At 42.9% G+C, this 64,314-nt stretch overlaps 1 protein-coding gene across 1 annotated transcript; it reads right to left on the bottom strand.

The window, feature by feature from the left end:
- Nucleotides 1-4,136: 4,136 nt before the first annotated feature.
- AMDHD1 (amidohydrolase domain containing 1) lies at nt 4,137-37,905 on the bottom strand. The gene is made up of 9 exons (XM_066589867.1): nt 37,769-37,905; nt 35,370-35,476; nt 32,481-32,545; nt 23,157-23,434; nt 18,867-19,092; nt 12,307-12,431; nt 9,341-9,434; nt 6,582-6,742; nt 4,137-4,268 (listed from the first exon to the last, which is right to left on the bottom strand). Exons 1-9 carry the CDS (start codon nt 37,903-37,905, stop codon nt 4,163-4,165), a joined length of 1,299 nt encoding a protein of 432 aa, XP_066445964.1. The 3' UTR covers nt 4,137-4,162.
- Nucleotides 37,906-64,314: the final 26,409 nt, after the last annotated feature.

Below are 64,314 nucleotides of genomic sequence, written 5' to 3'. Positions count from 1 at the left end.
AAATACATCCATTTTGTTCCCAACAGAAAATAATACCGATGAATGTAAGTACATATGCAAATGCTGATGAAATACATAGACTATAATGGACATATTTTCAATTAAAAACAGACAAAAGTAGCACATTTGCTTTCTTAAAAAAAAGCCATAAAAAATATGCCCATGTAAATAGATTAATAGATTAGCTCCATATTACAGTACATGTGGATTAAATTGGTACTGGTGCATCTCGTCTCCACCGGCAGTATGGGTGGAGACATGGGTTGGCTAGCCACAGTGACAGGGAACACCTACATAACACCCCCCAGTAGGGCTATGTAGGGTTAGGTTTCGGATTAGACTGAGACTTAGTGTTAGTCCACTCTTACAGCTGCAAAATCTGCTGTGCTGGTCGGCGGCTATGGCGAGGATCCAGCAGGAAGAGCAGCAGCAGGTCCGGCAGAGCAGTGTTTACGATTTGGACAATGTCTTACACCTGGTGGGGGACGTGGAGACACAGATCGTCCCAGCCTAAATTGACGGTGGCAGAAGACAGCAGCTGACACGGTGACACAGACAGCGGGGCCAGCTGTAGCGCATGCACAAAAGAAGATATGGCAGCGCTGCTGTGAGCTCACAGGGGAGACTGACAACTGGGACCGGACAGCGGTGGAGCAGGAAGGGAAGAGGGTAGAGCGCTGGGACACTGACAGGTGTTGGGAGCAGAGCCTGACTGCGCCGGAGATATTGCTGCGCTGAGGGGAGGCTGGTGGGAAGAGTCCCTACGGGGGATGGGCAGCGCCAGAGCAGGAAGGCGATAAGTTCCAGCGGCAGGTACAGTGACAGGAGCGGAGAGGTGAGATGACCGGCGGACACACTGAGGTCTTACCTTGCGTCTGGGGAGGAAAAAAAGAGGTAGCCAGTCACCAGCTGTGGGCATCCCCCATTACTCCACCAGGACAAACCCTTGTCTCCATCCATAGTTCCGGTAGAGACAAGATGCACCAGTAAATACACTTACCTGAAAGCAGCCTATCTCAGTATCTGCATTGACAAAAAACTGTAAACGTGGCATCAGGAAAATACGTTTAATAAGTTTTTCCCTGACTTTCACAAAGTTTTTAAATTTTTTTTTAAAGAAGGGGATTAAAAGAAAATCCTCACTTCTCCTATCATTTTTGTTTTAATAAATACTCATATTCCCTATGAAATAATAATTCTGGAGTGTCTTTTCTTATAACTTTTCATTGTGCCATTCCTCTGTTATTACTTCTAGAAATGTATGAAATTAAAAACTGGGCATTACCAGTTGAGGAAGTGGTCCTACACAGTCCAGTCATTATGGACAGAGGGAGGTGTAAATTAGGCTGCCTGTCCACGGGCGTAGTGATATCCGGAGCTGCCGCCCGGGAGCAGGGGAGAGCTGACAGTTCTCCACACTGAGCTTATGTGACAGTTAGGCTCATCGCGGAGAATCTCGGCAAATCATAGCGTGCTGCGATTTGCTGCCCGCGAGCGGAGAATCGCTATGATTCTCCACTCGTGGACTTTGGGGCAGCACTTTCCATAGCAACGCTATGGAAAGCGGTCACTGTTTCCCCCGGCCGAATTATCGCCACGGGGAACGCAATGAAAACGCACTCTTGGACAGGCAGCCTTAGGCACATCTCTGGCTCCTTGTCCACCTCAAACTGAAATTTATGCCAGCTGGGAGAAATTTTGATGATAATTTATGCCAAATTATAGTAAATTTGACAAGCAGTGGTGGGCCACAAACCCTCTCCCAAAGCATGCCCAGTTTTCTGGCCTCTTTTTAAAAGTGGCAATTAAAAGTTACAAACGTTTTCCAAAATATGGCAAGCAATAAAATTTGCTACTATTATATATGTAAACAGTTTGTTAACTCTCTTCCATTGTGCCTGGACTACTTCATAAGGCCAGTTTCACACGAGCATATCGAAATATTTCGAAACATGTTGATATGAACAGTCATATACAGTACAAGCATTTTAACAAAACATTAAAGTTCAGTAAATCCACAGGAACGGATCGGCCCTCTGGAGTAGCCTTTTATTATTTAGTGTAGTCAGGGTGCCAAGAAGTTTCTTCCCCCTCTGACTGAACAATGACCTACACGATTGTAGTATATTTATAGCTAGAAGGATGACTAGATACTCAAGACTGTATGCAAAGATCACCAAGCAAGAAACAAAAAGAGGGAAAAAGGGAAGTCTGACCCTACACCACAGAAGTAGGGGAACCCTGCCTAAAAACAGGGTGATCGTCCCGATAAGGACAGCCCAGCACAGAAACCTATGGTAAACCTGACTGACCCTATGTGGAAATAGGAAAAAAGGTCGGGAACACCAGGCAGGGTCAGAGCAGCTCCAGACACAGAAAACTACAAACAGGACATAGTTCAGATACGGGCGTCTGCACACCTACAGACAGTGGGTATTTATGTGCACAAACCTCAGGTGATTGTATGTCTGTAGCAATCCACACAATCAGACCGCCAAATTAACCCACATCTGCAGAGATGTGCTCCTGAAAGTGCTTAGAACTACAAGACCCAGGAGCACAAACTGTCATGACGTGACAAGTTCTTTAGGTTCAGTAAGGAATTTATTTTTATTTGAGCATGTGCCACCACTGGAAGTCTATGCCCTACAGGATAAGCGCTCTGTTCATCAATAGAATCAGACTATGATACCAGTGTATTCTATCAGCACTGCTAAAAGTAAAATGGCACAAGATTATTTTGGTTACTAATAGTATGGACCTGTAGCACTAATATGTTGTCCTCATATAGGGAAGCATATTAAACTGAGAGATCCATTTTAAAATGACTCCCCCTTCCTAAACTGTTGTATATGTACAGGACTGCACAACGGGTGATAAATACAATGCATTTTCAGGCCATGTATAAACTCTTAACATCCATTGTCTGGAGCAGACTAGTGTTCCAAAAGCCTGTTGATGCAAACAAAATAATTACGCAAACAAAATAGTTACATACACTAGGTGTACCTCAATGATAGGCCTCATATCTGTGTTAGTAGTGAGGATACATATTGTCTAAAGAGATCTGTACTCAGCAGTGAAAAATATATACCGATATACAGGAGCTGCTACTACTATTACATGCAGCCATTGAAATGAATGGCTGTCCACGTAATACTTGGATGGACCGCATCTCTTAGGTCTGCTTAGAACAAAAAAAACAAAAACATGAATTTTGAGAGTTTAACCCTTTCCAGTCCAATTTGTATCCTGGTTTTCCTAGGGGGCTTACTCTTTTTCTGCTGTTATACAACAGAAATATATTACATGCACTTCTTCTCCGCTATCCCTCCGATTCACCGGTTCTGGTCCTGTTCTTTGGCTGTTCATGATCGCTGCTGCAAATTTCTATCTAGCTAATGCACACTGAGCATTACTCTCTGATTGGCCAAAGCTGATCATGCGTTCAGTGCTGACCAATCAGATAGCAGGGTTAGTGCATTGGTAGTTTAATAGTACCACTGCACTATGGGGATTAGGTAATCTGAAGACTGCGTATGCTGTCTTGGATGGCCTAAAACAGAATCCAGAATTGGTGGATTAGGCAGAAAAGAACAAGTGCAGGTAATATACCCCTCCAGTCCCAGGATGGAATTTTGTCCCGAATCCAGAGGGTCGCTCCAATGTATTACAGTCTAGTGATACTTTCACGGCTATGCCATTTACCATTAGAACTAAAGCCACACCATTGTCAGACATCACCTCATACTGAAATACATATTGGGTTAGTTATATTCAATATATCAAATTACTATACATCATACTTCACCAGAATGATCTGTACAAACACTGAGACAGCAGAAAATCTGGCGATTTGTCAGCTCAGCAATGTGCAGAACTGTGAAAGCAGCTATGGATGGAAATAGAACATATTGCAAGCTGTAACTCAAGATTTCCAAAAGATAAGGAAAAAGCTAACCAACATTCTGCGTAGATGGTTATACTGCAAGCAGTAAAATGGTATGGTTTAATTGTATGTAACACTAAATATAAATAGAATTGGAGAATAAAATAAGTCTTTATTGTATTTGTCAGATTCTTTATTTGGTCATGTAACACCTGACCACAATAACAGGTGTTTATTACATGTTTAAGCTATAGCAATAGTTCCAGACATTTTTCACAGGTCAAGAATTCTTTCATTCTTATAAACAATTTTGCCTTTAATAGCAACATATTCTATTAATTCTTGGTGTCCTCCAAACTGGTAAATCACATGTTCCCATCTAAAATAAGAAAAAAAATGACATTCATATTAGTATGGATTGTCAGTAGAGATGAGCGAGCATACTCGCTAAGGGCAATTTCTTGAGCGAGCATTGCCCTTAGCGAGTACCTGCCCGCTCGAGAGACAAGGTTCAGGTGCCGACGCGCGGGAGCGGTGAGTTGCTGCAGTCAGCATGGGGGAGCGGGGGGGAGAGAAGGAGAGAGATCTCCCCTCCGTTCCTCCCCGCTCTCGCCCGCAGCTCCCTGCCCGCCACCGGCACCAGAACCTTTTCTCTTGAGCAGGCAGGTACTCGCTAAGGGCAATGCTCGCTCGAGCAATTGCCGTTAGCGAGTATGCTCGCTCATCACTAATTGTCAGTAATTATATTTGCAAAAGTTGTAACACACTAAAGTCGGTCTCACATGACCGGGTCTGAATTGCAGAATCGGTGATATTCTGCATTCATTAAAAAAATAGAACATTTGCATGTCCGCTGAGTTGAGCAGACTGCGATTGCATTTTCCGCTCATAGAAATTTGATCACTGCGTATTAAAGTCAAAGGAAGCTGTCCGACCTGCGGCCCATCCACAATTGACATTGCAGATAAGTCGCAGAACCAGTCATTTGAAAAAAACAAACTGTACTGCGCATGTCTGACTCGAGCTGACGGATCCATCCACAATACAGATTTAAACAAGTACACGTGGAAACCGGCCGAGGGCAGGGCCGGATTCCACTGCGGGCTCCCACATACGGAATCCGACCCGTCCATGTGAGACCAGCTTAAAGAATCTCATTTGGAAATGTATATTTAACTTAAAAATTAGACCCCTTAGTAATGGCTAGAGATGAGCGAGCATACTCGCTAAAGGCAGTTGCTCGATCGAGCATTGCCCTTAGCGAGTATCTCCCCGCTAGGGAGCAAAGATTCGGAGGAACGGAGGGAAGATCTCTCTCTCCCTCTCTTCCCCCTGCTCATGGCCGCAACTCACCTGTCACCCACAGCAGAAACCTTTTCTTCTGAGCGGGGAGATACTCGCTAAGGACAATGCTCGATCGAGCAATTGTCCTTAGCGAGTATGCTCGCTCATCTCTAGTAATGGCATATTTTGGCATTAAAGATCGAATGACTTTTTGCTTTCGCAGTGTCGTATTAAGAGAGCCATAAGTTTTTTATTCTTCTTCTTTTGTCAACGTACTGCAGCTATATTAGGATTTCTTATTTTTGCAGAATGAACTGTGTTTTTTCAATGCCTATTTTCCAACAGGTACACACAACAATATTTTTTTTGTGTGTGGGTAGAGCAGAATGAACTCAATGAACTCAATTTTATGGGTCTTTACAATTGGGACAATGCCATTGTTTTGCATAATAAAACCAGTTCTTAAGGATTTTTTTCCTTTGAGCTATTTTGCTTGGATAAAATGTATTTAACCTTTTATTTTTTTAGATATATTTTTAGTACTTCCGAGGACTTTACAATGTGATCTATTGCTTGCTTCTGTTATGCTTTGAAATATTCCGCATTCCAAAGCCATATTGCCTGTCAGTAATAAAGTAAGAGGCAACCTATTAGAACAAGCATTTTGCAAAAGGCCCTGCCTTACCATTGACCACAACATATATAAAGGTTAAATGGCCCGGACTGGAGTTCTGTTTAAGCATGGCTGTTGCAACACCACAATTTCGATGCAATATCATGTCCAAAGGCGGGAAGGAGTTAAATATATAGTTGAGCTATCCTTAATGTTAACAATGTCCAATTTACAATGTAGGGTAGAGGAACGCTGGATGTTAAGCATGACGGACACATTCTAGTTGGCATTTTTTTCAAAGGACATTGAAAAACGTAGTACATGACTGCTTCACATAAGGCCAGTGACACTACCGTATTGTGGCTGTATTTATGATAGATTTCTATGATGTTTGGAGTTTGGGTCAGGAGACCCATGGTCAGGCCGGGATATACTTCTGTAATATGGACAGAAAATTGAGATTGATTTATGGCGATGTGCCACCAGCCTAAGGTGGGCAATTACACAAAGTGCATGGATTAATGAACCACCCTATTATAAAATATTTAGTGAGTCACATTTTATTGATCAAAAATGTATTTTAACCTTTAAGTTCTGAACTCTTACCTAAATATTTTTAAAACAAGGAATGAGTAATAATTGACAAAACTAAAGCTGGGTTAAAAGTTCATTATTGGACAGGAAACACAACTGCCAGTTTGACCAATGATCAACACAAAGCAAAATTCTAATAGCTTCCTTACAAAGTTCACAGATTATAGTAATAAGTTATAGAGTGAAGATGTTAATACAAACCGCGGGGCATTAATGATAACCACGTCTCCTTGTTTCCCAACCTCTAATGAACCATGTGTGTGAGATCTTCCCAGGGAGTATGCAGCATTGATTGTGGCAGCAGCTAGAGCTTCCTTCAGAGACATCTTCATATTGACACAGGCAAGGTGCATGACCATAGGCTACAAACATACATAATTACATACTCAGGTTGAAGAGAAGGTATTTGTCCATCAATGTATTATTTTCCAGGTAAGTTAAGAGAAAGGCTAAAATAAATCCCTTGCCAATATCTGTCCCAATGGAGAAAGAGTCCACAGATCTCACTAAGGCCGGTTTCAGATAAATATATGCAGATCCGTTTTACATTACAATCGTATATCATCATTATTCTATTAGCATTTTCATCAGTATTTGCCTTTGTATATTTTACATTCTACTGGACAAATACTGATCACTATTTGCCCAATAGAAAATAATACCAATATGGAGGCAAATATGCAAAAAATAGGTCTTGCTGCGTTTTCAAAAGCAGCCTTGAAAAATAGGGCCATGTGAATAGATACATAGATTTACATTAGCTCCATATTATGATCTGCAAGACATGGACCAACTATGGAGCTAAAACACGCTTGTCTAAAAGCGGCTTTAATGTAAGAAATGCACTTTTTTATTTAACAATTTAGACTATTTTATCAGGTCCATTACACAAATACAGAATTAAAATCCGTCTCATTTAATTCCAGGTTGTAATGCAATCAAACAGGAAAAACACCATGGGAGGTGAATACTTTTGCAACGCACTAGGGTAAACACAGTGGAAATAAAAATGGGACACTGAAGGATCATTTAAGCTTTTCAATAGACTCACAAAAGGTACATTTTAAAAACAGCATATAAAATATACTTTATACACTCTGTAGCAAACTCCTCAGCCCAAGTCGAATTTGGCTCCAAATAGCGTCATCCAGGGCACCTTCAGAGCTAATCTCAAGTTGGTCTAAGGACTTCGCCGCGTGCATTTTAGATGACTTAAATTTACAAGACGAAACGGCACCGCTTGCTGCACATTTTTGTCCTGTTTTCTAGCGGAAATCAGCTCGGAGGTTCTGAAACAGAGCCATGGACGCTGATGTGAATTAACCCTCAGTCATGGCATGGTTAAAATGTCTATTATTTCAATTCTTCCAATACTTTGTTTCATTTTTAAAGGATTCACTAGGCTATGCCATCACTTTTCGATCCCCAACGTTGTGACGTGTTTGGGGAGCTTCTTGGTCTTCGTGATGCTTGTTTAGTGATGTTGCAGACTCCGGGGCCTTCCAGAACAGGTGTATTTATACTGACATCATGTGACACTTTGAAGGCACACATAGGAATGTTATTCATTTAATTATGGGACTTCTGAAGTTAATTAATTGGACCAGACCTTAATTAAAGGTAAATGCACACAGACGGATTTGAATTGCCGAATGCGGAGCGGGCGTCCGTCTTCGGATTCCGCAGCAAATACCGCCCACAGCATGTAATGCAAAAGTGATTCTTCATGCACATGAGCGGAACCAATTACAGTTTCCGCTCACAGATGAAAAAAAATAAAAATTAAAAATAAAAAAATAAATAAAAAATCGCAGCATGCTCCATTTGCGTGGATTCCGTGCGGTCTACAGCCCTTCCGACATTGCAGAAAGGTTGTGGATTCCGCGTCATTATCTAGCGAAAAAGCAGGACATTAAAAAAAATCTCTACTGCACATGTCCGGCGGCAAGCCGTGCAGACGATCCGTAGTACAGATGAAGATTCAAGAAAAAAGGTACGCGTGGACGTCACTGCTGCCATGGACGGATTCTGCATTCGTGTGCAGGGTTTTATAGCACGCAGGGTGAATACATATGCACTCACAGCTTTTCAAGGTTTGTTTATATATATATATATATATATATTTGTTTTTTGAACTCTTCTCTAAAAATTTTGACTATTTTGTCAGAGTTGTTACATAATTTCAAAGTAAAAATTCATTTTAATTCCATGTTGTAATGCAATAAAACAGCAAAACACATTATGGAAATTAATATTTTTACAAGGCGCTGTATGTATGGTAAATCTAAGGTATGTTCACATGGAAGAATTAGTTGCGGAATTTGGGTCAAAATCCACGGCTTTCTACTATGTTTTTTGGCATGGATCTGCATGTTATTTTTTGATGCGTTTCCACCCATTTTCGTATCAACAAGTGACGTGGCGAGTTTGCCCATTGCCAGGGCAAAATCCGAACTTAGATCTGTGCAACAAAATGCAGCAGAAATCTGCGGATTTTGATACAGTTTTTAGAGGCGGAATTCATTGTGGATGATTCTGCTGTAATTCCACCATGTAAACATAACCTTAGTCTACTGGCAATTGTGATAGCAAGCTACACACAGGTGCTAATTTTTTCATTTGCCTTAAGATACATAACAGGTATAAGAGCTATATATAAAAACACAGAAGCGTTTAAAAAAGGATTCCAATGGAAAAAGTATTTTGTGTCCAATCCAAAAGATATGTTTACTTGTGGGACAGCCCCATTGGATAATACTTTGATGAGGTTTAATAGATTTATCGTGTCTAACAACAACTTTGGAAACTGTTATATTGGTAACCTCTAAAATAATGTAATAAATTGTGAAGGACAGCGAAGCTCAATTCATTATTGGGAACATACTGGTTCAAAACTACTCACTTTTTAGTTAAATAAGTTCACACATCAGAATGTATAATCGAGTACCCTGTAGACTTACCATAGAGAAGCAGTATGCATTGGGATTAAAGTCGCTGCCCAGAGATACTATTACTCCAGCACTGAGCATGTCCCTTGCTCGAGGTTGCCTAAGTCTTAAGGTTGGAGAAATAAATATGGACATTTAGTAATTAAAAATATATCTTCTATCCAATTAAAAAGGCTGCAAATGCTCAAAAAAAGTAGTTTTGAGCCCAGTAGAAAAGGTCATCAGAGTTTTATCAGGTAAGTTAAAGGGGTTGTCCCGAGGCAGCAAGTGGGTCTATACACTTCTGTATGGCCATAATAATGCACTTTGTAATGTACATTGTGCATTAATTATGAGCCATACAGAAGTTATAAAAAGTTTTATACTTACCTGCTCCGTTGCTGGCGTCCTCGTCTCCATGGTGCCGACTAATTTTCGCCCTCCGATGGCCAAATTAGCCGCGCTTGCGCAGTCCGGGTCTTCTCCTCTTCTCTATGGGGCTCCGTGTAGCTCCGTGTAGCTCCGCCCCGTCACGTGCCGATTCCAGCCAATCAGGAGGCTGGAATCGGCAATGGACCGCACAGAAGCCCTGCGGTCCATGAAGACAGAGGATCCCGGCGGCCATCTTCAGCAGGTGAGTATGAAGACACCGGACCGCCGGGATTCAGGTAAGCGCTGTGCGGGTGGTTTTTTTAACCCCTGCATCGGGGTTGTCTCGCGCCAAACGGGGGGGGGGGGTTTAAAAAAAAAAAAACCCGTTTCGGCGCGGGACATCTCCTTTAAGAAATCAGTTAGCAGAACATTATTAGAGTTTAATCAAAGAGTGTAGCATCTCTTGGTATAGTGTACATGAGGTATGTGTCTGGACTAAAAAGGAATTAAAGGGGTTGTCCCGCGCCGAAACGGGGTTTTTTTTTTTTTCAATAGCCCCCCGGTTCGGCGCGAGACAAACCCGATGCAGGGCTTTAAAAAAAAAACGGATAGTACTTACCCGAATCCCCGCGCTCCGGTAACTTCTTACTTACCTTGCGAAGATGGCCGCCAGGATCTTCACCCACGGTGAACCGCAGGTCTTCTCCCATGGTGCACCGTGGGCTCTGTGCGTTATATTGCCGATTCCAGCCTCCTGATTGGCTGGAATCGACACACGTGACGGGGCGGAGCTACGAGGAGCAGCTCTCCGGCACGAGCGGCCCCATGCAGAAGGGAGAAGACCGGACTGCGCAAGCGCGTCTAATCGGGAGATTAGACGCTGAAATTAGACGGCACCATGGAGACGGGGACGCTAGCAACGGAGCAGGTAAGTGAATAACTTCTGTTTGGCTCATATTTAATGCACGATGTATATTACAAAGTGCATTAATATGGCCATACAGAAGTGTATACCCCCACTTGCTTTCGCGGGACAACCCCTTTAAAGCAACCCATCAGTCCTGGGACGAGAGTGGGGAGTTATATTACCTGCTATCAATCCTCTGTGCCTTTGTCCCTAAGATAAGTTGGTACCCAAGCTGATTTTGTTCTTCCAAAATGGCCACTGCAGTCTTTTGACTACCCAGTGCATACTGTGCATGCATTGGTAGTGTGTGTTAGACTACTAATGTACTACACCTGCTCTCCAATTGTCCAGTACTTCTCAAATGATCATTGGTGGCTAATCAAAGATTAGTGTGAAGTGCCTCCAACTACTAGTTAGAAGATTGTGGTGGCCATCTTAAAAAGACTGAAAATAGGGTGGATCCAAGTGACATTGGCACAACTATCAGAATTAGCTGTCATGTGTATATATGAGGAATAACATCATTTATGGTCATTATATGACTGGTTTCCTACATTTTTTAGCAGTTTTTTCCCCTGCAAATTCCATCTCTCTCAGTCTTGCCTGAACTGGTGAGTGGAGACTAGCTGCTATGATGTCTCCTATACATTGCACACAGAAGAGCAAGATATCTTCTTTTCTGTTCCTCTGTAGCATATTACAGTAACAGCAGCATAGAGAACGGTGTACAGCAGTACTGAGCAGTGTATATTTGATTTCAGCAGTGATGAGACATTAAATAATTTACTATTAGCTGCAGCAGTGTCTGTGAAAAGTGTTTGCATAAAGCGTCAATGGTCATTAACACTTGATCATTTTCATTTGCATGTAAAAGGACCCCCAAGAGTTGTTTGCAGAGCCCAGCATGTGTTTAAATACACACCCAGCTGTGCAAAAACGCTACAGACACATTCCATTGTTCTCCTTGCGCTAGTATAAACATGCCGCAGGGAGAACATCCTGCAGTCTTTTGAAAGATGAGCGAAATGCATTCAAATGGAATGTATTTGCTGAGTCTTTCAGCGGCTGTATGATGGATTCTAAGTGAACTAAAATCCATCATTCAAACGAAAATTGCACGATGCCCACGTTTACATGTAACGATTGGCACTCATTTTCAGCCATTTGAACGAGTTTTGAGTGATAATCGTTGCATGTAAAAGGGCCTTAAGTGAGGTCCTCTAGTAGGCCACCCTGAGTGATTTTTCAACACAAAAAGTGATTTTAAGTAAATAAAGTGATTTACACTTCTGCGAGTTATCATATTTGCTATCACTTAAGCACATGTTTTTTAAAAGTGCAGTGCCTATTTAACGGGATATTCTGGTTGTAGATCGTTGTTTCAAGTTTTTACCTATCCACTGGAAAACTGATAGATCAATGGGGGTCCGACCGCTGGAACCCTCACCGATCCCAAGAATGAGGGACCCATGCCCCCTATTTTACAGCTCAAGACACAGGCCCCTGTTCCCATAGTGTGGTGGGGAGTGGAGCTGCTGGTTGCACATGCACAGCAGTGGCTCTATTCCACACAATGGCATAGACACATAGCCACTTATCTCTGTCTACGCCATGGAAATGAATGAAGCGGCAGTGTGGATGGGTGAAGACCTGAAAAAACGACCTGTGACCAGAATATGCTTTTAAGACCATACATGACAAGACTGTGCATGACCATTACCTCAGGATGTAAGCAGTTGTAGGCAATAGAATGGCTGAACACTTTGCAGCAGCAAGAGCAGAAATCCCTTCATCACTTATTTCTTCTAAGTGACTAACGGCAAGTGCTCCTAGTTCTGCACCCAGCTGGAAAATAGTCATCAAATTCAAACACAAAGTCATTAGATATAATAATTATATAGATAGTCAAGATCACTTTCCTCCATATTATTGAGCTATTGATTTAAAAATAGCAAAAATGTCACTTCTTAGAATATAAATTACACCGAGCTGCATTCTATTGTTATTTATCAGTTATACCTTTCCAAATACTTTTACTTAAATGTTGTTACGAGTGTGCCGTACTTCTTCTAGTCTGAAAGTTAAATGGCAGAGATAACTGCAACCTTATCCCCTTGTGACATCTGGTACCATTATGTAATTGGGATGGTCTATATTGAGTCAAATATCAAGATTTTTAAGTTGTTTGTGACAAAGAGAATGGTGGAGTTGTATATGATAACGAAGTATCCATACAATTTTCATTATTCTTTTTTTATGAAAGGGTGAAACCCTGGAACTTTCGGGTCATTTTATTGTAGTTACACACTCGTATATAAGCACGACTTACTTACAGACATTTTGTTGCATTAAACAGATCAGGTTTACCATGTCTGCCATTATGTTCCTATGCAGTTAAATCCATATTCCCATTTTATGAAGTGATTGCATATCACTAGGACATGGCATCACATATGACCGATGGGGTTTACATCTCTGGGACCCCCACCGAGTTTACCTAGAGCACGAAGGGGACTCCTCGCAGGTGATGCACTGCATCACTGTTTTCCATGTACAGCTGTGCTCTGGCCACCTGCTATATAGGGAACTACAGTGTGATCCCTTCAATCTCAGGATCAGTGTGAGCCCCAAAGGTTGCAGCCCCCATTTTTAAAGTAATGGTACATAAAGTGACGTTATATTAATAGAATAAGTTGGGAATACTTCTTTAAACGTTTTTCCAGCTTTGCAAGTAGGTTATCAGTTTTAAAGAGTAGGTCATCTATAGCTGATTGGCACAGGTCTTCCATCCGGAACCCTGGCAGATCAGCAGTTTGCCAGGCCACTGTCACCTTATACAGAACAGGAAGCAGATAGCGAATGGGACAGTGAAGTGAATGGGAGCTGTGCCTGCAATACCACACCAGGCCATTGCACAACGTATGGAGCCATTGCTTCCTACTCTATATAGGGTGACAGCAGCCCAGCAAATAGCTGTTCAGCTGGGGTCTCGTGCGGTGAAACCTTGCCAATTAGCTATTGAAGAGCTGGCAAACCCCTTTAAATGTATCTGATTTTGATAATTAAATTATAAGTTTCAGAGATTGCCTACACGGCACACTTAAATACACGAGATAAGGGTGGTTAACATTTCTGAGAGACTTTACATACATCTTATAATGATCATCATTCACAAAAATGCACAAAAACCCTTTAGTTTTTCTGCTATAGTGACCACATAGGAGATGCTGAACAATTTATTACCTGAAAAGGTGATATTGACAACAGATATACTAAAAACACAATTTTTTTATTATCTACATGGAAGTGGTTTCTAGGAAATAAGTTAGTTTCTAGAATTGTACAAATAGAAACAATGGATTTTGTAATCCACTGGGAACAGTTATTATGAAATATGTAATCCAGAAGGCAGATAACATTCAAGTCTTTATATGGATATTTCTATGGGCAATTGCAGGGAAAAAGGAAGCAATTGTAATCCAGTTGCTTGGCAGTCTACCAAACAAGGTTCTCTTAAAGGGGTTGTCTCGCGAAAGCAAGTGGGGTTAAGCACTACTGTATGGCCATATTAATGCACTTTGTAATATACATCGTGCATTAAATATGAGCCATACAGAAGTTATTCACTTACCTGCTCCGTTGCTGGCGTCCCCGTTGCCATGGCTCCGTCTAACTTCGGTGTCTTCTTGCTTTTTTAGACGCGCTTGCGCAGATCTATCTTCTCCATTCGGCTCGTCTCGGCATCACCGGCATTTTGGCTCCGCCCCCTTGTACGTGTCTTCGTGAAGCTCCGCCCCCATCACATGTGCCGATTCCAGCCAATCAGAGGCTGGAATCGGCACATGTGACGGGGGCGGAGCTTCGCGATGATGCGCACAAGGGGGGTGGAGCCAAAATGCCGGTGATGCCGAGCCAAGCCGAATGGAGAAGATAGATCTGCGCAAGCGCGTCTAAAAAAGCAAGAAGACACCGAAGTTAGACGGAGCCATGGCAACGGGGACGCCAGCAACGGAGCAGGTAAGTGAATAACTTCTGTATGGCTCATATTTAATGCACGATGTATATTACAAAGTGCATTAATATGGCCATACGGAAGTGTATAACCCCACTTGCTTTCGCGAGACAACCCCTTTAAGTGCTTGTGATATCCTAGCCTATAAAAGCAGGAAAAGGTATATATCCACCACTCACTGACCTACTTGAGAATGATCACAAGGAAGAGTGGCTTGAGAAAGATCACATTTTGTGATTGAAATGTTGCTGTTTTATGGAGGAATAAAGGTTTGTTACAGTGCTTTTTGACACCATGGTATGCTGCAACAGAATTACTTCTAGCTGCCACTCAGTGACCTGCTCATTGCCAAGGGGAACAGAAGGGCCTATTGCTGCTCAACTCTGCCACTTCTCGCCTGCTAATCTTTTTTAAGTCTTAAGTAGCGTAGTCCCAAATACTATCTTGGCTGCTAGGGGTCTGCCACAGGCTTATCCTGCCCAGCTCCAATCTCTCCCGCTTTTCATTCAACCCAAACTGTTTCCACTCTCTCCACTGCACTTGTTTGACTTTCACCTCTGCGCCATCACCCAGTCTCTCTCCACCACTCCTGATGACTTCTCTAACTGCAGTCCTCACTTTCTCCTTCATTGACTCATCCCCCTCTACAGCTTCTCCACCTACCATTTAGCTGTTTAAGTTTTAAAGTGGCAGTACCATCCTTACACATTTTCTTTTTTCTTATATCCCCCATTTACAGTAAGAACTGTAGGTATAGCATCTGAGGAATTGATAATATTCCAACACATAAAATCCCATTTTAATCTCTGTGTACTGACTGCAGCCAGGTTAAGGATGTCAATAGCACAAAGCAGTTTGTTTTGGGACACCCTAAGAGCCCAGGTAGAGTTTAGATTTCAATTGTAGAACTAGACATGTAATAGAAAATGAATACTTTTCTAAATGTTACCCCTGCCGACAATGTATATACATTTTACTGTATAGTATTTGATGCCCATATATTGTGAACACCTATATTTTTTTTTCTTATTAGTTCAAACCATTTTTCCTTTTTCTAATCTTTTTAATTTCTGATTGTTGAGGTTTTTATTCTGTTTGCCATGGCTTATAGGATTTGCCATGTTGCCTGAGCTGCAGTTAACAGCATTTACACATATGCTGTACAGCAGTCTCACAGACACAATGGACAGAGGAGGAGCCATCGATTTCTATGGAAAAGTTGTGGACTTGATCTTTGACATGTACATGGATCATTGTGCAGGGAGAAAAATAGACATACGGTGGCATCATCTATTGTGAATCCTGTGTTATCTATCTTTCTATCTGTGCTTTCATTCTAATCCTGCCTATGCTGATGAGACAACTGCTGAAAAGTTTTCTCTGCTGAACAAGTAGTATCTGTTAAGTCTCCTTCATTCGTGAACTGCAGAACTGCGATCTGAAGTCGATACTCATGGACAGACATACACCAACGACTGACAAACACTCAAGACACTCACCATACATACCTGCACACATAAAAGATGGAATTGCTATAGAATGTACAAGGAATTATCTCGCGAAGTGGCCAAGACACTTAAGTCCGCAAGCCCACTTCAAGGGTCTTTGTTGTCTTGTGGGTCCCTCCTCTAACAAGACAACTAACCCCAGGAAACCTGCCCGATAAGGACAGCCCCACGCTGGAACCTGAGGATCTACCTCGTCTTAGATGATAAATGATCCACAGCAGGACACACCAACACGCTCACCAGGGATTGCATACCACACAGAACACCATTTACACTGAACAGGACAGTTCATACACCTAGTTCGGCCACCTGCACAGACATACAGAATACGTCGCTGTTCACACCTCATGTCTGGCCACCTGCGAAGACCTAATGAACACCTCCCTGTTCACAGACACAGAACAGGACTGTCCACAACTCACGGCTGGCCACTCACAAAGATATACAGAACAAGTCACTGTTCACACAAGACACAGGACACCATGCATAGAGCAAACACCAGGGTGTCGGGAAACCAGCCTCCTCTAGCATAGGGCTGGTCTATATATATGCAGCAGACCAGTGGGGATTGGCTGGCTGGCGAACTTCACACCCAGCCAATCCCCAACCTAACAGTATCAGCCTATTATTAGGCTTAGTGCTCAGTATGAAACGTGCAAGATTTTTCCATTTTAAAACAGATTGCGACATCAAAAATTAAACAAAAAAGAGCACCAAAATTCTTTAAAAGAATATGTTTGAACATAAAAACTTGATTTATACAGTAGGTCACTTTCTGTTATATACACATCCACTTTAGGGAGGAAGAAAAACAACACGGTACAAAGCAAGTTTCATTGTTGGGAAATCTACCTGTAGAACTGAAATTACCTTGATCTATGACTATCTCTGTTTGCTATACTCAAGCAAAGAAGCAGGCAGCATTAAATTATGGGATGAGCTTTCATTGACCACTGACATAACAGGGCACTGATAAGGAAAGTCAATATCAGTAAAAAGGTCAAAACAACATATGAAATTTGTTAAATAGTACACACAAAAAGAAAATGTTGCAACATGATCACAAGAATACTGCTATAATAATGTTATATAATAATGTTGTATTAGAGAATGTATATTACTGTATAAGAAAATACAAAGATCAACAAAACATCCTAATGAAAAACCTTTGAATACTTTATATAGATAAGCATGAATTTGTTTTTCTAGTACATTTATACAAACATAGTGGACACTATGAACTCAAGCCAAGTATTCTGCACCCTATAGGCTTAGTTTTAAAGGTGTTTCCCAGGCAGCGCCCGTTGTCTGTCCCAGGATACACCTGGTCGGAGTGAAAGCCGTTGCTCTGAACCCTGTGAAGGAGTCGGCACTTGCAATTGCAGGTGCAGGTGCCATTAATTTCAATGAGAGCTGGGCCTATAGTTACATGCGCTGGCCACTATACAGGGGTCAGAGCTGAGGCTTCCACTCCGATCACGGTGTATCTGTGTAACTGACAGATGGTGCTCTCTGGGAAAACCCTTAAGGTCGTGGCCCTTTTTTTTTTTTTTTACATTTTTGGTTTTTATATGGTTTTTTTTTTTTTTGCTATACTAATTTAAAAAATAAAATATCTTTGGAAAAAAAAATTATTTTCTGTCGCAACCTGACAGCCATAACTTTTTTTTCTTTTTTTGACAACATAGTTGTGTGGGGGCTTGGTTTTTTGTGGGTACATTTTGTAGTTTCTTGGAGCACATATAACGGACTGACCAAAATATGACAGGGTGACCAAAAAAAAGTGCAATTTTGACGTGTAATTTTTTCTGACAACGTTCACCATGTGGGGTAAACGTTACTTTAGATTGGACTTTTATGGACGCAGCCAAACCAAATATGTTTTGGGTTTTTTTAAATTAAGATTTCTTTATTATAAATATGGGGAAATAATTTTTAAAAACTTTTATTTCCCTTTATTTATTTATTATTCCATTTTTTTTTAGTCCCCATCCGGAACATGAACTTGCAATGTTTGATCGCTCCTGCAGTATGATGTAATACCATAGTATTACATCATTCCGTGATCTGACAAGCCACGTCACAGGCATGGTTTGATAGGCAATCTGCAATGGCAACCCTGGCAATCAAAAAGTACCCCATAATCTCATTGCAGGGGGCCATTCGGGATCGCCGAACTCTGATTGGGGCATTTAAATGCTGCTGTCAGAATTGATGGCTGCATTTAAAAGGTTAACAGTCACGATCAGCATGAATGCTGATCATAGCTGTTGTCGGTAGGTGTCAGCTGTAAGAAACAGCCAGCATTTGCACTGTAGGGAGCGGGGTCGGCTCCCAAGTCTCCTCCATGCAAAGCCCAAACCTCTATGACATAACTGTACATCATGGAGCGTTAAGGGGTTAAGGTGTCATACACAATACGACTCGGATAGGATACAGATCTAGTTGCTAAACATAGCTCTCCCCTCACATTCATAAGCTTTGGATGTAGCAGTCGTGACAAAATGATCACAAAGCACCTTGCTCGTTTTGGATAGGCACATATCTATAAGCTGCTTTCTCCTGATTTTCACATTGTAAGATGTAATACAAAAAACGTATAGATCTTAATGGGCAATAATAATATTACTTGTTTATGTAGTGCCAACATATTCCACAGCACTTTACAAATCAGAAGGTAGTATAGGTACCTCTGAATCTATAACAGTTGGAGCCATACAAATAGAGTACGTTTGAAATCAGAAAAAGTCAAAGAAATACCTCTGCTGAATTCATGGGGTTAAGCTCGTCTCCATGAAAGTTCAGATGTAAGCCGATGGCTTTCCCAGCAAGAAGAATTCGTCTGGTGGACTCCAAGTCAAAGACTCCTTTTTCACAGAAGACATCAATATTGTCTACATGAATTTCACCATTTAAAGCCATTTGCTTCAAGGCAGGAAGATGATGTTCTATTATGTCATCCGTGGCTTCTTTTGCACTTTTTCCTCTGAGGAATAAGAAAAGAGCATTTGCATAAGTAGCAATGTTTTTTGTTTAGTGCTTGGTTTGTTGCAAATGCTGTAATTGTAATCTACTAAACCTCTCCACAAGTTCTGATACCCTTGCAAAAAAAGTCACAACAATAAACAAAGACAATCTAACTAAACTTATAACAAAAAACTTGGCATAATTTGACATAAGGTGTTTCAATTAAGGAGAGGCACTTGGAAGTGTGGGTGTCACAGGAGATTTTCCAATTAAATAAAGGCATACAAAGCCTGGTTACTGACAAATCTTGGTCAGTTTGAACCATGTCTTGATGAAAACAACTTTCATAAGACATGTTATCTACAAAACCATTATTAAAGATCTGGGTATACATCAATCCACAGATAGACAAATTATCTATGCATGGAGAAACTTCAAGGGTGTTCCTACTTTTCCAAAGTGTGGGTGTCCCATTAAGATCTCTCCAAGAGCAAAATACACAACCCTGAAAGAGGTGAAAAAGGACCCAAGGACTGATGAAATTGCTCAAATGGCAATAAAAGGGAGATATTGCAACAATGAATGACTTCAACATGCTTGATGTTGACAGGAATATACCTAGTGCACTTACAAGCAGGAGCAGGAATTTGATGCAGACACTTAAAGGAGCATCTTTAAAACAGTTCACTTGTTAGGTCATCAACCAGAGAAGATAGCATTCTAGATTTAGTATTCACAAATAGGGATCTAGTGTCTGAGTTACAGATGAAAGAATTTGTTCTGTGTTAGGGTGCCTTCACACTTGTAATCACGATATCGCTGCGTTTTTAACGCAAATGTCAATAATGTTAAAAACGCATCGCACAAAAAGTGTGAAGGCACCTTTAATCAGGACTTCTGAAGAGAAGGATTTAGGGGTTCTGATTTCTGACAGCTTCAAAATGAGTCCACATTATGGTCAGGCAGCAGTAAAAGCAAATAGGATGCTCAGTTCCTTAGCTAGAGGTCTAACCAGTAGTAAAAGGGAAATTGTGATCTTGCTGTATAAAGCTGTGGTGAGACTACATTTCGAATATTGTTCTGTAGACCTCACTTACAGAAAGGAAGCATGCTGGGCTGAGAGGTGCAACTCTTAATTAGGCCAGTCTCACACAATCAGATTTGAATTGCGGATTCTGCGATCGCTGTCTGCACGTATGATATGAGGGCATTGAAACGCACTGACTTTCACCAGTTTGCTCACGCTTGAGGGTAGGAATTGCGGATTCTGCGAGAAGAAAAATCGCAGCATGTTCTATTTTACTGTGGATTCCGCCCATATGAGCTCCATTGATTTCTATAGATACGTTCGATCTGCAGATTCCTATAAATGTTGCTAGGAGACCAGATAACAAATGGTATAAAGAAAGCAGGAAATTGTGGGCAGACAATACAGGACGGAGTCTGGGGAGAAATACACCCATCTAGACTGCAACCTCCGCTTATTCTTCTTGGCTCTTTCTCTACAAGAATAAAGGTGCATTTACACGCACAAATGATCGCTCAAAATTCATCAGAAACTAACAGTTTTGAGTGATGATTTTGCATAGGTACCTATGGGTTAATCAGCCCTTTAGTACTTTATTGCATACATTTGAAGAACAGCGGGTGGTCTGTTGTCTAAATACATCACTATTGTGCTCTCTAATGGGACAGCAGCTATTAAAGAATGTTATCAGCTGTTATCAGTGCTGTCTGTGGAGAACTGAGCATGCTGTCCCTCTTATCATATTGTCCTGAAGGAGAAGGATTTCATGTAGACCTAAAGTCAGCGAAGAGGAAGAAAAAGAAAGGTGAAACCTAAAGCCAAGGAGAGAAGTTAATATAAAGGAATATATGCAATGCATTATTTTTAAAGAACATAAAACAGCAGATCAATAGATTCAAATGTACTTGGCAACTCTAAAAATCTGCTCAAAATATATTATAACTCATAGCCTATGGTCCATAATTACAATTTGTAACTAGACTCATAATCCATAATCATAATGCATAATCATCATTCATATTTCCTGGTTTATGATCAGAGAATCATAATGCATGGTTATAATTAGAGATGAGCGAGTATACTCGTTAAGGCACATTACTCGAGCGAGCAGTGCCTTAGCCGAGTATCTCCCCGCTCATCTCTAAAGATTCGGGGGCCGGCACGGGTGACAGGTGAGTTGCGGCAGGGAGTGGGGGGGGGGGGGGGAGAAGGAGAGAGAGATCTCCCCTCCGTTCCTCCGCGCTCTCCCCCGCCGCTCCCCGCTGGCCCCCGAATCTTTAGAGACGAGCGGGGAGATACTCAGCCAAGGCACTACTCGCTCGAGTAATGTGCCTTAGCAAGTATACTCTCTCATCTCTAGTTATAATCCATAGCTCAAAATTAATTAAAAACCATCCTGCTAAAAATTACTGACTTATCTAAATATAGGAGGATAAGAGGATAAAACCGGAAATTGACTGTTACCGCAAACTAAAAGTTGCATAAAACTCCTAAAAAAAACTTGCTCTCATAATAAATCGAAATGTATCGTAAAATATGTATAAATACTAAAATACATGCATGACACATAAAATTAACTTACAGGCCATAGAACCATATCATCATAAAATATCATCAGATAAATCAATGTGGTCTAAATAGCAAAGAAAGCTCCTGGTCATGCATCACGCTGAACTACACAAACATCAGTTGATTCAACTACTTATTAGTTCATAATTAAAATAGATCATTAGGAGGATATAAAACCTCCATTGTCAACTACTAAGAGTTGCGCCATTCAGCCCAGCATCTTCCTTTTCAACACATTTTCATGCCCCGTTGCACAATTGTGTCGTCCTCTAGGCTGGTAGCACTTAAGGAATTTCATTCATCACCATCTTCCATTGCACTACACTAACAGGATTGAAAATGCTTGTAGAGTAGCCCAACTTATTTGGGCTCTTCTAAAGAAAGACATTGATAAAATAGAGCGAGTCGAAAGACGGGTTAAAAAAAATGGTGGAAGGTCTCAAGAACAAAACGTATCAGGAAAGACTTAAACAAACGTAATTTGTACAGCCTGGAGAAAAGAAAGTAGAAAGGGGACATGATTTAAACCTTTTTATATGTTACATGCATAAATCATGTTCAGAGAGGAAATACGTCAGGAAATATTATTTTACTGAAAGAGTAATAGATGCTTGGAACAAACGTCCAGCAGACATTATTGGAAAATCAACAATAAGTGAATTCAAGCATGTGTGAGATGAGCATAGAGCTATCTTCAGAGAGAACTAAAAAAGAAACAAGGGCAGATTAGATGGATCGTATGTAGAGATGAGCGAGCATACTCGGCTACGCCCCTTTTTCGCCCGAGTACCGCGATTTTCGAGTACTTCTGTACTCGGGCGAAAAGATTCGGGGGGCGCCGTGGGTGAGTGGGGGGTTGCAGCGGGGAGTGGGGGGGGGAGAGAGAGAGGGCTCCCCCCTGTTCCCCACTGCTACCCCCCGCGCCGCCACGCCTCCCCCCGACACCCCCTCAAATCTTTTCAACCGAGTACTGAAGTACTCGAAAATCGCGGTGCTCGATCGAGTAATTACTCGAAACGAGTACGTTCGCTCATCTCTAATCGTATGCTCTTTTACTGCAACCAATTTTCTATATTTTAACAGCAAAAGACCTATGTACGAAAAAAAGGCAAAAAAAATCCCTGTTCAAGTGTCTACTATTAGAAAAACACCAAACAAGAATGGTGTTCATGGCATGGCACTAGAGTTGAGCAAAAGTACTCTTCCGAGCTTGATGCTCGTTCGAGTATTAGCATACTTGATGGTGCTCACTACTCGAGTGAGCATCATGCCGTGTTCGACCCCACCCCAGTTTTGACCCCTCCCCGCTGCGCACGTCAACGGTAGTTTGTGGCTGGCTTGGAGGAGAGAGGAGGAGAGGAGAGAGGGAGAGAGAGAGGAAGCACCTATGTTCTGTTATTATCCAGTTTAGAAATGAAATGAACTGTTTAGAACGGTAGACTTCATACATTAATATGTCATAGTAATATGCCATTAATATGTCTTACTTTGGTACAGAATGAGCCCCACAGTATGTGGAGGAGATGCCGATATCCATTTCCCTCTGAGCTCGTTCAATCACTCTCAGCATCTTTAGTTCTGTTTCTAGTTTTAATCCATATCCACTCTTGCACTCAACTACAGTGGTTCCAGATCTGAGCATGCGTTCTAGGCGTTGTTTAAAGCTACAGAACAGTTCTTCTTCTGAAGCACTTTCTGTATGTTCCACTGTAAAATTTATTCCTCCTCCAGCCTGATGAACGTCCATGTAAGTGGCACCTGCAAGCTAAAACCCATACAGAGAATTGAGGTTTTTAAAATGTATTACATGTGTAAGAATGTCCAACTCTTCTGGACTGTGGAGCAGAGGCGCAGCTAAAGGTTTGTGGGCCCTGGTGTAACAGTTCAGCTTGGGCCCCTCCTCTGTGCAGGTCCTCACTGACTGAGTTAAAATATATAATATGAGTTTCTATCAGACACTTATGCTTGGGGGTTAGGAAGCTTACAAAATCACCATCTCTTGGGTAATATGATTGGCACATGAAGAAACTGCAGTTCCACACAAAGGATTTTGATTTAGGCCTTAGTCAGACGGGCGTTTGTCCGCGCGATTTGCGCATGCGCATGCGTCCGGCGATTTTTTAAAACCATTGCTTTGCAATGGTATCGGACACATGAGCGCTTTTTATGCGCTCGTCCGATAAATTATAGAACAGAAATCGCAGCTCGCACCTATCTGCGATTCCTGTTCTCTTCTCTATATGCGCTCAATAGGGCCGGTGGCAGCAGCGCCGACCCCATTGAGAACATATAGAAGACAAATCATTCTTCTCTGCCACAGCTGTAACAGCTGTGGCAGAGAAGAACGATGTTTGCCCATTGAATTCAATGGAGCCGGCAATACAGCCGCCTCCATTGAAAGCAATGGGCTGCCGGCGAGCGCAGGATGAATTGTCGGGAAGGGCTTAAATATATAAGCCCTTCCCTGCAATTCATCCAGAAATGTGTTAAAATAAAAAAAAAAAAAAAAAAAAAAAAAAAAAAATAATATATATATATATATATATACTCACCTTGTCCCGGCAGACGGAGTTCAGAGCAGCCGGCCTGCAGTGGGTGTGAAGGGGGTGTGAGTCAGACTTGCCCCTGATTGGCTCAGAGGCAAGTCTGACTCACACCCCCTGCAGGCCGGCTGCTCTGAACTCCGTCTGCCGGGACAAGGTGAGTATATATATATTTTTTATTTTAACACATTTCTGGATGAATTGCAGGGAAGGGCTTATATATTTAAGCCCTTCCCGACAATTCATCCTGCGCTCGCCGGCAGCCCATTGCTTTCAATGGAGGCGGCTGTATTGCCGGCTCCATTGAATTCAATGCGCTGGACAGCTCCAGCCCATTTCTAATGAAATGCGGCTAGGAGCAGATTTTTCGGGCGATTTTTTTGGCCCCGGTCACGCGATTTGCGGATGCGCATCCGTCATGCGATCCGCAAATCGCGCAAAAAAACGCCCGTGTGACTAAGGCCTTAGATTGGGGCTACATGGAGACTTTTTGTATCACTCCTTTCTAATGTTATTATCAGTCCAGGGGAATGCTGTGAGTTGCATGCAACTGAGAGCGCTCCTGTGGACTGCAGCTGTCATTCATTAAAATTTGAATCGTGCTACAGCAAGTCTCTCTATAGCCCCAGTCTTAGAGGGAACCTGTCACTTCCCCACAGCACTATAAACTACGTTATGGTGTACTGTATGGAATTTCTCCAGCAGGTTCTGGGGTATTCTGTAGCTTCCTAATTATGTAGTATGGCATGCGCACGCCTTGCAATAACCAGTCAGACACAGGCTATAGTTCTCGGGTCTAAAACTGGATCTGGGCGTACAATGCTTAGAGCCTCAGGTTTATTGAAACACATAATAACTGCTCTTTATGGGCGTATAACATATTACATCAATAACATATTGTATTTTCATTCGTTGGGGCATATAGAATCCCCCGCCCCTCCCCACACCGCTCTCAAGTCCAGTGTATGAGTGAGTCTTTGTCTCCTCAACAAGTGGTCAGGCAAAAGCAGCTTCTTTGTCTCAGAAGTTGAGGGTGGGGGAGGGCTGGGAAAATGCCCAAAGTGGATACAGTTCTTCAGTCTTATAGTATAGCATTGTGACTTTAACCCTTAAGAGGCTGCAGAGGAACTTTACATTAGGCTAATGTTATAGCACACATCTTTCACCCTGCCATTGTCCAGCAATTACCATAATGAGATTGTGTGGCCATTAGCCTCTACAGAGTTAAATCATTACAGCTGCGTAATACATCTAGTTTATACAAATCAATAGACATTTTACGCTAACTAATCATCATGTCTACTACAATGGTGCAGTTCGGGAATGTGACAGGGAGACCGGTGATGTATTTTTCATACTCACTCACTTCCTGGTTCCCGTGACGTCTGTCTGTAAAGTCTGCACGCCGGACGAAAAACAGAGTCCCATGCGCAGGGCACTTTAAAATGTGTCAGCTTTTCATGCTGCACGCCAATTTCACTGGGTGATAGCACTAGATCGCAGGAGTGGTTGAGTATAAAAACCACAAAACCTGGCTCCCCATCAAGTCCCTTAACAGCACTGTAACTTAGTTTATGGTGCTGTGGGCATGTGACAGGTTCTCTTTAAGCCTGATGAAGGAGCATTTAGCTCCCTTGAAAGCTTGCTTATATAATTTTTCTGGTTAGCCGATAAAGGTATCAATGCTATAATACTATCATCCTTTCTATACAAGAGTATGCAATATTACAAGCAGACCCTGACAAATGGAAAGTAGAGGAAATGTTTGGAAAAGTAAAAACCTGCTCTCCTAAATGTGATCTTTCAGGATCTATTCATATCTGCGCTCTGGTGCCTCATATTGTGTAATACTTCAAAAGGAAGAATACCTCCAGAATGCAGCATCTAGTGGAGTATTATTGAATTATTATTCACGTGAAATCAAATGCAGTGTTTTTTTGTGTTGGATGCAGACAGAAAAAGATGTCTATATATTTCTGTATTTGCGGTGTATGGAGGTACTAAAGCCTTTAATGGCGTCATATTACAGCTTCATTCAGCTGTATAGGCTGCTAATAATATTTTTAAAGTTAAGTCAAGAACTTATGGGGATGGGCCTGGTAAGATTGTTTTCGGTCCATCAATATACAGCGTATTCACAAACTGAAAATCCCCTATTCCTTGCATATTTCAGCCTTTCTGTGTGCAGTGCAATGAGCTCCCGCCCCCTCTCCTCCCCTTGCCACACTTTGCAATTGGAGGGGGGGGGCAGGGGCGGATCTACGGTCCACCCCGCCCCCTCCCATTGCAAATAGTGGCAAGGGGCGGAGAGGGGGCGGGGCTGAGTGCACTGCTCCCGGCCCATCCCACCTCCACCCCCTGCAGAGAGCGACAGTGTATATTGGCCGGGCGTGAAAACCTGGCCGATATACGGATGTCCGAATAAGCCCTAAATCTGAGCAAGTTAGACTTGGGATCACATGACCATCTGAGGAGAAAGAGGCCAGGAGCTCCAGACAGGAAGCAATAACTAACCAAGGTAAACCCAGCGCAGTTATATGTACTAGATAATAACTACATAATGAATGGAACGAAAAAGTTACCAGAGTGCCCCTTCAATAATTATGTTTTATATTGTGTTCTTTAGGCTTTATTCACACGAGCGTATATCGACCGCCGTTTTCACGTCCGGACAAAATACGCTACCCATCTGATGCATTGGATTCCAATGCATCAGATCAGACGGGCGATTTTCTGCCGTGAAAAAGCACCCGGCTGGCCAAGATAGCTCATTTCGGCTTGGCACTTTTATGCCGGGCAGAAAAAGATAGCCCTGGAACTATGGTCAATGTATGTTGACTAGAGATGAGCGAGCACCTAAATGCTCGGGTGCTCGTTACTCGGGACGAAATTTTCGCGATGCTCAAGGGTTCGTTTCGAGTAACGAACCCCATTGAAGTCATTTTTGTATATCGCCGATGCTCGCTAAGGTTTCCATTTGTGAAAATCTGGGCAATTCAAGAAAGTGATGGGAACGACACAGCAACGGATAGGGCAGGCGAGGGGCTACATGTTGGGCTGCATCTCAAGTTCCCAGGTCCCACTATTAAGCCACAATAGCGGCAAGAGTGAGCCCCCCCCTCCCAACAATTTTTACTTCTGAAAAGCCCTCATTAGCAATGCATACCTTAGCTAAGCACCACACTACCTCCAACAAAGCACAATCACTGCCTGCATGACACTCCGCTGTCACTTCTCCTGGGTTACATGCTGCCCAACCCCCCCTGCACGACCCAGTGTCCACAGCGCACACCAAAGTGTCCCTGCGCAGCCTTCAGCTGCCCTCATGCCACACCACCCTCATGTCTATTTATAAGTGCGTCTGCCATGAGGAGGAACCGCAGGCACACACTGCAGAGGGTTGGCACGGCTAGGCAGCGACCCTCTTTAAAAGGGGTGGGGCGATAGCCCACAATGCTGTACAGAAGCAATGAGAAATATAATCCTGTGCCACCGCCATCAGGAGCTGCACACGTGGGCATAGCAATGGGGAACCTATGTGCCACACACTATTCATTCTGTCAAGGTGTCTGCATGCCCCAGTCAGACCGTGGGTTTTTTATAAATAGTCACAGGCAGGTACAACTCCGCAATGGGAATTCCGTGTGCACCCACAGCATGGGTGGCTCCCTGGAACCCACCGGCTGTACATAAATGTATCCCATTGCAGTGCCCTGGACAGCAGAGCTAATGTCAGATTAAATGCAGGTGGGCTTCGGCCGACACTGCATGCCCCAACCTGACCGGGGTTTTTAATTCATAGACACAGGCAGGTACAACTCCCTATTGTGAAGTCCCTGTGGACCCACAGCATGGGTGGCTCCCTGGGACCCGGAGGCGGTGAACGGCCTTCGTCCCACCTTGTGGGGTGCTTGGCCATCATATGTCTGCGCATGCTGGTGGTGGTGGCTCCCCGGCTGATCTTGGCGCGACAAAGGTTGCACACCACTGTTCGTCGGTCGTCTGCACTCTCAGTGAAAAACTGCCAGACCTTTGAGCACCTCGGCCTCTGCAGGGTGGCATGGCGCAAGGGGGCGCTTTGGGAAACAGTTGGTGGATTATTCGGTCTGGCCCTGCCTCTACCCCTGGCCACCGCACTGCCTTTTCCAACCTGCCCTGCTGCTGCACTTGCCTCCCCCTCTGAAGACCTGTCCTCAGTAGGCGTAGCAAACCAGGTGGGGTCAGTCACCTCATCGTTCTGCTGCTCTTCCTCCGAATCCTCTGTGCGCTCCTCCCTCGTACTTACTCCAATTACTACTACCTGAGTGATAGACAACTGTGTCTCATCGTCATCGTCCTCCTCACCCACTGAAAGCTCTTGAGACAGTTGCCGGAAGTCCCCAGCCTCATCCCCCTGACCCCGGGAACTTTCCAAAGGTTGGGCATCGGTCACGACAAACTCCTCCGGTGGGAGAGGAACCATTGCTGGCCATTCTGGGCAGGGGCCCGGGAACAGTTCCTGGGAGTCTGCCTGCTCCTCAGAATGTGTCATTGTAATGGAGTGAGGAGGCTGGGAGGAAGGAGGAGCAGCAGCCAGAGGATTCAGAGTTGCAGCAGTGGACGGCGCAGAATTCTGGGTGGTTGATAGATTGCTGGACGCACTTTCTGCCATCCACGACAGGACCTGCTCACACTGCTCATTTTCTAATAAAGGTCTACCGCGTGGACCCATTAATTGTGAGATGAATGTGGGGACACCAGAAACGTGCCTCTCTCCTAATCCCGCAGCAGTCGGCTGTGATACACCTGGATCAGGAGCTCGGCCTGTGCCCACACCCTGACTTGGGCCTCCGTGTCCTCGCCCGCGTTCACGTCCTCTAGGCCTACCCCTACCCCTCAGCATGCTGTATTACCAGTAGTGCAGAAACAGAACGCTGTAATTAAATGTGCCGCTTATTGGCCTGTGGTTGGAGGCTGACTTCGCTTACGGAACACACAGCAGAGGCAGGAAAGAATTTTGCGCAAGCCTGCTGTAACACTTAGCTGGCTGCGTATGAATTAGGACAACTACCCCCAGCAGAGACGAAGTAAAGTCAGGACAGTCACAGGCAGCCCAAATAGATTTTTTTTCTCAAATTTTTTTGGAAAAGCCCACTGCCTATATAGACTGGATATGTCTTTCACTGTCCCTGCCTCACCACCACTACTGGCCGTGGACTATGTAAAATTACTGCAGACTGTTTCACTCTGGACAGGATGACAGCGGTGATGTACAGTTAGGGCCAGAAATATTTGGACAGTAACACAATTTTCGCGAGTTGGGCTCTGCATGCCACCGCATTGGATTTGAAATGAAGCCTCTACAACAGAATTCAAGTGCAGATTGTAACGTTTAATTTAAAGGGTTGAACAAAAATATCTGATAGAAAATGTAGGAATTGTACACATTTCTTTACAAACACTCCACATTTTAGGAGCTTAAAAGTAATTGGACAAATAAACATAACCCAAACAAAATATTTTTTTTTCAATATTTTGTTGCGAATCCTTTGGAGGCAATCACTGCCTTAAGTCTGGAACCCATAGACATCACCAAACGCTGGGTTTCCTCCTTCTTAATGCTTTGCCAGGCCTTTACAGCCGCAGCCTTCAGGTCTTGCTTGTTTGTGGGTCTTTCCGTCTGAAGTCTGGATTTGAGCAAGTGAAATGCATGCTCAATTGGGTTAAGATCTGGTGATTGACTTGGCCATTGCAGAATGTTCCACTTTTTTGCACTCATGAACTCCTGGGTAGCTTTGGCTGTATGCTTGGGGTCATTGTCCATCTGTACTGTGAAGCGCCGTCCGATCAACTTTGCAGCATTTGGCTGAATCTGGGCTGAAAGTATATCCCGGTACACTTCAGAATTCATCCGGCTACTCTTGTCTGCTGTTATGTCATCAATAAACACAAGTGACCCAGTGCCATTGAAAGCCAGGCATGCCCATGCCATCACGTTGCCTCCACCATGTTTTACAGAGGATGTGGTGTGCCTTGGATCATGTGCCGTTCCCTTTCTTCTCCAAACTTTTTTCTTCCCATCATTCTGGTACAGGTTGATCTTTGTCTCATCTGTCCATAGAATACTTTTCCAGAACTGGGCTGGCTTCTTGAGGTGTTTTTCGGCAAATTTAACTCTGGCCTGTCTATTTTTGGAATTGATGAATGGTTTGCATCTAGATGTGAACCCTTTGTATTTACTTTCATGGAGTCTTCTCTTTACTGTTGACTTAGAGACAGATACACCTACTTCCCTGAGAGTGTTCTGGACTTCAGTTGATGTTGTGAACGGGTTCTTCTTCACCAAAGAAAGTATGCGGCGATCATCCACCACCGTTGTCTTCCGTGGACGCCCAGGCCTTTTTGAGTTCCCAAGCTCACCAGTGAATTCCTTTTTTCTCAGAATGTACCCGACTGTTGATTTTGCTACTCCAAGCATGTCTGCTATCTCTCTGATGGATTTTTTCTTTTTTTTTCAGCCTCAGGATGTTCTGCTTCACCTCAATTGAGAGTTCCTTTGACCGCATGTTGTCTGGTCACAGCAACAGCTTCCAAATCCAAAACCACACACCTGGAATCAACCCCAGACCTTTTAACTACTTAAAGGGGTTGTCCCGCGCCAAAACAGGTTTGTTTTTTTTTCAACCCCCCCCCCGTTCGGAGCGAGACAACCCCGATGCAGGGACCTAAAGAAAAATCCGCACAGCGCTTACCTGAATCCCCGCGCTCCGGTGACTTCTTACTTACCGGCTGAAGATGGCCGCCGGGATCTTCTCCCTCGGTGGACCGCAGGGCTTCTGTGCGGTCCATTGCCGATTCCAGCCTCCTGATTGGCTGGAATCGGCACGTGACGGGGCGGAGCTACACGGAGCCGGCATCCTGCACGAGCGGCCCCATTGAGAAAAGGAGAAGACCCGGACTGCGCAAGCGCGTCTAATTTGGCCATTAGACGCCGAAAATTAGGCGGGCTCCATGGAAACGAGGACGCTAGCAACGGAGCAGGTAAGTGAAAAACTTCTTATAACTTCTGTATGGCTCATAATTAATGCACAATGTATATTACAAAGTGCATTAATATGGCCATACAGAAGTGTATAGACCCACTTGCTGCCGCGGGACAACCCCTTTAATTGATAACAGGTTAACGAGGGAGACGCCTTCTGAGTGAATTGCAGCCCTTAGAGTCCATTGTCCAATTACTTTTGGTCCCTTGAAAAAGAGGAGGCTATGCATTACAGAGCTATGATTCCTAAACCCTTTCTCCGATTTCGATGTGGAAACTCTCATATTGCAGCTGGGAGTGTGCACTTTCAGCCCATATTATATATATAATTGTATTTCTGAACATGTTTTTGTAAACAGCTAAAATAACAAAACTTGTGTCACTGTCCAAATATTTCTGGCCCTAAGTGTAAGAGGCAACGCAGAGGCAGGAAAGAATTTTACGCAAGCCTGCTGTAACACTTAGCTGGCTGCGTATGAATTAGGACAACTACCCCCAGCAGAGACGCAGTACAGTCAGGACGGTCACAGGCAGCCCAAATAGATTTTTTTTCCCGAATTTTTTTGGAAAAGCCCACTGCCTATATAGACTGGATATGTCTTTCACTGTCCCTGCCTCACCACCACTACTGGCCCTGGACTATGTAAAATTACTGCAGGACGCAATGCTCTGCACGGCCGATACACAAAAAAAAAAGTGCAACACTGCAAAAAGCAGCCTCAACAGTACTGCACACAGTCAGATGTGGCCCTAAGAAGGACCGTTGGGGTTCTTGAAGCCTAAAATCACTCCTAACGCTCTCCCTATAGCAGCTCCGGCATCAGCAGCACTTTCCCTGATCTCTGTCAGAATGCATCTGTGGCGAGCCGCGGGAGGGGCCGATTTATATACTCGGGTGACACCTGATCTCGCCAGCCACTCACTGCAGGGGGGTGGTGTAGGGCTTGAACGTCGCAGGGGGAAGTTGTAATGCCTTCCCTGTCTTTCTATTGGCCAGAAAAGCGCGTTAACGTCTCAGAGATGAAAGTAAAAGTAACTCGAACATCGCGTGGTGCTCGCCTCTAGTAACGAGCATCTCGAACACGCTAATACTCGAACGAGTATCAAGCTCGGACGAGTACGTTCGCTCATCTCTAATGTCGACCTTATCCTAAATGTATGTTGACAAATGAATAAATCCCTGTGTAGCATATACCGTATAACTGTATATTAAATATAGTATATCAAGCCTAGATCAAGTTACTTACTTTCATAGCAAATTCATGTACTCTGTCACCTGCCCACACAGGATGGGTGTGAGCATCTATAAAGCCTAAAAAACAAATCGAACAAGAATTTCATGGCCATTATTTACAACAGGATATTATCCCCTTAGTGACCGGCAATACGCCTATTTACTGACCTCACTAATGGACTTTTAACCTGAACATACAAAGGTGGTAGCTTTGCTGACTACTGACAGCCAGCCTCCTGCTCTTACTGTCAGGAACAGAGGAGCCTCAGATCCTGGCAGTGTAACCCCCTACATGACACAATCAATAGCAACTGCAGCATGTAATCAGATGACAGTGGGATGGGGTGTCTCTTGTCACCCATCAGCACCATGCAATGTAATTGAAAGGACCAATGGGTTCTCATAACACTATTAACCAAGACAGTGATTCCTTCTGACACACCACTACCCATAACTATGCATACTCGGCCGAGTGCATGTATTTTCAATAGGGATAGGGGAATAAGACCTTAAAGAGAGTTTCCTACTAATTACATTTATTCCCTATCCACAGGGCGCCTGACAGTCGGGACTGTTTACCCCAAGTCTTCCATGAGTAGGAAGCAGTGATACACATGCAGGACCATTGCTCCATTCACTTCTATGGAAAGATTCCTGAGCACATCAATCTCCCTCCATCCTATAGCAGTAAATGAAATGATGGTCATTCATGTACTCCAACACTCCATTCATAGAGGATTCAGGACGCGCAAATAATTTTTCGATTTTTTTGGCTAAGGGCTTCCTCACACGGCCGTGTTTTTGTCCCTTTATGCAGCTGTGATAATCACGACCACATAGCGGGACGAAACAAAAGCATTGATTTCAATTATTTTGTTTTCACTAGCTCATTTCTTTGGTGTGAATACTGCACCCAAGAAAAGACAGGACTTGCCCTATCATTCCCACACATAGATAATCTATATATATAAAGCTGAAAGCCCTCACTGACTCACTGACTGACTGACTGACTGACTGACTGACTCGCCGAAAGTTCTCCAACTTCCCGATATCGTAGAAACATGAATTTTGGCACGAGCATAGATTATCTCCAAAATAGGAAAAGCTAATGGGTCCCAACTCGATTATTCAATTCTAGCGCAAAAGAATTGGCATCGAAATTTTACGTACATAATCTAAATCTGTCACTTCCCAATGTCATAGAAACTTAAAATTTGGCACGGGCATTGATTATGTCATAAATAGTAAAAGCTAATGGGTCCCAACTCGATTATTCAATTATATGCGCAAAAGAATTAGCGTCCAAATTTTACGTACAGAATCTAATTTTCTCACTTTCCGGTGTCATAGAAACGGGAAATTTGGCACGAGCATTGATTATGTCATAAATAGGAAAAGCTAATGGGTCCCAACTCCATTATTCAATTCTATGCGCAAAAGAATTAGCGTCCAAATTTTACGTGCGGAATGTAATTTTCTCACTTTCCGGTGTCATAGAAACGGGAAATTTGGCACAAGCATTGATTATGTCATAAATAGGAAAAGCGAATGGGTCCCAACTCCATTATTCAATTCTATGCGCAAAAGAATTAGCGTCCAAATTTTACGTGCGGTATGTAATTTTCTCACTTTCCGGTGTCATAGAAAAGGGAAATTTGGCACGAGCATTGATTATGTCATAAATAGGAAAAGCTAATGGGTCCCAACTCCATTATTCAATTCTATGTGCAAAAGAATTAGCGTCCAAATTTTACGTGCGGAATGTAATTTTCTCACTTTCCGGTGTCATAGAAACGGGAAATTTGGCACGAGCATTGATTATGTCATAAATAGGGAAAGCTAATGGGTCCCAACTCCATTATTCAATTCTATGCGCAAAAGTATTAGCGTCCAAATTTTACGTACATAATCCAAATCTCTCACTTCCCAATGTCATAGAAACATGAAATTTGGCACAAGCATTGATTGTGTCATAAATATGAAAAGATAATAGGTCCCAACTCGATTATTCAATTCTAAGCGCAAAAGAATTAGCGTCCAAATTTTATGCATGTAATCTAATTCTCTCACTTCCTGATGTCATTTTATATGAAGGAAACGTCGCATGGTTACCTCCACGTGGTGTTTCCTGGGTAACGCAGAGAACTATGCAAAATGGTGAACATATGTTTTTCCTCAGTATCTCTAAAGTAACCACGACTTCATAAGATTTTCTGTGTGAACACCAGATAAACACCAGTACCAAATTAACTCGGGCGAAGCCGGGTATATCAGCTAGTACTACATATGAGAAAGATAGGGCAGGACTCATCTTCCTGCTTTTTTTTTCAAACTCCTGTGCTATGGCGCGGAGTTTGAAAGGCTGGAGAAAAAATTTTTAAAAACTGTTCATGTGAAACTACATTCCGTTGTTGCGCATAAGCCCATTTGTTTTTGCCCTTATTTTGCAGATCTTGATATACATTTGTAAGAAAAGAATGAACAACAAATTCAGGCTGCATTCAGATGACCGTATATCGTCCGGGTTTTCACGCCCAGCCGATATACGTCGTCTCTCTCTGTAGGGAGGGGGGGGGGAGGCTGGAAGAGTCGGGAGCAGTGCTCTGAGCTCCCGCCTCCTCTCTGCCCCTCTGCACTATTTGCAATGAGAGGAGGCGGAACGGGGGCGGGGCTAAGTTCCAGGAATTAGCTCTGCCTCTCCTCATTGAAAATAGTGCAGGGGGTGGAGAAGAGGCAGAGAGGGGCGGGAGCTCAGAGCACTGCTCCCGGCTCTTCCAGCCTCCTCCCTCTGCAGAGAGAGACGCCGTATATTGGCGTGAAAACCCAGCCGATATACGTTCGTCTGAATGCACCCTCAGGCTGATTCTTGCTGAGAAGCATATGACAAGGTGCAATCACTTACCTGGTAGAACACATTTTCCTGTGCAATCAATCACAGTCTCAAACTCTGCAAGTGAAAACTGGGCCCGTATGGCATCTGTAGGTCCGATAGCCTTTATGAAACCATCACTACAAATAATGTTATACTGTTGTGATCCATTTCAAAAACATGTCTTTATTACAAATACTTCAATAAGAAAACACATGAATACTTTTAAGATTTTGACCAGTTTTCCCCAATTCCTGGGTCTCAGGCTCTTGGCATCTGCAGACACTATTGCTCAGCAATGGCAAGTGGAGCACAAGTAGGTTCAGGGGGATTGTATGGATCGTTACTAGAGATGAGCGAGCACGCTCTGATAAGGCAGTTACTCGAGCGAGCAGCGCTCTTCTTGAGTAACTGCATTCTCATCCGAGCAGTCTCGGGGGGAGAGAGATCTCCCCCCCTACCCCCGAATCTTTTCTGACGAGCAAGCAGGTACTCGAAAAGGACGATACTCGCTTGAGTATTGTCCCTTAACGAGTATGCTCACTCATCTCTAATGCAGATCCATGTGAAGTAGTGACATGTCACTACTTCACGTGGATCCGTGCAGAACTGCGTCATATATTCTGTACACAAATTTTGCCCATTTCACTTCTTCATGTAGATGGTGTTGTAAATTCCGCATGCAGATTTTGCCCATTTACAGGGCTATATCCAGGTACAGATCTACTGCAGAACATGCAGCAGAAATGCACAGCATAGACATGGATTTCTGCCGCTGGTTGTCACACGGGCGACAAAGTCATGCGGTTTTCTTGCATTGCGACAATGCTACAAATCGCATGTATGTGAAGCCCATGCTTTCCTATGGGTCCTTTCACATTAGCGATGTTTTGTAGCATGTGACATTGCGATATGCACGCAACCTGCAGAGTTTTGTAGCCCATGTTTCCCCATGGAGCCTTCCTCTTTGTTTCATCGCACTGCACGAAAATACGGTTTTCGGGGGCGATGCAATTTTGATAGTAGGAAAACCTACTGTCAAAGCCCTAAACTAAGCGCTAGCTGCAGGGAAAAAAAAATGCACATACATTACCTAGAAGCGCTGTCCGGGCAGTTAGGGCCAATATACTGATGCGATATTGCTGCGAATTTCTCGTAGCGACGCCATGTTTCTCGTGCGAAGGAGGCCTAAGAGTGCATTCAGACAGTACAGTTGATGTGCGATTAAGGGCTTCGACAGATGAACGTATTCGCAAATGTGCTCGCCGCAATGTAGCATATTTGCGAATGAACAAGATTTAGAGATGGCAATACTCAGGCTCATACATGCGTGTCAGCACATAGTACTATAAATTTTGCTCTCCCAACGCCACTTCAGGGTGACTACCCACTACAGTTCTTTTTCACTGCGAAATTCGCAGCGTTTTTTTTCTCTAGTGGTCTATGGAACTTGTTAATGTTAAAATCGCGATATCACGGTAAATTGTGATTTTGCGCAATCACGATTTTATCATTAACAAGTTCCATAGACCCCTGGAGAAAAAAACGCTGCGAATTTCGCAGTGAAAAAGAACTGTAGTGGGTAGTCACCCTCACACACGCGTGATACTGCCTTTTCGTGGAATGGAATGGCTATTTAAAGCCTAATAAGAGCAGCTGTCTTATTTTCCCTACAAGGTCCCCCTTGGTTTTTTGAACCTGCCACAGACTCCTTTGCCAGCTTGCTGCGTAAAACGCAGAAAGATAGAGCAGGTCCTATCTTTTCTTGTGCGCAGGAATTGCTTGCAAGAAACACGCTCACGAGAACAAACCCATTGAAATCAATGGAGTCACTTCATCACGTTTTGCGGCGTGAGTTTCATGCGTGCAAAAAGAGCGCAAACACGTTCACCTGTTTAAGCCCTAAAACTGAAAAATAAAAAAAGCAATAATCGCAAAACAGTTTGTGGTTTTTCGTGTGCTCTTTTAAAATGTACTGACTGAATATGGCTTGAAGAGAAAAAAAGCGGAGAGGTCTGATCAAGTAAAAGCAAAATATGCCATTTTTAGAATACTGCTCTATTTCTTGGAAGTTGTCTTAGAGGTTGAAAGAAATGGCAGAATTTAATGAGATGACGTTTATATAATTTAATTAGACTTCACTCATTATTGGTGTGCACTGGTAAAATAGTTTGTGTTTCTACCAACACATGTTTTTCTATGGACCTTCCAGAAGCTTTTACAGGGTGCACTGGTCTAATGGAAATGACAGTGGGCAGTCATTACAATAATTAGATTAAAATACTGCAGTGAAGTCGCAGGAATCCACATTATACCAATATGTATGGAATGGTTTCCATAGCTAGTCGAAGATTGTAACCGGCTCTTCACATATGTTCATCCAAATTTGAGGAGACATGATAGATAAAAGCTATTGCTAAGCAGTGACTTACCTGCCCACCACCAGGCTGGCTTTCTCCAGCACCACCAGGCGTTGCATTCCCTCCTGGAGCAGGAATTCTTCTTCCTTATTGCAGATAACAACCAATTGCTCTGCATTTTCCAGCAAAAGCCTGAATTTGCAAGACATCTTAAAAGCTGCAACCAGGTAAAGTGTTGTGTCCTAAATGCTGAGTTCAGGCTCAATAGAGCACAACATGTGTTTGTTTACATTGTACAAAGGCTGCAGAACTGCAGTCATGGGGGGGGGGAGGTAAGTTCGGTAACCTCCCATCCACTTTATACTAGTGGGAACTGGCCCTTCAACTTCTTTTAAATCTCACCTTATTTTGTTCGCACATTAGCTTTTTTTTTACACTACCAAACTTTAAGTGAATTCTTTCATAGATAAATTTATAGGCAGCTGATTTTTTTCTCCCTTCACTCTAAAAGTTTGTATGATGCGCCCTCTAGTGTTCAGGAATGTTTCCCTATGTATTTTTTTTCGCCTCATAGCTCTATATGAAGGATGCATAAACTTTTATTTGTTCATCAACTCCCCCCAGCTCCAGCTTCCCCGATACTGTCTGCCAGGCCCATGATACATAAGGATAGAGATGGGAAAGGCTGCAGTGACTGTTAAACTGTCACTTTGGAGGAGACAGAAAACCGGTCCGGTGTGTGCAGGCATAGCAGCAAGTGTTTTATTTAATCCTTTTAGTGACAAATTAAGGTTGTCCATGGTACAGAGTAATTTGGGAAGGAACACTTATTAGCCCAGGCTTAGATCTAGGTTTTCAGATATTTATTAAGTGCGTGATTCCAGTCCACAGCAGATCCGCATCCCATTACTTTCAATAGCAAACCGCGCTGCAGTCTGTAGAGCGAGCTTTTCTTTCTACTTGCAGATTGTAAATCCATTAAGCCACCACTAAGTGACCCAGCCTCCAGCTCTGATATAACCTACATATATCTCTTCTGCAATTTTATAGCTTTGTTGAAATTGGTTGTATTATCTGCTCATATGTTCGCAGACTGAAGCATGTCCAAGTATACAACTCTCCTTCCCCGTATTCCTGATGGTCGGACAGGTATGTAGAGTCACTTCTAAAAACTAGCAGACTGAAAAACTTCTTTAAAAAAACTAAGTGATTCCAACTTTCATTTTGAAACTGTAGGTCAAAAAATAAAAGCATGTCTAATGGTTAGCGTGCAATTAGGTGGCTTTCACGCGGCCGAGAAAATCGCACAAGATTTGCGCATTTCGAGACGTACGAATATGAACCCCATTCTTTTGGATGGAGTCATATACATAAGTGATGCGGAGCGGGATAAAATCGTGGCATATTCTAACTTTTCATGTTCCTCGGAACGCATTGCCCGTTGTTTTCAATGGGACTGCAAAACACATTGCACGACATGCAATATGCACGAGAGTATAGGAGGTTTCAGGATTGCAGATTTTAAAGTTTGATGTTAGCATGAAAGCCGTATGTTAGCAGTGTGGGTTTTGGTGCTGAATATTCTACAGGTGGGCATGTTACATAACGCTGTTGCAGAATAGTCTATCCCGTGTGAAGGCACTCTAGAATGGCATAAATATAATGCAACAATAGAAAAAAATATCATCAAATCGAATAACACTATAATATAATAAGAGAAAGTAAAACCTGTCTTATACAAATGTGACTTTTCATAAGCCCTCATGTCCACTAGCTAAATGGAATTGCGGATTTTGCCCATAGAGAATCATTGGCCATCCGCGGTCCATTAAATTGATTTTTGCACCCGCTGATGGAATTTTAAAAGAATTGCGTTTTTCACGCGCGGGAGAAAAAACGCGGCATGCTCCATTCTGCCGCGGATCGGCAACATTGCTATCACATTGATAGCAATGTGTGCGGATATCTGCATGCAAAAAAAAATACCATTTAAAGCAAATCCGCGCGGAATCCGCAGCAGATTCTGCGCGGATTGTATTTTTCTAGTGGACATGAGGCCTAAGGGCTCCCAACTCTCAGTGATGCTGTGCAGTTACACAAGGTACGTATACACCATGAACACCCCTGTCCACCAGGACCTTTTCACTTTCGCCACCTGTAACAAACTTGCCTCATCTTGCCCCTGTGTTGTCCTATTCTGAGTTTGTGCAGCGGATTACAATCAGAGCACCATGGTGCCTGGCCAGTCAGTAAACCCGACCACTTGGCTTGTCAGGTAGTGGGTTGCCCCACTAATCCCAGTGCCCGACACTCTATATGAATGTTTAGCTTCATGGACGCAGTTTCAATTATTGGTTTGAGATTTTCTAACCTTGAGTTATTTTACCTTTGGGTTATTGTTTGTGTGTTGACCTGGTCTACCTCTACTGTCTTGGATTAACTCTGTACTGTACTTCTGTACTGCGTAATTTCCGCTCTTTGGAACTTTGGGATTCTTAACCCCCCTGGACCTGTATCTAAATAAACTACTGTCCTAACTCTTGGATGTTACATCTGCCATCTTTTGTGCCTCTGGTTCATACTCACTGCACACTCCTGAATTTGCTTCTGTCATGGAACCTGCATATTAAGAATAGCTGCTGTAGAACTTCAAGCAATGAATCCTGACTGTTTCAGGCTACATGTTTGCCTCCTCTCAAGGTTATCCCTCCGGTCTGTCTCCTGCTGACTGTTCCTTTCATTACTGCATACATTTCTTCTCCACCCAAACTACCACCACTTGGCGACTCTCCTGAAGGCTGTGACTTGGGGATCCATCTGCAACTAAAGGCCCGTTTACACGCAACGTTTATCACTCAAAATTCATTCAAACTATGGCATATGCGCGATAATCATTGCGTGTAAACGCTGCCAACGTTCACTCTTCGTCTGAAGGATGTTTTAAAGGTGAGCTTAAAATCCATCGTTCAGCCAGAGAGATAACACAGGACTGCACAGGAGTCGGAGATAACATTGTATTCTGCCGACAGCCCGTGACGGCCTGTGCGTGAACAATGGAGCTGTGTGCAGAGCTCAGACCACATGCTGTGTTCTGCAAACAGCTCCCGGAGGCCCTTTTACACGCAAATGAAGCTAATAAAGTGTTAATGGACATTAGTGTCCATTAACACTTTATACAAAATAATTGCTAAAACTGTCAATCTTTCAATTGTTTGAAAGATTGTCTTTGCGTGTAAATGAGGTTCTAAGTCCCACCTTCCTTGTGGAAAGCAAGCGTGAAAACCAGGTGTTTACTTTTGAATTCCATGTAAATGATATTCAGTTGTCTCCCATAGCAGAACCATTCAATTTCATGAGGCAAACGCAGTCCAATGGTGCATACTTTGGGAACCAATTGACCTGGTTTACATTTTATGTCTGTTTGAGAGCACAGTGTATTCTCCCAGCAGAGAGCTAAGAGACAATCTGAACTGAATCTTAAAAAAAAGGTTACATGGGGCATCCCTTCTTTACTTGGCTGTATATAAAATACGTTGTAAAAATCCAATAAATATGACTAATTCTATCCCATATCTTTTCACAGTGATAGTTGAGAAGCATGATGACCTTTCGTCAAACCCCTTTGTATGCCAGGATAAAAACTTGCTTACTTATATGTGTAAAGAGAAAGAGGAAAGGGTCAGTTGACGTTTGTTAGTTTGTATTTTGATGTGTAATGTTGTATTCGTTATATTGTTTCTCTTTTACTTTTTGTTGTCTGGTTGTACAGAGTCAAATGAAAAAGCACACACATCTTAGCATTCCTATAGAAACTAAATGTTGATTTTGAGCATCTAATCACATTAAACAGTGCTCCAGATGGCGACCAAAATGTATGCCAATGAGACCAAGGTTTTGCAAATGGGGACAAGATTTTTCAATCTTGTCACCATTTGTGAGTAGTAGATGTTTCAAAGACAAATCCCTCTGACCACACCCCCTAGTGCATGCGTCCCAGCAGAAGCTTGACTTCAGCACTGCATGCGAGTCACTGTGATTACTAGGAAGAAGAGTGGTTCCACTGACTGATCACTATGGGGGACAATTCCTGTGACTGTGATTACTACTGGAAGGGGCATCAGGGCAGCTCCTGCCATTTTGTCTACCTCTGAGGGAATTAGCTTATGCATCTGTTATCACTGCAGCTGCATAAAAGGGATGGCTGTGATTATTGTGGAGGGGTCAACTGACTGTGATTAATTAGGGACCGAATGACTCCTTTGTCTTGGCTCCTGTGACTACTCCTGTCAATATGATTAGACAAGGATGGGGATATAAGCAGGCACAGCTTCTGTAAATTGGGGAGGGGAACTCTGAATGTGATTATACTGCATGGGGGGAGAATAGGAAGCTCTGTGCATGATTATTACACTGTGAAGAGATGCTCTGGGTGTGATTATTATTCTGTGATGGACTGTGTTACTGTGTAAATTATACTGGGGTGCCTTGCTCTGGATTTGCAGATAATTACTGGAAGGAGACCTTTGGACAATCTCTGTAAATTATACCAGGGAATGGCACTCTGGATCTGTACAGTATATGTGATTGATAATATAGTACAGGAAGTCTTTTATTTTAACATCAATTATAAAGTATTTGTATATAAATTTGGCAACTAAAAATTTCACTTGCCTTCTAAATTTTTCTGTTTTAATAGGCTGAACTGGATGGATATACAACTATTTTAACTTTACACACTTTGTTATATTACTATGAGCCACTGGCTTCTAAGATACTTTTTTAAGTACCGTATAAATATGGATAAATATAGAATATCATAGTCATTATATGTTGCTCCAGGCAATCTCAGTACAATATCTCCCAGTCATAGGAGAAAAGAAGAACATATAAGCATTTTTTTCTTATGTTATGCTGTATACAGCTGAAAGGCTTGTTTTGGGTTGTAAAAGTAGATGGCCTAGCCTCAGGATAATATCTGATCGATGGGGGCATTACTCTTGAGAGCCCCCCCTCCCTTCCCCCCAACCAACTGTTGGAAGGGACTTCAGCACTCTGGTTTGTACTCAAAAAGCACTTTTTAGAGTTTTTTCCCCAAGCATTGCAGCATTATCCTATTGACGTGAATGGCCACTATGAAAATTATAGCATTCTGAGTGTGAACCAGGCATATATTAGTATCATGGCTCCTTCAAACACATGATTGGTGTATTATCTATCTATCTAATCTATTTTGTATATGGAGGAGGTGCCTAGTTACATGAAAAACAACATATTCATCACAATTGCTCACTGGTGGTTCAAGGCACTGAGGCTCCATGACATATACATACATAGAGGAGAAGCTGCCATGTATGAAAAAACAATTCCATTTATCCATTTATCATGGGCTCTCATTAGAGGTCAGTAAGTGACAGGGAGTGTCCTAGAATGCGGGCATACAGGCTCCGCTGACACGTTGCGTGGGTGTATCGTGCATGCATAACCACTGCAGTGAGATCAGCGCAGATGTGCGTGTGCCATCTCACTGCACTAGAAACAGAGGGATGAGATGTTCAAGAAGTCTTCACATGCTTGACTGGTACCCATGGAACCTCTAGAGGATGTATATTTGGGAAGTGGTAACGCAACAAACAGTTCAATTGGAAGTACTGTGGGGGTGAAACTTGGTAACTGGTTCACTTTAGAAAGACTTTTTGTAATTGCAAATTGGCTTTTTTTTTCTTTGAACAATGGATACAGTCAATATATTTGCACAACCCCTTTTAGGGCTCAGTCACACGGGCGTTTTGACGCACAAATTTTTGAACGCATAACTGATGCGTTCAAAAATTTGCGTGACCTAAGCGGGCATCACAGTGGAAAAAACGCTGATAGCATTCATGAATTCATGAATGAGTGAGTGCTGCCTCTGATTGGCTGAGCGCAGGGACCAATCAGAGTTAGCTCTCTGCTGTCATTCAATAGCTGAGAGCTGCCTCTGATTGGTCACAGTGCTCAGCCAATCAGAGGCAGCCCATTCAGCAGGCGGGGATTTTTAATCCCCGCCTGCTGAATACTCCTCAGAGTAGTGCAGGAGAAAAGTCGTCTGGACGCGATGAGCCCTGGCTGCCATTGAAAAGCATTGCTTCTATCTAGTGCTAATTTTTTTTAAGGTGCGGAAAAACGCATGTTAAAATGCCCATGTGACTGAGCCCTTAATATTAGCCCTAATATTTTACTAATAATCTTAACTTTTTTGTATTTTTCTTCATAATATAGACTCAGAAGAAAATCCTCTCTCAAGACCTAAAAGTCTGTGATAAAACATTTCCCTCCAGAGCAAAACCTGTTTCATTTCCTGTGATCGATATTCTAGAAAATGATGCAAGACCAAATGAAGATAAAGACCAACAACAGCAATCTGAAAAACATGACCAACAATTGATTCTTTCCAGAGCAGGTTATGAGATATGTTTTGCCATTATTCAGCATTTCATATTTTAGGGTCTTGTAAGTGACTGCAGTTCAGAATTCATGTAGTATTATTTATGAATGATATCTGGTTGCTGGAGTAAATATTAAAAGCCTCATGCGTACTGCAGTATACCCCCATAAGAGTGCAGTCAAACGTTGCAGAGAAATTGACTTTATTTTTTGCCATGATTACCACAAAATTGCAGCAAAATGTGGTTTTTGCTAAATTACAACAAAACTGTGGGGTTTTTTTTGTAATTTCACAGCAATTGTAGTACAAAAATCGCACCCTCATACATGTGATGCTGTAAGCCTTCGTTTTTGTTACTCACACAATCCATGAAAAGCCTACTAGTCTTTGTGTTACAAATAAGTGGTACATGGTGCCAGAACAGGTGATGGGTGCTACATGAGTCACATTTAAGTGCACTCAGACCCTGAACTCAATACGCTCATGTATTGCATATGACTAGAGTTGTACAGAGTGGTATAGGGCACCTTTTGACTATTGTTCTTACATATGCTTCCTTTTTCATTACTTCTAGTGAAGAATAACCCTGTGATATGGCGCACCAATGTACACCATACAATGTTACATGGAGTGACAGTGGCTCCTTAATACAGAGCAGCAGGGCTCTTTATTTCTGATGTACAGGCTCCATCACCCAGCTCTGCTGTATCTGTGAGGTCTAAATCCGTATCGTGAAAATATAGCTGAAAGAAGCTGCTTTGGTCACATGCCATTCATTGTACATTTGACTGCTGACATGGCTTTAGTGGTGACTCTGCCATGATTGCCACGTGACCACTGCAGCTTCTTCAGGGACTGGAGGGCCAGGGGCCTAGGTATTGTTTCTTGCCGGTATTTTTATTTGAGCCCAATCCCGACCCAGAGAATTTCTTGACTCACAGAAAACTTCTTTAACCAAAGAATTATTGAAAGGAGATGGGGCAAGCAAGCGCCAAGTCATCCTGTCCAATTAGTGTTAAAAGGGTTGTACAACCATACTCTTCTGTCTAGTGTGATATCGGGCATAAAGAGAAGTGATTGCACATTTGGCTGGACATTTGCCAAGTCAACCATCTGCTGCATTGCTAATATTACACATAGGTCTTATTCTAATTAATGGGATCCATCCAAAATATTCACTGAGCATCAGATGGTTGCCTCAGCATCCGTCCTGTCCGGCATACAGTCATGTCTCTGCACATCCTATTTCAGATCAGCTGGAAGAGTCTGCTTGTACAATCCCTTTAACCAGTACCTGAAAGAGAGCCATGTTAATTGTTGCGATAGAGTCATCTCACCCCTAGGTATGATAGTGACATGTACAATAATGAAATGTCAGTATAAGCAAAGTACATGATCAGGAGGCTTTATCAACAAGTCCCAGCTGTTAAAATACTTTTTGTTCCCAATGGGTGAGGCAAGGGCATGGCTTAATAGGTAAAGATATACAACGTATCTATCAATGTTCGGCTACAGGGTCGTGTTTTATAGAAGTGGAGCTCAGTTAAGACAGGTCAGGGTGAAGCGTGTGCCTGTTTTTATAACAAGAAATGTCACAGTTGTGGCATAATTAATATATTGCAGACAGAGGTTAAGACTAGTCCTGAATCTTCATCATCGGATATATATTGGTGCGTCTTCTGTAGTGTAGATGGACAATAATTATGTTATTTAAAAAAATCTTTAATATTTTATGTTATATTTGTCCTTAGATTTTAACCAGGTCAGAAGACAGACTTTACGAGATTTCATAGCTCAGGGGAGAGAAATGTTTCGTACCCAGGTATTTTTCACATAGAGAATGAAAAGAATATTTATGCACTGAAACAAACTTATCTCTCAGATGTAATTTGTTGTCTACACCAGGGTGTCTTGGCCTTCTTCTACCTGGGCCTCACCAGCTAGAATAATGTGATGGCCTTATCACTGGTCTATGTCCATTCCACAATGAAAATGTATCTCACTGTATCTTTCCTGGATCTTCTTGTGAAGCCAGTAGGATATTAAAATAAACATAAAAAGCAGTCAAATATGTTGCTAAAACAGAGATTGGTACAGACATAAGAAAGACCAGTATTAGTTAGAGGGATATAGACTGCTGTAACTGATCTTGAACTGTTATATTTTTGTCCCAGTTTTCTATTAACACAAAACAAGATGCAATAAGAGAGATGAGGATAATTATTTCAAAAGAAAGGGAAAAAATAAGTGAAGCTGAGCAAAAACTTGAAGAGGATGCTGAAGCATTTGAAGAATTTTTGAAGGAAACTGATAGAAATGTAGCAGACACTTCAAAACTGTAAGCATTTGTATAATTCTATTCTCAAGCACATAAGTTACTTGGTTTATTAGACAGTCTTTATCTTCTTACAGTGCAGACAAAGAAACTAAAGCCAAATTTGAAAAGATCGCAGAAATCCGAAAGGTCACTGCAGAAATTCTGGCACTTAAAAGGTATGGCTTTACGATGTCACTTATTAACTACTCTAGCGGGTAAACAACGTAGTGTAGATGAATGTGGCTCAGGGCTGCCATTTGGAATACATACAGTAGATCCCATAGAGTAAAATGATCAGGCCCCCTTGGACTTTTTACACCTTCTACCCCACTGGGAAAATGTAATGGGTCTCTGGAGTGGGGTAAGGTTATGTGTAATATTTATGCCCCTATGATGGGGAAAATAAGTGGCATAACATGGTCTTTATATGCAATATATTTATTGGCTTTATTCAGAGTGGTGTTTGACAATTGAGAGTGACATTTTTCAGAATCTTTTTATGGGGCTTCTGGCCGTGGTACCAGTTACCCTGTTGCGACTAGTTAGGTCTCAGGTACATTAGTCTGAGCAGGAAAAACTTAAAGGGAACCTATCAACAGGTTCATACTGTCTGAACCATGGACAGCATGAACCTGATGCAGGAACATACATTGTAGGGCTGTATGTGTTATACTAAAACACTGAAGTTTTAGAGCAAACCTACTTTGAAGATCAGCATGGAACAGAGCCTAGAGTCATGGGGTTGGGGCCCCATCGGCCTCTCCCCTCCCGCATCATGGTTTCTCTTTATATGCAAACATAGGAAGGATAGGTCACCAATGGTTTCTCTCCAAGAAAACCCATTTAATGAAAAGGTACACGTCTTAAAGCCCTTGGTCTTTTGCTGGTGCGCCTTCTCAGTTTTTTTTACTATGGGTATCTATGATTTCTGTGTATGCTCCTGTGACCAACTGTGATTTATTTCCTTGCAGTGACGTTGATAAAAGTAAAAACATTCTTAAGGAGTACAAATTGTATGAAAATTTCCTCAGCACATTGTCTCCATCAGAATGGCATGACGCTCAAAATCAGAAAGGAATAATCAGAGAAGCAGCAAAGAAAAGAGATCGAGAAAGAAGAAACATTTTGCATTTTTCATCAGAAACAAAAAGTATGTATTATTCACTTGTTTATTTCTAGAACTATAAAGTAGCACAATGAAGGTGGCAGCATGCCCCAAAAGTGATGAAACAAGCAATTTTCATTGGACAAGCAATCTAACCGTCATTCATTCATTTGCCATAGAATATGGGACACATTATCCCTTTAGTGTGCACTAGTAGAAACTAAAATATCCCGATGAGCCCAACAAGTCACCAAATACTGTACAACCAACTAAAATAACTATTTCTGTAAACTTTTAGGCCTTGTCGCACAAGCATGTATGTATTTACGTGTGCATTTGTGCTCCATTTTTGCTAAGTGGGCATTGGGCAATTGCTTGTGCAAGTGTGTTTTTCTACTGTACTCTTTGCGCGTGCAAAGAAACACGCCATTATACTCTCAGCCATTGAAATGGCCAATTAGTTTAATGAGTTCAATATGTGTTCTTTCCCTGCGCAAATACGCAGGAAAATAGAAGGTGCTGCATATTTTTTTGCACTACCAAAATGCACACGCAAAATATGCACATGGGAACGAACCCATTAAAATCAATAGGTTCTATTCTCTGCGTTTTGCGCTCAAATTTTGGTTCGCAAATATGCTTGTGTGATACAGACCTCACAGTTATATTTTTTACATTTAATGTATTACAAATATCCTTGCTTATTTTGTATGAATGCTACAATTGTTTCTATTGTAGGGGCAGATGGAAAGTCTAGAGCAGGATCTATCAAAGAGCATAGGTTTCCCAGCCATAGGTTATCGATTAATGAAAGTAGGAGATCACCTTCCAGTAGTAGGTAATAAATGCTGCGATTTGATGCGGGCTATGCATGGACAGCTTACATTGAAGTCAATGGAAGCCGTCCGTGCCCCGGCCATTCTGCAATCATCATTGTGGAATGGCTGCAGGAACGGTAGCATTGCTATGGCGACAGTGTGGCATCCTCTTAACCACGCACACACCGGCCGACACATTTGCAGCAGAGAAGGCTGCGTCATCGCCATAACGACAGCGCGGCGCCTCCTGTGCTGCACATGTGCCGTCCGGCATATTGGCAGCCCAGGAGAAGACGGAGAAGACACCGGACAGGTAATCAGGCCTGGCACCGGGTCGAACTCCGCTGTGGGAATCCCGCATGCGAGGTGTGACCCACCTGTGTGCAGGAGGCCTACATGTGCTGCTCCAAATGGAACCTCTGACGCTGATGTGGCCCCTGGTGGTCTTCATTTATTTTGTTGCAGTGATGATGTGCCATATATCCACTTGACCACTACAGCTAGTCACTGGCCTCAGTGGTACTGTGCCGTACATGCAAACACTGCTGAGGCCAGTGATTGGCTACCATGGTGGTCATGTAGCTATACGGCGCATCATCGCTGCAGCAAAGTAGACAAAGGCCATCAGGGACCACTGTAGTGTCAGCGCTGGAGTGGAGAGATGACTATCGTTTGTTTTATTTTAGCACATTTCATGCTGCTAGGCACATTTTATAAACTCCCGGGTAGTTCAGACCATTATGAAGAAATATTAAGAAATTAATCAGCACAGGAATTAAAATTCTCATTGTTATCTGATTCTAGAACTCCCAGTGAACTTTCTACTGAGAAGCGAGAAACACATACTGGCGATTCAGACAGCGAGGAGGTAAGATTGTATACATAGTGATGCTGAGTTAATGATTACAATACTCATCACTTCATATTGTTTTCTGGCTGTGAGGACTAGTACTGGGCTGTCTTCTAGTTATAGGTGAAGCACAGCTAGGGAGGAACTTTTGACAGAACTGATCAAACACTACATAGTCCTTTCTCTGGCGTTAGCAACGACTACTACCATATTTTGCCTATTTTACTGCTATACTGGATTCATGAAGCAAATGAAAGTGAAGACTATTCATAATTTTGGCATGGATTTCAACTACAAAATTGGACAAGGCCCTGGTAGAAAAAGTTGGAGAATACTATCTGCTTTCTGCTCATGAACATTACTTAACATGGGAGATTTTTGCCTTTCACCTGGAGATGACAGACATAGTTGCATACAGTAGTCGAGTTGCAGGATTAGAGGGGAGGGAGAACCTTCTCACAACTCTAGTGTCTCCACATCATTGATAGCTAGAATAGTCCTATCATGCTATGCTCACCCACTCTGTCATACCCTGTTTTCCCCGAAAATAAAACCTACTCTGAAAATAAGTCCTACTCCGATTTTTTTTTTAATTTTCAGGGAGGCTTAAAATATATGCCCTAACCTGAAAAAAAGCCCTAGCTGCATTACATAAAAAAAAGAATACATTACCTAGCAGGCTCGGTCCAGGTCCCTCCCGCTGCTCTCCGGAACTCCGAGGTGCTTCTTGCATTCCTTGGCCGCCCACAGAAGATCATTTTCTGGTTACAGGATTCATAAATCTCACCTCCAGAAAATGATGGCTCTGAATAGTTCTCGAGTGTTGCTTAGCCAATCAATGCAGCGCTCGATGAACCACAGCCATCGTCTTGTGGAGGTAGGATTTGTGAATTGGCTAATCAATGCCACGGCTCAGCCAATTCATAAATCCCGCCTCCACAATGAGATGGCTGTAATTGCTTCTTCCACCGCTGCTCAGCCAATCAATGCAGTGTTTGATGAACCAATCACAGCCATCGCATTAGTTCATCAATCGCTGCACTGATTGGTTCTCGAGTGCTGCTCAGCCAATCAAAGCCATCGCTTCCTGAAGGCTGGATTTATGAATCCCGTAACAAGGAAGTGATATTTTGTGGGCGGCCGAGGACTGCACAAAAATAAGACCCAGTGCCTCTTTTGAGGCAAAAATTAATATAAGACAAGGTCTTGTTTTCGGGGAAAATGGTAGTAACCATGAAGCAAATCTATCAGAGAAGGTAGACTTCAACGGGAGCTGTGCTACAGTACCAACCCAGGCCTCTGCACTATGGTCAGTGCTTTCTGCTTCCTCCACTAATCATAGTGTCAGTGGCAGTGGGAATCCGCTGATTGGTGGGGGTCCTCACCGATAATCTATTGATGACATTTTGGTCATCTATGGAAAAATTAAAATGCTGAGATACCCCTTTTAAAGGGGTGTATCAAGACTGCAGGTTATCCTCTGTTCGTAAGATAGGGGATAACTTGCTGATTGGTAGAGGACTCCAGAAAGGGACTCCCATGTTTTGCCTGTTATTGCAGGGGTCACTTCTTTCCCCGCAGTGACCTCAGCGTGAAGGGAGCACTGGCCGAGCATACGCAGTCAGCTCTCCATTCATTTCAATGGAACTGATGGAAATACCCCAGCAGGTGTCGCTTGGGTATCTCCACAGCCTAATTAAGAGTGAATGGAGCACTGGTACACTTGTGCGACCAGTGCTCCATTCAGTCTCCTCCTCACTACGGAGGATGCAGTAACCCTGCAGAGAGGAGGATGTGGGACATGGGACCCCCGAACTTGAGATTGGCAGGGGTCTCAGCAGTGAGACCCCCACTGATGAGCAAGTTATCCCCTATCCTGTGGATAGGGGATAACATGCAATCTTGGTACAACCCCTCTAAATACAAAAACACAATACACAGTCAAAGAGTAGTCAAAGGAGGCAATGTCTATCTGGTGTCACCTAAAAGTGGCTACCCTGTAAATCAATGTCAGGCTCTAAGGGTATGTTCACATGGGCGAAATCTGCTTAGAATTTTTCAGTCTGGGTTCCGCTTCAAAATCCACAGCAGTAATCTGCTGCTGAGCAGTGGATTTCTGCTACAGCTGTACACATATCCTTTTTAATGGCAAATTCACATGTGGATTTTTCTGATGTGGATTCAATGTGGAATTTGCATGAAGTGATATGTTACACAATATAGACTACAGCCTGAATTCCCATTAAAACTAACCAGCCACGAATTTAATGTGGAATCTGCACGGGTTCCAAGTCAAATCTGCAGCAAAAGACGTGAAACATGACCTTAAAAAGGTTTGACGTTGGATATAGAATATTTACTTATAGGTGGCACTAGAGAGACAGTTTTCTTCTTTCAAAAAAATAGATATTTGGCAACTTTTTTCCAGGAAGCATTGCCCTAAAGACTTAACAGCTGGATCTTCACAAGAAGACTCGACACCTTTCATGAGTAATATGTGTAAATGCAGTTTATACATAAATAAACTGACAAGAAAACAGAAGGACTACTTATTTGCTGATTGTTATAAACAGTATGTGCCTGGTACTAGAATATAGGATATACTATGAATATAATCCTCCTTTATCTCTGCACAGGAGCCCGAGCTATATTTCACTGATCCCAAGCAGCTACATCAGATTTTTGCAGAGCTAGAAGAGAAAAATGCTATTTTATTAAATAAGGCTCAGGAATTAGATGAGACTCTGAAAGACATCAAAGCAAGAAAGGTTATGGATCAGGAAAGAATGTGAGTTTATCATTTGAGATAACATTTCATTATTACTATTACTCAAATTATACACCACATATTTAGGATCTATTCACATCTGTATGTGTGGATTCTGCTTATAACGAAAGCCACAGGGACGTGGCCTGGCTATGGAGGCTTGAGAACACATGATTCTTCAGCTCCCAATCCCACCTAGAGATACCTAGAAATCCTTGTAGCTCCGCCCCGTCACATGTGCCGATTCCAGCCAATCAGGAGGCTGGAATCGGCACATGTGACGGGGCGGAGCTACGAGATGATGCGTACAAGGGGGCGGAGCCAGAACACCGCTGCTGCCGGACCGAGCCAAAGGAAAAGACCCATCTGCGCAAGCGCGTCTAATCGGGCGATTAGACGCTGAAATTAGACAGCACCATGGCGACAGGGACGCCAGCAACAGAGCAGGTAAGTGAATAACTTCTGTATGGCTCATATTTAATGCACGATGTATATTACAAAGTGCATTAATATGGCCATACAGAAGTGCATAACCCCACTGGCTATCGCGGGACAACCCCTTTAACACTCTTGTTTGACCTAAAGCTAAAGGGGGGGCTAGTTTGCCTAACCTTCGACAATACCATGCAGCAGCATTACTGACACATCTGCTGGACTGGCATTTCCACCACGAGACTAAGCAGTGGGTTTCCTTGGAGCAGGAGAATAGCCCAGTCCCTCTAAAACTCCTCCCCTGCACCAGAGATGCTAGCCATGCCTACCCCTCCCCTCTTTACAGGGGAATCTTAAGATTTGAGACTCACAAGCCTGTAAGGGTATTCTATCCAGGAAAGAGGGCCCCCTCACCCTATTATTCTATAACCCAGCATTTTCACCTAGTATGAAACGGCAGGGCTTTTTGAGATGGCAAGTACAAGAGGATATGCGCTTTTACCAGATGCTCACTGGCTCCATTTTGGCATTCTTTGAGGATGTATGGCAAAACCCAGAGGTACAAGCCTTGCCTGGCTGGAGTACAGCCAGTTGAGCTCTTTTATCTCTACCCATAGAGATCTCTGCTCTCTTAAGTTATCTCTTACTCCATTTGAGACCCTTTACACTTTGACATCGCAGCCCACACATGCAATCTTGCTCCTCTATGATTTATTGTCTCAAGAGTCAGGCTCCTCAGCACCCAACTTTACACAGCCTTAAGAACAGGAGCTGGGCACCAAGATCTCACCGGTGGATTATCAAAAATCATTTATTTTCTCCCACAAACTATCTGTGGCCTATGTCACTCATAAAAAAACATTACAAGAGCCTCATGAGGTGGTCTAGGTACCTGACTCAACTCAATACTATGTTTCCTTCCGTTTCGGAGACATGTTGGTGCTTTGAAACCGCTAGATGCACCATGCTGCATGTTTTGTAGGTATGCAACAAGATTAATCCCTTTCTGGGACAACGTGTTTTCACATACCACCAGATTATATGAGCCTGGATAACATTCCCCACGGGGCCTTGCTTTCAATCCTTCCTGACCCTATTGGTGTACAGAGGAAAGATTTGCTTTGTTTTTGCCTGATTGCTGCCAGGTCAGTCATCCCATGGCTTTGGCGCTCTTCTCAGATCCCTACTATGAGGAAGTGACTTTGTTGTATAATAAGGAAGAACTCTGCACAGAGCACTTCCGAGATGCGGACAAGTTTTTAAAAATAAGACCACTTTGGCTAGATTTTGCAAACACTCCTTCTAACCTAGGTCCCCATATCACCTCTCTTTGGCTCTTAGATATTTTCTTCCGTTTCGGCAGTTGGGTGGAGCCTTGGTATGACTTAATACTCTCAGTTGTATTACTTTTGATATCTGTGCTACTTATTAGGTACAGAAGAAAGATGAATAGTGACTATTTCCTAGGACTGTTCCTGCTTCCATTTCTAAATTTGTTTTCTGCTCGCTCCTGTGTGACCCATACTATTATTTGTTTAATAACTTTAATAAATGCTATCAGATTTCTATTTTATTGTACACTTTTTGCTATAATGTGCATGTGAAATATTATGTATCATTAATAGAGATGAGCGAGCACCAAAATGCTCGAGTGCTCGTTACTCGAGTCGAACTTTCAGTGATGCTCGAGAGTTCGTTTCGAGTAACGAACCCCATTGAAGTCAATGGGCGACTCGAGCATTTTTGTATATCGCCGATGCTCGCTAAGGTTTTCATTTGTGAAAATCTAGGAAATTCAAGAAAGTGATGGGAACGACACAGAAACGGATAGGGCAGGCAAGGAGCTACATGTTGGGCTGCATCTCAAGTTCCCAGGTCCCACTATTAAGCCACAATAGTGGCAAGAGTGAGACCTCCCCCCCCCGCCCGCACTGTCAGCATAAAGATCGTTCTTCTCTGCCACAGCTGTAACAGCTGTGGCAGAGAAGAACGATGTTAGCCCATTGAATTCAATGGAGCCGGCAATACAGCCGGCTCCATTGAAAGCAATGGGCTGCCGGCGATCACGGGATGAATTGTCGGTAGGGGCTTAAATATATAAGCCCTTCCCAGCAATTCATCCAGAAATGTGTAAAAATAAAAAAATATATACGCACCTTGTCCCGGCAGAATGATGTTAGCCCATTGAATTCAATGGAGCCGGCAATACAGCCGGCTCCATTGAAAGCAATGGGCTGCCGGCGATCGCGGGATGAATTGTCGGGAAGGGCTTAAATATATAAGCCCTTCCCTGCAATTCATCCAGAAATGTGTAAAAATAAAAAAAAAATATATACTCTCCTGGTCCCGGCAGACGGAGTTCAGCGCGGCCGGCGGCAGTCCTCCTGAACTGCTCTGAACAGCTGTGAGTAGTATTCAGCAGCCGGGGATTTAAAATCCCCGCCTGCTGAATGAGCTGCCTCTGGTTGGTCACAGCCTGACCAATCAGAGGCAGCTCTCACTCACACCCATTCATGAATTCATGAATGGGTGAGTGAGTGCTGCCTCTGATTGGCTCAGCGCAGGGCCAATCAGTGGCAGCTCTCAGCTGTCATTCAGCTGAGAGCTGCCCCTGAGCCAATCAGAGGCAGCACTCACTCACCCATTCATGAATTCATGAATGGGTGTGAGTGAGAGCTGCCTCTGATTGGTCAGGCTGTGACCAACCAGAGGCAGCTCATTCAGCAGGCGGGGATTTTAAATCCCCAGCTGCTGAATACTACTCACAGCTGTTCAGACCAGTTTGGGAGGACTGCCGCCGGCCGCACTGAACTCCGTCTGCCGGGACCAGGTAAGTTTTTGTTTTTTTTAATTTTTACACATTTCTGGATGAATTGCAGGGAAGGGCTTATATATTTAAGCCCTTCCCGACAATTCATCCCCGATCGCCGGCAGCCCATTGCTTTCAATGGAGCCGGCTGTATTGCCGGCACCATTGAATTCAATGGTCAGTGCTCGTTTAATCGAGACGAGTACCGCGTGGTGCTCGTCTCAAGTAACAAGCATCTTGAGCACCCTAATACTCGAACGAGCATCAAGCTCGGACGAGTATGCTCGCTCATCTCTAATCATTAACAATTTTCAAAGAAATAAAAACTTTTGGAAAAAACCCCTTCAATAAATACTGATTATGCATAACGAAAACCACAATGCAATGTTGGACCTATGATGTGACAAAAGCCCACAGCACCTGACAGATGCTAGTTACTCACAGTGGGGTCTGTTGGGTCCTGTTGAGGAGTCTGTAGTTTTGCTGGAAAAAACAGTGCTGCAGCAAATATTGCAAGGTGGTCACATATGCTCAGCCTTGCTTTTATGAAGTGGAGCAAAGAGAGAAACTAGATTAAGCAGGTGGAACAATTACTGAGCTGGACACATAATAGAAACAGCAGGTGGCACTATTCTAACAGTAGCCCTGGAATATCTTGAATAGAGATGAGCGAGCACCAAAATGCTCGGGTGCTCGTTACTCGGGACGAAATTTTCGCGATGCTCGAGACTTCGTTTCGAGTAACGAACCCCATTGAAGTCAATGGGCGACCCGAGCATTTTTGTATATCGCCGATGCTCGCTAAGGTTTTCATTTGTGAAAATCGGGGCAATTCAAGAAAGTGATGGGAACGACACAGCAACGGATAGGGCAGGCGAGGGGCTACATGTTGGGCTGCATCTCAAGTTCCCAGGTCCCACTATTAAGCCACAATAGCGGCAAGAGTGCCCCCCCCCCGCACTGTCAGCATAAAGATCGTTCTCCTCTGCCACAGCAGTAACAGCTGTGGCAGAGAAGAATGATGTTAGCCCATTGAATTCAATGGAGCCGGCAATACAGCCGGTTCCACTGAAAGCAATGGGCTGCCGGCGTGCGCTGGATGAATTGTCGGGAAGGGCTTAAATATAGAAGCCCTTCCCTGCAATTCATCCAGAAATGTGTAAAAATAAAAAAAATATACCGTATATACCGGCGTATAAGACGACCCCCCAACTGTCACCTTATACGCCGGGAATACAGCGGAGCAAAAAATAAAAATCATTACTCACTTCCCCCGGCGTTCTGCGGCGCTGCTGCAGGATGTCGCTCCCTCCTGGTCCCCGGCAGAGCATTGCTTTCTGGACGCAGGGCTTGAAATCCCCGCCTCCAGAAAACACATGTGCCTTCAGCCAATCACAGCCAATGACAATGATGTCATTGAATGGCTGTGATTGGCTGACGGCGTGTGTTAGCTAATCACAGTAGCTTTCTGGAGGCGGGGATTTCAAGCCCTGCGTCCAGAAAGCAATGCTCTGCCAGGGACCAGGAGGGAGCGACAGCCTGCAGCAGCGCCGCAGAACGCCGGGGGAAGTGAGTAATGAATTTTTTTTTTGACACTTTCTTTTTTTTTGTATTACCGGCGTATAAGACGACCCCCGACTTCAGAGCAGATTTTTCGGGGTTCAAAAGTCGTCTTATACGCCAGTATATACGGTATATACTTACCTTGTCCCGGCAGACGGAGTTCAGCGCGGCCGGCCTACAGTGGGTGTGAAGGGGGTGTGAGTCAGACCTGCCCCCTGATTGGCTCAGCGCTGAGTCTGAATCACACCCCCTTCACACCCACTGCCGGCCGCCGCGGCTGAACTCCGTCTGCCGGGACAAGGTAAGTAATAGTATATATATATATGTATATTTTTATTTTAACACATTTCTGGATGAATTGCAGGGAAGGGCTTATATATTTAAGCCCTTCCCGACAATTCATCCCGCGCACGATGGCAGCCCATTGCTTTCAGTGGAACCTGCTGTATTGCCGGCTCCATTGAATTCAATGGGCAAACATCGTTCTTCTCTGCCACAGCTGCTACAGCTGTGGCAGAGAAGAATGATTTGTCTTCTATATGTTCTCAATGGGTCGGCGCTGCTGCCGCCGGCCCCATTGAGCGCATATAGAGAAGAGAACAGGAATCGCAGATCGCAGATAGGTGCGATCTGCGATTTCTATGGCCTAAGAAGGACCGTTGGGGTTCTTGAAGCCTAAAATCACTCCTAATACTCTCCCTATAGCAGCTCCGGCATCAACAGCACTTTCCCTGAACTATGTCAGAATGCATCTGTGGCGAGCCGCGGGCGGGCAGATTTTAATACTCGGGTGACACCTGATCTCGCCAGGGGGGTAGTATAGGGCTTGAACGTCGCAGGGGGAAGTTGTAATGCCTTCCATGTCTTTCTATTGGCCAGAAAAGCGCGCTAACGTCTCAGAGATGAAAGTGAAAGTAACTCAAACATCGCGTGGTACTCGTTATGAGTAACGAGCATCTCGAACACGCTAATACTCGAACGAGTATCAAGCTCGGACGAGTACGCTCTCTCATCTCTAATCTCGAACAAAATAAAAAACGTGTTGAGTTGGTTAAAAAAAGTAATAAAATATTTTAAACCATTGTCATTACAATACACAATTCAGATTAATTTTTTTTATTCTTCTTCTTGATTTTTTTTTACAAACAGGAGCGAGAAAATACAAGCTCTTAATAAACGCAACAAAATGTTTTCAGAGGAGTTGGTCAGAGAACAAGAACAGATTGCAGAACTTGAGCTGAATGTTAACACATTTACTTGTGGGAACTTGAATTTAGTAGATCAGGTATTTTTTTTTACCATAAAGCAAATGAAGTCTCTTTACAGCAATAGGATAGTAGCATGATTTATGTGTAAATATCTTATACATTATAGTTTTAGCAGGGGAAAGTTAGACAATAAGGTGATAGTAAATGATACAATTGTTCTTAATGTCTGAAGATTTAAAAGGAAATGGGTCATGTTTCATAATTCTTCATCCAACATTATGTTATAACCAATGGTGCTTTTGTATGCTGCTGTAATCTTCCATTTCCAGAAAAGCCACAGCATTTTCCTAGCCTTGCTTAGTATATACCTCAATTCTAAGCATAGTCTATGAAGATTAAGGTTGGATGCCCTCATGATACTTCCCCAATAACAATGTCATACTGTCTGAATAATATCACTATATAGTGCCCACATAATCCTGACCACATAACAGTGCTATGTAGTGCAATGGAGCCCAGTGCCATTGCCTGCGTGCCATGTGCATCCGTACATCTGTACACCACTTATGGGGATATTATATTTTCTATTAAAGGTGAGTGATTGGTATTTCTCTTTACAGCTATGGAAAATAGAGGATCTGTCAAATAGTAGCCCAGAACCAGTGGGGTATGTTCACATCTTGGGGAAATGCTGTGGATTTCTCATAGCAGAATTGGCTGTGGATTTCTTGAAATCTCATCCACATGTTGTGGAGAAAATCCGCAGTATAAATTGACCTGTTGTGTGGATTTCACCTCTTCAAATGAGAGGGTGAAATCCGCATTAAATTGCAAACTAAAGTCTGTGTCAGATGCCATGTATATAGCACATGCAGATTTTGACAAGTATCATCTGTAGCAAAATCCACGGTGGATTTTCAGCAGCGTGAATTCTGCTACCTGCAAACCTAGTCTTAGATTCAGATATGGGAAGACATTGGGAATATTCTTTCATCTGCCCTGGTTGCCCTACTGAGAACAGACTTTACAATGTCTGTCTGTTGTAGTGGCTCCCCTACTGGTCTATAATGCAGAACTATTTTTACTATATTGCTAGTCATACACCTGACCCACATAGCCTGTTAGAATGTTTTTCACAAAATTAGATATTCATTCTTCTGAGCCAACTCTAGTACAATATGTGTTCCATTTTCAGATAGGAAAAGTGAAAATACTGTGATACTCACATAGTCATCTGTATGGGACAGAGGAAGACTGGCAAGTGCATTGATCTCTCTCCATCCCATAGAAGTGTATAGAGCGGTGATCTCATATACGCATCACTGCTCTGTTCTCATGGGGTCCGCCATTGACCCAGTATTTATCTCCTATGTAGTAGATAAGAGATAAATGTCATAGTGCGAAAACCCCTTTAAGATTGTAGCCACAGAGGAAAAGCTGATTTTGTTGGGAGACATACTATGCATGCAGTATTACACTGCAGCCATTTAAAAACATGGTAATTTATGTATTAGTGTGGATGTAAAGGCCCATTTAGACACAACGATTATCGCTCAAAAGCTGTGTTTTGAGCGATAATTGTTGTGTGAAACTGCACTGACATCGTGCAGTTTCCGTTAAGCCGTCGCTCATGCATGCTGAAAGACAACGATGAGCCTTATCAGGAATTCACAGCGGGATACAGCTGATATTATTGTTTCAGCTGTATCCCTCTCCCTGATGACAGGCAGGGTATGAAGAACAGAGCTTTCCAGCTCTGTTCTCTATACCCTGCTCGGAGCGCTCGGCTGTATAACAGCTGGGCGCTCCGAGCGGGGAACAACTGGATACAGAAGACAAGCGGCCCCACTTGTCTTCTGCATCATCCACTCGGAGAGCTGGGCGCTCCGAGCAGAGAACAGCTGGATGCAGAAAACAAGCAGGGCCACTCCACTTGTTTTCTGCATTCCCTACTCGAAGGCCTTGGCTGTATAACAGCCGGGCGCTCCGAGCGGGGAACAGCTGGATGCAGAAGACAAGCCGCATACAGTAAGACATATTTTCTCTACACTCATAACAATCCTACTAATACAATGTTAGCTTCCCTTTAAAATTATTTTTATATATTTCTTGCCATAGGATAAAATGTTATCAATCCTGAGGAAAAAAGTTACAGATGTATACACGTGTTGCATAGGTGAGGTTCAGGCTACACTAAACACTGTGGAAATGTTATCAAGCATTGAACATCGACTTGTAGAATTGCAAGACCTATTAGAGTTACTTCCAAAGGAAATTGTGGAAGCTGCACAAAAAACAAAGCTAAAGGAAATGAGAATTAGGTAAATACTGACCATTAGGCTTCATTGCATTTTTTCCAATGCATTTGTTCACACGGGCGAAAATATGGCGTGTAAATAAGTCACACTGTCAAAAATGGAACATATGTGACCGAAATACGGCTGGCGTATATACGTTGGCTAAAAAGATATTTCTGGAACTATCATTTGCCCAATATAAGGCGACGGCGGCTCCCATAGACTCCTATGGGAGCTGGAAAAAAGATGGGAGGGGCAGGCATTTTTGCAGAGCGAGGGTTTTCCGGGGTGCGGTGTAGTTATTTGCTAAAAACGTCGCTCCTGGTTGTGTGAATGGGAGACAAAACGCTGGCCATGATCACGGAAAAACGGCCATTGATGCAATTTCATGGCTTGGCCGAGTGAACGCAAAAATGCATACACTCGTCTGAAAGAGTCCTTAAATTAATATTTTAAGGTAAGGTAAGCAAAAGTTTGATAGGTGTCTCATTACCGCATTAAAGGGGTATTGAAGCATTTAAAACTTTTACCAATAGGCTTGCTATAGCTACTCTGCAACAATCTCCTTTTTCCACTGTCTACCATGTGACCCAGCTGTCTAGCAATTTTACCCCTTCTGCCGACGTCCTATCCATGGCTTGTTATGTCTGGATTCAATGTTCTTTAAATGAGCGGGTGGACAGCGGCGGAGTTTGACGGCAATGTGAAATCCCACCATCTGAAGCTGTTACTATGCATCCTCACTCAGCCAGCTCAGTGGAACAAGCGTTGACGCTGAAGGCAGTGCTTAGGTTTCTGGTCATTGTAGTAGATGCGCAGCGGAAGTGTTGCGTGTAGAAATGACACATATAAACATTACCAGGAAGCCACGGGTGCAGTGGGAGAAGCCAGGTAGCATTCATACTTAAAGGTATAAGGGGAATGTATCGCCACATAGAGATCTGATATTGCCATAGCTTGAAAATTTCTATAAGCATTGGAAAACCCCTCTAAGAAGTGCCACTCGTACTGAAAGTCATCCAATTTTGGGAAACAGCAACTTTTGCCATGATAGGTTGCATGGGCAAAGATCGCAGGGTAGCTCTGTCACATCACATCATGGAAGTAAGCACAATGTGCCTTGGGGATCACAAGTTGCTGTGGCCTGCGAATCTCAGGAAAACCAGTGCTTTTAGATTTCTTGCATCTGCAGGTCGTGCTAACTTGCAAGCAGTAACGCTACTGCATTGACTTCCATTATGTTGCAGGGTAGACATTGGACTTTAGTCTTATGTACTTGGATTTTCTGGTTTGGCTTGTATCCCTAGTCCTATTATAGGACCTGTTAAAAGGTTAGTAGAGTAGTTACCATTCCAATAGGTGGCACTAGGGAGAATTATTAAAAAACAATTTCATTAAGATACACGCACTACATTAATACTTATTTCAAAAATACTTCGATTGCAAATTTCTCAAAAACATTTTGAGTTGGGATGTTACATTATTGCAAGAAGCCCTTCACTCGCATAACATTAAGGCTGGGCGCACACAAGCATATGATTACCGTGTATTATGCGTGCGCTGTATGCGCGTATGATACGCGGTAATTCGGAGGCAATCAAATACATCGCTTTAAACAATTCCGCTCACATTTGCGTGCAGGAATTGTGTAATATGAGTGGAAAAAAAGAACGCTGCATGTTCTATTTTGTGGTGTGTGAGAGAGTCCACTGTTCTCTATGGGAGCGTGATCAACGCCGCTATATGCGATTACATTGCGTATGGATGGTGTGCATATGAACTGCTGCGAAGTGATGACGTGGGAAATTTAAACAAAAAAACAAAAAAGGCGGATTGCGCCTGACCGCATGCGTGAGAAATGCTGCCATATGCAACGATAGGCCAAGTCAACAACAGCTCCACCGCGATAAAACGCTGCGTGACTCTCGTGTTTCACGCTTATGGTCGTGTGAGCCCAGTTTAATACTAATAATTCTAAAAATCAACAAAAGAAAGCCCTTCACTTTAATTTTTGTTTACTTTTAATTAAGCAAACATTGATAATATGTTACAGGCTGCATAAAGAAAAGATAAAGGTTGAATTAGTAAAACAAGAAAAGCGCAGGATTCGAACCCTGGAAAGAGCAACTGCGTATCCCTGCAAAACTGTAAGTTTGTAGTAATACTATATCACATAATTAAGATATGAACATGCAAAATTGTCTGAGTTTAAGGGAGTTGACAGAAGTACATTTTAATTAATTTGTGCCTGCAAACCTATTATCGGGAAAATACCGTGAGCATTCTTAATGGGCTTCATATCTACACTCTTTGTAAAAAAATGAATAAAAATCAAGCACCTAGAAGCTGTTGTTTTGCTGAAAAGTTTGCCCATGGGTTAAAAAAATTAACTCTTAAAACACCATTCTAGTGTACCCTAAGGTACATCGTTATATCGGCTGGGTTTTCACGTCCAGCTGATATACGGCGTCTCTCTCTGCAGGGGGAGGAGGCTGGAAGAGCCAGGAGCAGTGCTCTGAGCTCCCGCCTTCTCTTCGCACTATTTTCAATGAGAGGAGGAGGGACGGGGGCGGGGCTAAAGTCCATGAATTAGCTCTGCCCCGCCTCTCCTCATTGAAAATAGTGTTGGGGGGTGGAGAGGAGGCAGAGAGGGAGCGGGAGCTCAGTACACTGCTCCCGGCTTTTCCAGCCTCCTTCCCCTGCAGAGAGGGACGCCGTATATTGGCTGGGCGTGAAAACCCAGCCGTATATACAGTCGTCTAAATGCATCCTAAAAGGGACAATTGCTCAGGGCCCTCTACTTCCAAGTTGCCTTTAAGCCCTTTTTCCATTTCTTTTTACAGAGTTCATGCTGCTGTTACAATGATGTTATCTTTACTCTGTGGGTCAGTACAATTACAGCCATGCCAAATTCATGGAGTTGTACTACATAAAAAAATGCTCTCTTTTAACCCACATCACTTCACTTTTCCGTTGACGGGGCTGTAAGAGGTCCTGATTTTTGCTGGGCAATCTATAATCTTTAATACTATCATGTTTGGGTACATACAGATTTTTTGATCGCTTTTTTAAATTCAATTTTCTGTTAGAGACAGAGTTGACCAAAAAATCCAATATTCTAGCATTGCGTTGTTTTTATGATGGCATTCACCGTGTAGGATGTGATTTTAATAATCTGTACTTTTATGGATAGGACGGTACCATTTTTTTCTTTTACTTCAAGCTTTGAAAAAAAAAATGTGTAAATTAAAAAAATAAAACTAAGTCCCCATATCTGATTGCATGCACAATATACTGCAATACTTTGGATTTATTGGCATTCCCTCGAGCAAGGCTTAATAGGAAGACCTTCATGGCTGCATACACTTTTCACACACACATAGCTGAAATGCTGTGGATTCCAGTACTAACTACAGGTGGTTTAGTCTTCAGCTTTACTCATAGGATCTAGTCACACAGGCGAGTGCGGTATTGGTCTAAGAAACTTGGACTGATATCACAAGACTGATTTTTTTCCCTGCAATTGCAATGTGTCTTGAAGGAAAACCACATCACTGCACTTGCAATTTTTATGCATGTGAAAATTACATGCTTCAGTAGGGAAAAAAATGTTGTGTTAAGAGAATAACTTTTTAATGGGTTAAGACTTTTCTGTGCCACGCTATCACAATCAAGCTAAAGGCCCTTTTACACGAATGATTATTGTTCAAAAAATCTTTTAGAAAACCCAAATTATTTTAAAGAAACATTTTAGAGGTTGAATTAGTCAGCGATCTTAAGGAAAGCACCCTGACATATGGCAAGATTTATCAAAAATGGCGCAAAGGAAACCGATTTCTGTTTCTATTTTTATAAATCTCCAGATCTGAACTGCTTCTTGACTTGTATTGCTACTTCAGGAGAGTAAACAATATTGTCTGGTATCCAAGGTAGACATTCATAGTCAGATTGTAGATTGATGTAACCCATAAATCTGCTCACTTCTTCCCGTGGGTGTTACATGCATCACATGTTACTAGACTTCATAA

Source organism: Eleutherodactylus coqui, chromosome 2 (assembly GCF_035609145.1).
Source record: "Eleutherodactylus coqui strain aEleCoq1 chromosome 2, aEleCoq1.hap1, whole genome shotgun sequence".
NCBI lineage: Eukaryota > Metazoa > Chordata > Amphibia > Anura > Eleutherodactylidae > Eleutherodactylus > Eleutherodactylus coqui.
Note: the sequence above shows the minus strand (reverse complement) of the source record. Positions and strands in the feature narration are given on the sequence as shown.

Excerpts from the sequence above, each read along its gene's own strand:
- AMDHD1 (XM_066589867.1), bottom strand. The coding sequence starts at position 37,905 with ATGTCTTGCAAATTCAGGCTTTTGCTGGAAAATGCAGAGCAATTGGTT. Across the intron at positions 9,435-12,306 it reads ACAACTGCTTACATCCTGAG|ACTTAGGCAACCTCGAGCAA; the intron begins GTAATGGTCATG and ends TCCAACCTTAAG. Across the intron at positions 4,269-6,581 it reads GTTATCATTAATGCCCCGCG|ATGGGAACATGTGATTTACC; the intron begins GTTTGTATTAAC and ends TTCTTATTTTAG.